The sequence below is a fragment of the Sciurus carolinensis genome, chromosome 18 (assembly GCF_902686445.1).
Source record: "Sciurus carolinensis chromosome 18, mSciCar1.2, whole genome shotgun sequence".
NCBI lineage: Eukaryota > Metazoa > Chordata > Mammalia > Rodentia > Sciuridae > Sciurus > Sciurus carolinensis.
The window spans coordinates 8,489,499-8,561,587 of NC_062230.1; the positions used below are offsets into that span (position 1 = coordinate 8,489,499).

The following is a 72,089-nucleotide window of genomic DNA, read 5'->3' on the forward strand; positions in this document are numbered from 1 at the left end:
AACAAGTTGAAGATTTGGACCTACTTTTTCTTCTATAAGATGCAGAGTCTCTGGTCTGTTTCCAAGGTCCTTAATCCATTTTGAGTTGAGTTTTGTGTAGGGTGAGAGATAGGGGTTTAATTTCATTCTATTGCATATGGATTTCCAGTTTTCCCAGCACCATTTGTTGAAGAGGCTATCTTTTCTCCATTGCATATTTTTGGATCCTTTGTCTAGTATGAGAAAATTGTATTTATTTGGGTTTGTGTCCATGTCCTCTATTCTGTACCATTGATCTACCTGTCTATTTTGGTACCAATACCATGCCATTTTTGTTACTATTGCTTTGTAGTAGAGTTGAAGATCTGGTATTGCAATACCCCCTGCTTCGCTCTTGCTACTGAGGATTGCTTTAGCTATTCTAGGTTTTTTATTCTTCCAGATGAATTTCATAATTGCTTGCTCTATTTCTGCAAGGTACATCATTGGGATTTTAATTGGAATTGAATTGAATCTGTATAGCACTCTAGGTAGTATAGCCATTTTGACAATATTAATTCTGCCTATCCAGGAACATGGGAGATCTTTCCATCTTCTAAGGTTTTCTTTAATTTCTTTCTTTAGTGTTCTGTAGTTCTCATTGCAGAGGTCTTTCACCTCTTTTGTGAGATTGATTCCCAAGTATTTTATTTTTTTTGAGGCTATTGTGAATGGGGTAGTTTTCCTAATTTCTCTTTCTGAAGATTCATCACTTATGTATAAAAATGCATTGGATTTATGAGCATTGATCTTGTAACCTGCTACTTTACTGAATTCACTTATGAGTTCTAAAAGTTTTCTGCTGGAATTTCTAGGTTCCTCTAAATATATAATCATGTCATCAGCAAACAGGGATAGTTTGAGTTCTTCTTTTCCTATTCATATCCCTTTAATTTCTTTGGTTTGTCTAATTGCTCTGGCTAGAGTCTCAAGGACGATGTTGAATAGAAGTGGTGAAAGAGGGCATCCCTGCCTTGTTCCAGTTTTTAGGGGGGAACACTTTCAGTTTTTCACCATTTAGAATGATATTAGCCATGGGCTTAGCGTAGATGGCCTTTATAATGTTAAGGAATGTTCCCACTATCCCTATTTTTTCAAGTGTTTTGAGCATGAAGGGATGCTGTATTTTATCGAATGCTTTTTCTGCATCTATCGAAATAATCATGTGATTCTTAACTTTAAGTCTGTTGATATGGTGAATGACATTTATTGATTTCCGAATGTTGAACCAACCTTGCATCCCTGGGATAAAACCCACTTGATCGTGGTGCACTATCTTTTTAATATATATTTGTATGTGATTTGCTAAAATTTTGTTGAGAATTTTTGCATCAATGTTCATTAAGGATATTGGTCTGAAATTTTCTTTCCTCGACGTGTCTCTGTCTGATTTAGGTATCAGGGTGATATTGGCTTCATAGAACGAGTTTGGGAGGGTTCCCTCCTCTTCTATTTCATGGAATAGTTTGAGGAGTATTGGAATGAGCTCTTCTTTAAAGGTTTTGTAGAACTTGGCCGAGAACCCATCTGGTCCTGGACTTTTCTTTGTTGGTAGGCTTTTGATGACCTCTTCTATTTCATTGCTTGAAATTGGTTTATTTAAGTTGTGTATGTCCTCCTCGTTCAGTTTAGGTAATTCATATGTCTCTAGAAATTTGTTGATGTCTTCGAGGTTTTCTGTTTTGTTGGAGTATAGATTTTCAAAATAGCTTCTAATTATGTTTTGTATTTCACTCGTGTCTGTTGTGATGTTTCCTTGTTCATTCCGAATTTTAGTAATTTGAGTTTTCTCCCTCTTTCTCTTTGTTAGTGTGGCTAAAGGTTTATCAATTTTATTTATTTTTTCAAAGAACCAACTATTTATTTTGTTAATTTTTCCAATTGTTTCTTTTGTTTCAATTTCATTGATTTCGGCTCTGATTTTAACTATTTCCTGTCTTCTACTACTTTTGGTATTGATCTGCTCTTCTTTTTCTAGCGCTTTGAGCTGTAGTGTTAAGTCATTTATTTGTTGATTTCTACTTCTTTTTTTGAATGCGCCCCATGAAATAAATCTTCCTCTAAGTACTGCTTACATAGTGTCCCAGAGATTTTGATATGATGTGTCTTTGTTTTCGTTTACTTCTAAGAATTTTTTTATTTCCCTCCTGATGTCTTCTGTTATCCATTCATCATATAATAGTGTATTATTTAATCTCCAGGTATTGAAGAAGTTTCTGTTTTTTATTCTGTCATTTATTTCTAATTTCAATCCATTATGATCTGATAGAGTACAAGGTAGTATCTCTATCTTCTTGTATTTGCTAACAGTAGCTTTGTGGCATAAAATATGGTCTATTTTAGAGAAGGATCCATGTGCTGCTGAGAAGAAAGTGTATTCATTCTTTGTTGGATGGTATATTCTATATATGTCCGTTAAGTCTAAGTTGTTGATTGTGTTGTTGAGATCTATAGTTTCTTTATTCAATTTTTGTTTGGACGATCTATCCAGTGGTGAGAGAGGTGTGTTAAAATCGCCTAGTATTATTGTGTTGTGGTCTATTTGATTTCTGGAATTGAGAAGGACTTGTTTGACGTACTTGGATGAGCCAATGTTCGGGGCATAGATATTTATGATTGTTATGTCTTGCTGATTTATGCTTCCCTTAAGCAGCATGTAATGTCCTTCTTTATCCCTTCTGACTAGTTTTGGTTTGAAGTCCACATTATCTGAAATGAGGATGGATACTCCAGCTTTTTTGCTGTGTCCGTGTGCATGGTATGTTTTTCCCCATCCTTTCACCTTTAGTCTATGGGTGTCTCTTTCTATGAGATGAGTCTCTTGCAGGCAGCATATTGTTGGATTTTTCTTTTTAATCCAATCTGCCAGTCTATGTCTTTTGATTGATGAGTTCAGGCCATTAACATTCAGGGTTATTATTGTGATATGATTTGTATTCCCAGTCAATTGACTCATATTTGTTTTTGACATGATTTGGTTTCTCCTTAATTTGGCTATTCCTTTAGGCTAGCGCCTCCTGTTGCTGATTTGCATCGTTGTTTTTCATCTCTTCCTCATGGAATATTTTGCTGAGAATGTTCTGTAATGCTCGCTTTCTTTTTGTAAATTCCTTTAGCTATTGTTTATCATGGAAGGATCTTATTTCATTGTCAAATTTGAAGGTAAGTTTTGCTGGGTATAAGATTCTTGGTTGGCATCCATTTTCTTTCAGGGCTTGGTATACGTTGTTCCAGGCCCTTCTAGCTTTTAGGGTCTGGATTGAAAAATCTGCTATTCTTATTGGTTTCCCTCTGAATGTAATTTGATTCTTTTCTCTTGCGGCCTTTAAAATTCTGTCTTTATGTTGTATGTTAGGTATTTTCATAATAATGTGCCTTGGTGTGGGTCTGTTGTAATTTTGTATGTTTGGAGTTCTATAAGCCTCTTGTACTTGGTTTTCCATTTCATTCTTCAGATTTGGGAAATTTTCTGATATTATTTCATTGAATAGATTGTTCATTCCTTTGGTTTGTTTCTCTAAGCCTTCCTCAATCCCAATAATTCTCAAATTTGGCCTTTTCATGATATCCCATAATTCTTGTAGATTCTGTTCATGATTTCTTACCATCTTCTCTGTTTGGCCAACTTTGTTTTCAAGATTAAATAATTTGTCTTCAATGTCTGAGGTTCTGTCTTCCAGGTGTTCTATCCTATTGGTTATGCTTTCTATGGAGTTTTTAACTTGGTTTATTGTTTCCTTCATTTCAAGTTTTTCAGTTTGCTTTTTTTTTCAGTATCTCTAACTCTTTATTGAAATGATCTCTTGCTTCCCGTATTTGGTCTTTTAAATGTTGATTGGTGCGATCATTTAATGCCTGCATTTTCTCTTTCATCTCCTCCTTCAATGCCTGCATTTGCTCTTTCATCTCCTCATTTGCTTCTCTGATCGTTTTAATTATGTACATTCTGAACTCCCTTTCTGACATTTCTTCTGCTGTGCTGTCATTGGGTTTTATTGATGTAGTATCTAGGTTTGTTTGGGACATTTTCTTCCCTTGTTTTCTCATAATGGTCAGCTGTCAGTGGGACCCTGAGATATTGCAGATTTCTGCTATTGGCTTATAGTGTCCTGGTAGATTTCCAGTGTATCACCACCCAGCCTTTAGTAGCCTGATGTCTTGGAGGAATTTGATAATGCAGTGCATCCAAAGAAAGCTGCTCCTAGCCCCCTACTGTTTCCAGGGTTTGGAGCTGGCTCTGTGCGGAAAGGCTCTCACTGGGGGCCTGCACCGTGCAGCTGGCTGTGTGGAAGGAGCCCACTGCCGGAGTGTGGAAGGCTACCTGGGGAAGACTTTGGCTGCCCTGCCCTGCTCTGATAAGCCACCCCTATCTGTGCCTGCCACCCGGGCTGAGCTTTACCCAGTGAGCAGACTCACCTGTGGCTCTATTTCAGTCTGAGTCTCTCAATGCCTCCCCTTCTTAACTCCTGGGTTCTGGAGCGACTGGGGGTGCAGTCACCCTCTAGGCCGCCATCTTGGATCGCCCCGTGAAAAGAGCCTGCGGCTGGAGTGGGCAGAGCTGCCTGAAGAGGTCTCTGGCTGCCCTGCTCTGATCCCAGAGGCTGCTTGCGGATCGAAGCTCTCCGTTGGTTCGGGGACTTGTGGGCTGGTTCTATGTAGAAAGCCTCTCACTGGGCGGTCTGGTCCGAGAAGCTAGCCTTGAAAGGCACCTCCCACCGCAGGGGTCCAGGCTACTTGGGGAAGTCTCTGGCTGCCCTATCCTGGTTCCTGAAGCTGCTTGCGTGCCGGAGTATGCCGCGCTGCGCTGGCTCTGGGACTTGGAGCTTGTTCTCTATCTTTTCTCCATTGCATATTTTTGGCACCTTTGTCTAGTATGAGAAAATTGTATTTATTTGGGTTTGTGTCCATGTCCTCTATTCTGTACCATTGATCTACCTGTCTATTTTGGTACCAATACCATGCCATTTTTGTTACTATTGCTTTGTAGTAGAGTTGAAGATCTGGTATTGCAATACCCCCTGCTTCACTCTTTCTGCCAAGGATTGCTTTAGCTATTCTGGGTTTCTTATTCTTCCAGATGAATTTCATGATTGCTTGCTCTATTTCTGTAAGGTACATCATTGGGATTTTAATTGGAATTACATTGAATCTGTATAGCACTTTAGGTAGTATGGCCATTTTGACAATATTAATTCTTCCTATCCAAGAACATGGGAGATCTTTCCATCTTCTAAGATTTTCTTTAGTTTCTTTCTTTAGTGTTCTGTAGTTCTCATTGTAGAGGTCTTTCACCTCTTTTGTTAGCTTGATTTCCAAGTATTTTATTTTTTTGATGCTATTGTGAATGGGGTAGTTTTCCTAATTTCTCTTTCTGAAGATTCATCACTTATGTATAAAAATGCATTGGATTTATGAGCATTGATCTTGTATCCTGCTACTTTACTGAATTCACTTATGAGTTCTAAAAGTTTTCTGGTGGAATTTCCAGGTTCCTCTAAATATATAATCATGTTGTCAGCAAATAGGGATAGTTTGAGTTCTTCTTTTCCTATCCATATCCCTTTAATTTCTTTGGTCTGTCTAATTGCTCTGGCTAGAGTTTCAAGGATGATGTTGAATAAAAGTGGTGAAAGAGGGCATCCCTGCCTTGTTCCAGTTTTTAGGGGGAATGCTTTCAGTTTTTCACCATTTAGAATGTTATGGCCATGTAGATGGCCTTTACAATGTTAAGGAATGTTCCCACTATCCCTATTTTTTCAAGTGTTTTGAGCATGAAGGGATGCTGTATTTTATCGAATGCTTTTTCTGCATCTATTGAAATAATCATGTGATTCTTAACTTTAAGTCTGTTGATATGGTGAATGACATTTATTGATTTCCAGATGTTGAACCAACCTTGCATCCCTGGGATAAAACCCACTTGATTGTGGTGTACTATCTTTTTAATATATTTTTGTATGCGATTTGCTAAAATTTTGTTGAGAATTTTTGCATCAATGTTCATTAAGGATATTGGTCTGAAATTTTCTTTCCTCGACGTGTCTGTCTGGTTTAGGGTGATACTGGCTTCATAGAACGAGTTTGGGAGGGTTCCCTCCTCTTCTATTTCATGGAATACTTTGAGAAGTATTGGAATGAGCTCTTCTTTAAAGGTTTTGTAGAACTCGGCTGAGAACCTATCTGGTCCTGGACTTTTCTTTGTGGGTCGGCTTTTGACGACCTCTTCTATTTCATTGCTTGAAATTGATTTATTTAAGTTGTGTATGTCCTCCTGGTTCAGTTTAGGTAATTCATATGTCTCTAGAAACTTGTTGATGTCTTCGAGGTTTTCTATTTTGTTGGAGTATAGATTTTCAAAATAGCTTCTAATTATTTTGTATTTGTATTATTTTGTATTTGTTTTGTATTTCACTCATGTCTGTTGTGATATTCCTTGTTCATTCCGAATTTTAGTAATTTGAGTTTTCTCTCTCCTTCTCTTTGTTAGTGTGGTTTATCAATTTTGTTTATTTTTTCTAAGAACCAACTCTTTATTTTGTTAATTTTTTTGATTGTTTCTTTTGTTTCAATTTCGTTGATTTCAGCTCTGATTTTAACTATTTCCTGTCTTCTACTCTAAAGACTGTATTTTAACTGTTTTGAAAATAACTTCTTTCCCTACACAGAAGTAACAAATATGGGAGTCAGTTTTGTATTTAGAAATGTATTGGTAGCAGGGATGTTTTCATAATCTTCAGAGATTATGCATTCTTCATGAATACTTTTGTATTGCTGCTTGCAAATATGCACTTCCAAACTTGAAATATAGTGTGAACAGTGGAAAAAAAAAACGCAAGGCATTCATCAAAAGAAGGTACAATCCATAAATCTTTGCCCACACAGGTTCCTCTGCCTAGAATGTTTTTTATGCCTCATAAAAGACTCCTGCTTAGCCTCCAAAATCCAGCTCCTACAGCTCCTCTTTTGGTAGAGTCTTTCCTTACTTATCTCAAACAGCAGGACAACTTATTCCTTGCCTGTAATCCCCAAGACTCTGGAGACTGAGGCAGGAGGATTTCAAGTTCAAAATCAGCCTCAGAAACTCAGTGAGGCCCTAAACAACTTAGCTAGACCCTGTCTCAAATAAAATATAAAAAGGGAAAGATAAGAGAATGAATCAGACATTATTACTCTATGTGCATATACAATTACACAACCAGTGTAACTCTACCTCATGTACAAGTAGATTCATTTTACTATCCTTCCTACCCCTACACCCCCTCCCTCCCTTCACTCCCTTCTGCCTAGTCCAAAGTAATTTTATTCTTCCCTACCCTCTCCCACATTATTGTGAATTAGTATCTGCATATCAGAGAAAACATTCAGCCTTTGGTTTTCTGGATTTGGCTTATTTCGCTTAGCATGATGTTCTCTAACTCCATTTATTTACCAGCAAATGCCAGAATTTCATTCTTCTTTAAAGTGGAGAAATATTCCATTGGGTATATATACCACATTTTCTTTATCCATTCATCCGTCGAAGGACAGTTAGGTTGGTTCCATAGTTTAGCTATAAAGCTCTGCTCTAAGTACTTTGGTTACATAGAAACTTTGCCCCAGATACTATGCTGGTTCCAGAGGGGCACACATGAACAGGCGATTGTAGGATGCCAAATAAAGTAATCAGAGTGGCGTAAGAAACTCAACCTTCCAGGATTACATAGCTAATTACTACCAGAGCCACTGTCCTAATTTAGATCATCTAACTCTAGAGCCCAGGATCTTAACCTTGCAACATGGGCTCAGCCCCACCACTGCCCCTACTCCATCCCTGAGCCTTTGTTCTTTTGAAAAGTAACCAATAAGAGGGACACAGTATCTCACAGTTTAGAAAGTTCATTTATATCTCTCTTAATGATGGATCCTATGTCTACTCTGTGAGATAACTAGTGTTGGGTTTATTTTAATTCCCTTTTTACAACTGTAAGCCAACAGTTGAGGAAGAAACTTGCCGAGGTGATTTAACCATCAAGTGGGACCCTGGGGCCAGATCTTGTGACTCCGAATTGTGCTGAACGTGGAAGGGGGCTTCTGAAAATCCTGGTTGATGTGTCAGCCTCACATGAGTTAAATATTTCTTTCCACACCTCATAGAACACTCCCAACGTAGTTATGAAATGCTTGCAGAACTGCTTGTGGACACAAATCCATGGACGACCTTTTGCTCATTACTAAATGTGAATTCCCCGAATTCCTAGAGTCAACAGTCAGAGGTAGAAAGAGTTCAGACAATTTTGCAATCAGAATCATTTTGATAGGAAAACAGGAAACCAATGAGGACTAAACCAACAAATCAAAGAGAAATCAGAGGTGGGTGAGAGGGAGGCAAGAAGGGAGGAAGGAGGGACTGTTTAGAGGGAAAAGAGGGGTGGGAGAGGTGGGGGGGAAGGAAAAAAATAACAGAATGAATCAAACACCATTACCCTATGTAAATGTATGATTACACAAACGGTAGGCCTCTACTTCATGTACAACCAGAGAAACAAGTTGTACCCCATTTGTTTACGATAAAATATATTGCGGGATTAAAAAATAGCAAACAAAAGAGAAATCAGAGAATTAATGAAACAGGAAATGAGTAAGGACAAGATGTGCATCATGGGGTCATGTTGAAAAGGACTGAAAAGCCTGTACCCCTCCACATGGGGCAATGACCTTCTAACTTACTTGGTGGGACTGCAGGCTGGTCTTATCCAGGGAATGTCCAGCTCACCACCAGGCAAAGACTTGTAAAATGGGACTTTTAACATTCCTTATTTATTTATTTATTTTGGTACCCAGGCCTTTTTACTTTTATTTTATTTTATTTATTTATTTATTTATTTAGATAGAGTCTTGCTAGGTTGCTTAGGACTTCACTAGGTTGCTAAGGCTGGCTTTGGACTTGTGATTCTCCTGCCTCAGCCTCCTGAGCCACTAGGATTACAGGAGTGCACCACAGTGCCCAGATAACACTTCTCTTTTGCTAAAATCCCTCCAACTGCTACCAACACCCGCAGGATAAAACCTAAGTGCCTCCAGCAACACCAGACCCCTCTCCACCAGGACACAGCTGGCTTCTTCAGTCTTGGCTCCCTCTATTCTACATATAATGTTTTAAGTGATTATTATCATTTGCCACTTCCCAAGCTCCCCAAATGTGACGTGTTCTGCTCTTCTGGTGTCTGTATAGGCCAGTTTTCATCCTGGAGTGATCGACCTATTTTCCATTTGGTGAATTCCTAACCACGTGTCAGGAGTCAACCAGGGCATCGCCTGCCTCAGCCAGCCCCTTCCACTGCCTCAGCAGGCGGGTGGTGAAGGTCTCCACTTCTCCCCTCTCACAGTTCCTACAGAGGAGCACCCAGTGGCTGTCAACCCAGGATGCCCTTTAGAATCTACGTGCATGGGAGGCTTAAAAAATACAGATACCATAATCATGCAAACATGGGATATATTTGGCTCCATTTCAGACCCTAGTACTTTCCCTGTCCTTCCTCTTCTCCCTCCTTCTGTTCCCCTTTCTCTATTTCACTAGTGTTCCCTCTATTTATTTATAGCTTTTTTTAAGTTAGTGCTTTGTTGTTATGGTGAGATTACAATAAATCACCAAGTCACTCTCAATGCAGGAGATAAAACCTTTATTCACCAACTGGTGGGCCAAGGGCAGTTTGCAAGTCTGCACTCCTCAACCTTCTCCAGGGGCTAGGGCACAACTTTGATAGTTCAAAACCACAAGTAGAGCATGTCAGTACATTTATCCTAAGTGGCCATTGCTATGATCTGAAACCATAAACAAAAATCATGAGATCTAAAAATCATAAGCAGAAGGGGAAGAGGGTCAAAACAACCCTAATTGAGTACAATTTAAAGAATGGTTACTAACACCTACACAAGCCTTCTCTGACATTCTGTGCAATCAGGGTACAGTGTCCAAGAAAAATGGGAACCAAAAGAAGAAGAATTTTACGTTGTCTAAGAAGAACAGAAACATCTGTATTTCTAAGCAGGATGTGCTAAGCAGGATCAGGATGGCCGAGGTGGAGTTTTCTCAGTGGAAGAAGCATTTCTTATATGAAATGGATCTCAGGGTGAAATGGAGTTCATCGGGTCAAGGCACATATATCCTGGCCCACAACATTATAGATATACATAAAGGTGAAATTCGTCGTGGTCCCTTTACATATGTACCTAGCATCATTTGGTCACTATCACTCCACGGTTCCTCCCTCTTCCTGTTCCTTCTGCCTCCCGCTCAATTCCCTTCCTTTACTCCACTGATCTCTCTTCTGTTTTCATGGGATCCTGCTCCCCCAATTTTCCCTCCTTATTTTGGTCTAGCTTCTGCATATGAGAGAAAACATTTGACCCTTGACTTTTTGGGCCTGGCTTATTTTACTTAACATGATGTTCTCCAGTTCCATTTGAGGTAGGGGAAATAGGCAGTCAGAGCAGGAAGGAATGGCGAGGGCCAATAAGGAACAGGGTCAGGAGCACTGTTGAGGTATGCTCCAGCATGTCAGACAACAGCATCCGTTTCCCAAAAGGGACAAAAGACTCCTTGCCCACATAAAGACAATTACACAACTCAGCCTGAACCAATGCGCATGACATTTAAAACCTCAAGAGCAGATTACAAGGGGTCAGTCGACTCCCCTCACGTGCCTTTAAAAGAAGGGATGTGGAGAGACCCTGGGGCATTCTTGCCCCTCCCATCCTCTCCACTGGGAGTTTTCTTACACATCTGAATCTTAACTTCCTCTTTAGTAAATTTCTGCTGGCTTGCCCATGTCCGTGACTTGCACTGCTACAAGCACAGATGTGGCTGTATCATGATAGAATGCTGGCTTTAGTTCTTTTGGATAGATACTGTGGAGTGGGTAGCCAGGCCATGTAGTCGTCACATTCCTAGTTTTTTGGAGCTCATCCTGCTGATTTCCAGAGTCGTTGTACTAATTTGCATTTCCAACAATGTATGAGTGTATCTGTTGCCCCACAGTCTCACTGGCTTTATTATTATTTGTATTCCTGATAATTACTATTCTGATTAGAGTGAGAGGAAATCTCAATGTAATTTTGGCTTACAGTCCCCTGATTGCTAGAGATGTTGAACATTTTTTCATATATTTGTTGACCATTTGTATTTTTTTTTTTGAGAAGTGTCTATTTAATTCTTTTGCCCATTTGTTAATTGGGTTATTTTATAATGCATTGATAAAAATACAAATAAAGGGTTCCAAGGAAGGTTTTACATATTTATATGAGAAATCTCCTCATGTGTATTATAATAAAATTGTAAATGTGATAGAGACCATGGATTCTGGGACCCAGAGGTCCTATAATAATAGATACTGATGGACAAAGACATGTGGCTGTATAACAAAACATCAGGGAACATGATGATGCTTAGTGTGATGATGATTTTTTGCTTTTTTTTTTTTTTTTTTTTTTTTTTGATGATCCTGGGAATGGAACCTGGGGCCTTGTGCCTGCTAAGTAAGTGCTACACCACCAAGTGACTACCCTAGTCCACAAAAATATGTCGTAGCTTTAAGAAATAGTTTGAGACATGTAACTCAGAGTATGAGTTACTGTTTGGTGGTTGTTAGTATTCAGAGGTGAAATGATTGGGTTATGAGATTTGTAACCTCATTGGTGCCATTAATTCACTGATATGAATTAACTGGGTGATAACTGTGGGCAGGTAGTGCATGGCTGGAGGAGATAGGTCTCTGGGGGTGTGCCTTTGGGGTTTATATTTTGTCCTTACTCAAAAGTAGAACTGAGTAGAGCTCTCTCTCTCTGCTTCCTTACTGCCATGTCCTGAGCTGCTTTCCTCCACCATGCCCTTCTACCACAATGTTCTGCCTCACCTTGGGTCCAGAGCTATCAAGTCGGCCATGTGTGGACAGAGACTTCTGAAACCATGAGCCCCAAGAAAGCATTTTCTCCTCCACATTGTTCTTGTCAGGTATTTTGGTCACAGTGACCAAAAAGCTGTCTAAAACTGTGGTCTAGTTAATCTGGTGTTCCCTCTGGCTGGGCAGTAGGAAGTGCTTCATGACCAGGTAAAATTTCACCTCCAGAGCATTGTCTCAGAACTTCAAGGATAACACCCAATACACCAGTTTTCCTTGAAAAGCTTATTTTGTTTTGGTTATTTCCAGGTTAAAGTATTCTTTATCGGTGGTTTTTGCAGTACTGAGAAATGAAACCAGGGCCTTGCATATGCTAAGCAAGTGCTCTACCACTGAGCCACATCCCTGGCCCCAGATTAAAGTATTCTTGAGTCTACAATTTTAGACTCTGAAATATCATGGTATAATGGTTTCCACAAATCTACTACCTTAATGCAAATTAGAATGTCCTTTTCTTGGCCTAGAAGGACTACTGAAGTACCTTGTGAATGTGCTCTTTCTCCTTGACCACTTGATTTAAAAAAAAAAAAATCATTCAGAACCTGCTTGAATCAGTTATGCCTGTTTTCATATCTGACATGAAGAACACCACAAAATCACCAGGTAGTATTTCTAAGGGTGGGAGTAAGTGACTAGTTTCCACCTTTATGATTTCCTCCAGAGAAAACGACACACTGGCCCCTTTATTCAGGGAGTCCTTCATCATTATTCTGGATCTAGGTCCTGGTTTGGAATCGAGAGCTTGACATTCACGTTAGGGAGCCTGGTTCCCAGGCCTCGCCCTAGGTCCTCCCTCCATGGTCTGTTACCTCCACGCTGCCTGCAGAGTGTTCTGCTGTTTCAGATCCCTCATGCTTTCATAGGACTCTGCCAGGTCTTTCTTCCAGACCTTACACAAGACAAACACCATTGAGTTGTTCCAATCCGGGGAGGCTTGTTACGTAAGAAAACTCTGCTCACCCCTGGTGATTTCTTCTAACTAAGTCATTAAAATGGAAGCTTTTTAATGGCTTTTTCTTTTTTTAAAGAAAGATAGAAAGAAGAGAAAAGAAAATCCCATCAATTAACTTACTTCTTGATGTAAATGGGAAGAATGTTGTTGCTTGGTTTTTGTCAGTAACCCAGCTTGTGGATCCCAGGGTGAATGCAGAGGAAGGTTGGAAAATCACTGAAAAACCAAAACAAAAAAAAAACAGTTTTCTTTGTGTGAGGCTTACTGAGCTCACTTCTCAAGAGCAACAAAGAACAGGGGACAAAAGATGGTCTGTGGTTCCCCAACTGGAGTTCTTGAGCATTAGTTAGAGCAAAGTCTCCTTTTTTTTTTCTTTTTACTTTTTTTTATTGTAAACAAATGGGATACATGTTGTTTCTCTGTTTGTACATGGCATAAAGGCATACCATTTGTGTAATCATAAATTTACATAGGGTAATGTTGTTTGATTCATTCTGTTATTTTGTCCCTTCCCCCCCACCCCTCCAATCCCTCTTTTCCCTCTATACAGTCCTTCCTTCCTCCATTCTTGCCCCCCTCCCTAACCCTAACCCTAACACTAACCCCTCCCACCCCCCATTATGTGTCATCATCCACTTATGAGCGATATCATTTGTCCTTTCGTTTTTTGAGATTGGCTTATCTCACTTAGCATGATAGTCTCCAATTTCATCCATTTGCCTGCAAATGCCATAATTTTATCATTCTTTATGGATGAGTAATATTCCATTGTATATATATGCCACAGTTTCTTTATACATTCATTAATTGAAGGACATCTAGGTTGGTTCCACAATCTGGCTATTGTGAACTGAGCAGCTATGAACATTGATGTTGCTGTATCTCTGTAATATACTGATTTTAAGTCCTTTGGGTATAGGTCGAGGAGTGGGATAGCTGGGTCAAAAGGTGGTTCCATTCCAAGTTTTCTAAGGAGTCTCCACACTGCTTTCCAGAGTGGCTGCACTAATTTGCAGCCCCACCAGCAATGTATGAGTGTACCTTTCTCCCCACATCCTCGCCAACACCTGTTGTTGCATGTATTCTTGATAATCGCCATTCTAATTGGGGTGAGATGGAATCTTAGGGTGGTTTTGATTTGCATTTCTCTTATTACTAGAGATGTTGAACATTTTTCCATATGTTTGTTGATTGCTTGTAGATCTTCTTCTGTGAAGTGTCTATTCATTTCCTTAGCCCATTTGTCGATTGGATTATTTGCATTCTTGGTGTAGAGTTTTTGAGTTCTTTATAGATTCTGGAGATTACTGCTCTATCTGAAGTATGACTGGCAAAGATTTTCTCCCACTCTGTAGGCTTTTTCTTCGCATTGTCGATAGTTTCCTTTGCTGAGAGAAAGCTTTTTAGTTTGAATCTATCCCAGTTATTGATTCTTACTTTTATTTCTTGTGCTATGGGAGTCCTGTTGACAAAGTCTGGTCCTAAGCCAACATGTTGAAGCTCTGGACCTACTTTTTCTTCTATAAGATGCAAGGTCTCTGGTCTGATTCCGAGGTCCTTAATCCATTTTGAGTTTAGTTTCGTGCATGGTGAGAGATATGGGTTTAGTTTCATTCTGTTGCATATGGATTTCCAATTCTCCCAGCACCATTTGTTGAAGAGGCTATCTTTTCTCCATTGCATATTTTTGGCACCTTTGTCTACTATGAGAAAATTGTATTTTTTTGGGTTTTTGTCCGTGTCCTCTATTCTGTACCATTGATCCACCTTTCTATTTTGGTACCAATACCATGCTGTTTTTGTTACTATTGCTTTGTAGTAGAGTTGAAGATCTGGTATTGCGATACCCCCTGCTTCACTCTTTCTGCCAAGGATTGCTTTAGCTATTCTGGATTTTTTATTCTTCCAGATGAATTTCATACTTGCTTGCTCTATTTCTGTAAGGTACATCATTGGGATTTTAATTGGAATTACATTGAATCTGTATAGCACTTTTGGTAGTATGGCCATTTTGACAATATTAATTCTTCCTATCCAAGAACATGGATCTTTCCATGTTCAACATCCAAGAACAAGATCTTTCCATCTTCTGAGGTTTTCTTTAATTTCTTTCTTTAGTGTTCTGTAGTTCTCATTGTAGAGGTCTTTCACCTCTTTTGTGAGATTGATTCCCAAGTATTTTATTTTTTTCGAGGCTATTGTGAATGGGGTAGTTTTCCTAATTTCTCTTTCTGAAGATTCATCACTTATGTATAAAAATGCATTAGATTTATGTGCATTGATCTTATATCCCACTACTTTACTGAGTAAAGTAAAGTAATTCTCTAGTAATAAGAGAAATGCAAATCAAAACTCACTTATGAGTTCTAAAAGTTTTCTGGTGGAATTTCCTGGTTCCTCTAAGTATATAATCATATCAGCAAATAGGGATAGTTTGAGTTCTTCTTTTCCTATTTGTATCCCTTTAATTTCTTTGGTCTGTCTAATTGCTCTGGCTAGAGTTACAAGGACAATATTGAAAAGAAATGGTGAAAGAGGGCATCCCTGCCTTGTTCCAGTTTTTACGGGGAATGCTTTCAGTTTTTCACCATTTAGAATGGTGTTAGCAAGGGCTTAGCATAGATGGCCTTTACAATGTTAAGGAATGTTCCCACTATCCCTATTTTTTCTAGTGTTTTGAGCATGAAGGGGTGCTGTATTTTATCAAATGCTTTTTCTGCATCTATCGAAATAATCATGTGATTCTTGACTTTAAGTCTATTGATATGGTGAATGACATTTATTGATTTCCTGATGTTGAACCAACCTTGCATCCCTGGAATGAAACCCACTTGATCATGGTGCACTATCTTTTTAATATGTTTTTGTATGCCATTTGCTAAAATTTTGTTGAGAATTTTTGCGTTGATGTTCATTAAGGATATTGGTCTGAAATTTTCTTTCCTCGATGTGTCTCTGTCTGGTTTAGGTATCAGGGTGATATTGGCTTCATAGAACGAGTTTGGGAGGGTTCCCTCCTCTTCTATTTTATGGAATACTTTGAGAAGTATTGGAATGAGCTCTTCTTTAAAGGTTTTGTAGAACTTGGCTGAGAACCCATCTGGTCCTGGACTTTTCTTTGTTGGTAGGCTTTTGATGACTTCTTCTATTTCATTACTTGAAATTGGTCTATTTAATATGTGTATGAAATAAATTTTCCTCTAAGTACTGCTTTCATAGTGTCCCAGAGATTTTGATATGATGTTTCTTTGTTCTCATTTACCTCTAAGAATTTTTTACTTTCCTTCCTAATATCTTCTGTTATCCATTCATCATATAATAGTATATTGTTTAATCTCCAGGTGTTGGAGTAGTTTCTGTTTTTTACTCTTTCATTTATTTCTAACTTCAATCCATTATGATCTGATAGAATACAAGGTAGTGTCTCTATCTTCTTGTATTTGCTAACATTAGCTTTGTGGCATAATATATGGTCTATTTTAGAAAAGGATCCATGTGCTGCTGAGAAGAAAGTGTATTCGCTCTTAGTTGGATGGTATATTCTATAAATGTCTGTTAAGTCTAAATTATTGATTGTGTTATTGACATCTATGGTTTCTTTGTTCAATTTTTGTTTGGAAGATCTGTTCAGTGGTGAGAGAGGCGTGTTAAAATTACCTAGTATTATTGTGTTATGGTCTATTTGGTTTCTGAAATTGAGAAGGATTTCTTTGACATACATGGATGAGCCACTGTTTGGGGCATAGATGTTTATGATTGTTATATCTTGCTGATTTATGCTTCCCTTAAGCAGTATGAAATGTCCTTCTTTATCCCTTCTGACTAACTTTGGCTTGAAGTCCACATTATCGGAAATGAGGATGGATACTCCAGCTTTTTTGCTGAGTCCATGTGCATGGTATGTTTTTCCCCTATCCTTTCACCTTTAGTCTATGGGTATCTCTTTCTGTGAGGTGAGTCTCTTACAGGCAACATATTGTTGGATCTTTCTTTTTAATCCAAACTTCCAGTCTATGTCTTTTGATTGATGAATTCAGGCCATTAACATTCAGGGTTATTATTGAGATATGATTTGTATTCCCGGTCATTTCGTTCATTTTTAAATTTTATTTATTTATTTATTTATTTTGACACAATCTTGGTTCCTCCTTTATTTGACAGTTCCTCTAGGATAATTCCTCCCTTTGCTGATTTGCTTCTTTGTTTTTTATCTCTTCCTCATGGAATATTTTGCTGAGAATGTTCTGTAATGCTGGCTTTCTTTTTGTAAATTCTTTTAGCTTTTGTTTATCATGGAAGGATTTTATTTCATTGTCAAATTTGAAGGTAAGTTTTGCTGGGTATAAGATTCTTGGTTGGCATCCATTTTCTTTCAGAGCTTGAAAAATGTTGTTCCAGGCCCTTCTAGCTTTTAGGGTCTGGATTGAAAAATCTGCTGATATCCGTATTGGTTTCCCCCTGAATATAATTATTTCTTTTCTCTCACAGCCTTTAAAATTCTATCTTTATTTTGTATGTTAGGTATTTTCATTAAAATGTGCCTTGGTGTGTGTCTGTGGTAATTTTGTGTATTTGGAGTCCTATAAGCCTCTTGAACTTGATTTTCCATTTCATTCTTCAAATTTGGGAAATTTTCTGATATTATTTCATTGAATAGATTGTTCATTCCTTTGGTTTGTTTCTCTAAGACTTCCTCAATCCCAATAATTCTCAAATTTGGCCTTTTCATGATATCCCATAGTTCTTGCAGATTCTGTTCATGATTTCTTACCATCTTCTCTGTTTGTTCAACTTTGTTTTCAAGGTTAAATATTTTGTCTTCAATATCTGAGGTTCTGTCTTCCAGGTGTTCTATCCTATTGGTTATGCTTTCTATGGAGTTCTTAATTTGGTTTATTGTTTCCTTCATTTCAAGGACTTCTGTTTGGTTTTTTTTTTCAATATCTCTAACCCTTTATTGAAATGATCTTTTGCTTCCTGTATTTGCTCTTTTAACTGTCGATTGGTTCGATCATTCAATGCCTGCATTTGCTCTTTCATCTCATCATTCAATGCCTGCATTTGCTCTTGCATCTCATCATTTGCTTCCCTGATCATTTTAATTATGTACATTCTGAACTCCCTTTCTGTCATTTCTTCTGCCATGCTGTCGTTGGATTTTATTGATGTAACATCTAGATTTGTTTGGGGCATTTTCTTCCCTTGTTTTCTCATATTGTTCAGGAATCAGTGGATCATTAAGATATTGCAGATTTCCTCTATTGACTTATAATGTCCCTGAAGATTTCTAGTATATCCACTCTTATCCTTCAGTAGCCTGAAGTTTTGGAGGAAGTTGATAATGCGGTGCTCCACAAGGAAGCTGCCTCTCTAGGGATTGGTGACACTCAGGTGGGGTATATTCCCTGCTAGTGGGCAGAGGTGCCTCCCCTTGTTGACCAGTGGTCATCCAGCGGGAAACTAGGCTGTGGGCTGAGGCAAGGCCTATTTGTGCCCGTGTCTCTGGTTTTAATGTCCTTGTGGGAAAACCTCACCTGGCAGGGAAGACTCACCCGGTGGGGAGGTCTCGCTGGTCAGTTCCCCTCCTAGAGGTTCCCCTCAATCTACAACTACCGCCTGGGCTGGGCTGCCTTCGTCTGCAACGTTACCAGGGCCTGGACCTACCTCCTGGGCCTGGGAGCCTCACCCTTCGCAGATGAGTCTCCTTAGGCTGCCTCTCCTCAGAGAATCTGCCCGCAGTCCTGGAAACTTCGCTCCGCCCCTAGGCATGTCTTTGTGCGGCTCTTCCACCAAGAAGCCACCTAGGTCCTGGACCCTGCTCTGCACCTAATTGCCTGGCTATGCGGCCCCTCTGAGCCGCCACCTGGAACCCCGTAAAATAGCTCCGAGAACCAGAGATCAGCCACACACCTCTTCCTCCGGACAGCCGCCCGGTGTTCCGACTGCAGTCACTAGGAGTCCAAGCAACTCACTTCGCAATTCCTCCTCCCGCCAACCGCCTGTAGCCCTAGGCAGTCACTCCGAGTCCAAGTGACCCGCCCTGTTCCTCCTCCTCCTCGGGTAGCCCCCCGGGTGTTCAGGAGCGGTCGCTCTGAGACCAAGGGACCCATTGCGCTCCTCCTCCAGGCAGGCCACCAGTGTTCAGGAGCAGTCGCTTTGAGTTCAAACAACTCACCAGTCGCCTCCTCCTCTGGCAACCGCCTGTAGCTCTGTTGCAATCATTCCTAGACCAAGCGACCCGCTGCGCTTCTCCTCTTCGTCCAGGCAGCCCCCTGGTGTTCAGAAGCAGTCGCTCTGAGTCCAAACAGCTCACCACGCAGCTCCTCCTCTGGCAACCGCCTGTAGCTCTGATGCAGTCACTCCTAGACAAAGCGACCGACCACGCTCCTCCTCCTCTTCCTCCGGGCAGCCCCCCGGTGTTCAGAAGCAGTCGCTCTCAGTCCAAACAGCTCGCCACGCAGCTCCTCCTCAGGCAGCCACCCGGAGCCCCAGTGGTTGCTCCGAGTCCAAGCGTTCTGCTGAGCAGCCACCTCTACGATGTTCCCAGTTGTCCGTGTTTACCGCTCCAGTGGGGGTGGGGCGTCTCGCCGGGCAACTCTACTTCACAAAGTTCCCTGCATTCCGGGACTACCGCCCCATCCGGGACGCCTCCCCAACAGGAGAGACTCACCCGGCGGCTTTGAGTTGGTCCCAAGTCTCTCACTATCTCCTCTTTTGAATCCTGTGTCCTGGAGCAACATGAAATGCAGCCGCCCTCTAGTCCGCCATCTTGAAACCTCTCCTTTTTACTTTTTAAATAGTTTATTCTTGTTGTTTTTATTTGTTCTAATTGGTTATACATGACAGTAGAATTAATGCATTTTGACACATTGTACACAAATGGAGCATAACTTCTCATTCCTCTGGCTGTACATGGTGCTGAGTCACACCAGTAGTGTAATAATACATGTGTATAGGGTAATAATGTCTGCTCATTCTACCCTCCTTCCCATCCCAACTGCCCCACCTCTTCCTTCATTCCCTTTTGCATAATCCAAAGTTCCTTCATTCTTTTCTACCTGCGGGCCCCACACTATGGATCAGCATTCACTTATCAGAGAAAACATTTGACTTTAGCTTATTTGGGATTGGTTTATTTCACTTAGCATGATATTCTCTAGTTCCATCCATTTAGCTGTAAAGACCATGATTTCATTCTTCCTTAAGGTTGAGTAATATTCCATTGTGTATATGAACCACATTTCCTTTATCCATTCATCTGTTAATCAGATGATACTAATGAAGCATCTCCCCACAAAATGAAGAAACACCTGTCACTTTGCGATGCATTTGCAAGAGGCTCCCAAGGAGCCATGTCACGACGGTGCCTGCTAACCCAGTGACACTTTTCAGGGACTCTGCCAGCCAACATTAACCCATCTCTATCCTCCAGAACAAAATGTCCTATTCTGATTGGTTATGTGATTATACCCAGGGAACTGGGACCCTCTACACCATCCTGAATGGAGTCTCCACTGTGGCTGGTGCTATGATGTACCCAGGGTGGCAGGATGATAAGGAAATGTATGGAAAAGACAGAGGAAGCAAAACCCAGAGGCCCTAGGCCAGCACACCACAGCGAGAGCTCTGCAGAGGCACTGGGTGCTTATGGAAGGCAGTCATAAGGGGATCTGGAGCCACTGGCATGGGGTGCCAAGAGGCATGACCCCTGCTTCCTAAAAATTTTCTTAATGTGATAACAGTATTGGGCAACCTAGTGTGACCTGTTTCAAAATTAAAATAATAAAATTAAAAGGAATGGGGATTGGTAGAGTGTCCCCGGGTTCAAATTTCAATCCCAAGTCCTCCCCCACCAAAAGTAAAGAAGCTCCTCTCCTGAGACCTTAAACCTCTTCCACAGATAGCCGGAAAAAAAGGAAGATGTATATGTGGTCCTACTTCTCTCCCCCATGTATGGCAACCATCAGTTCATTAGCTGCACATGGGGGTACAACTGACATTTCTGTCTGGCCATATTCTTTGGAGCATTATTGTGATTGAGATCTTAAAAGTTCCCCAAAGACTCATGTATGGTGCTACTGGGATGTGGCACAGTCTTCAGGAGGTGGGGCCTCCTGGAAGGAAGTGAGGTCATATGGGGTGTGCCCTGGTGGAGATATTGGGCCCCTACCAGCTACCCTCTCTTTTTCTCTTTGCTTCTAGCTGCCATGAGCTCAGCAGGTTTGCTCCACCACATACATGTACCCAGTATTGATGGAAAAACAATGGAGCCAACCAAGCATGAACTGAAACCTGTGAAACCCTGAGACAAAATACATTTTTCCTCTTTTTAAGTTGCTTATCACAGGTTTAGGGAACACAGTTTCCCCAACCTAAGTCTGGATTCCCACACACACAACGTCAACCACATGTTAGGTGGAAAATCCTGGGACATTTTCTAGGACAAAAACAAGATGAACACAAAAGCAATAAGGCCAGGGTTGAGGATCTGTGGTAGAGTGCTTGCCTGGCACATGTGAGGCACTGGGTTCCATCCTCAGCACCACATAAAATTAAGTAGATAGAGGCTGGGGAGATAGCTCAGCCAGTAAAGTGCTTGCCTTGCAAGCACAAGGCCATGGGTTCGATTCCCAGCACCACAAAAAAAAAAAAAAAAGAGATAAAATAAAGGTATTGTAGGAGTTTCAGCCACATCCAGCATGGATGAGGGAAGGAATAACTGTCCAAGGACACTGGTGGCTATCAATTAATTACTAATAAACTTATCTAGTCAACGAACACAAGAATCAATACTCTTTTCAAATGGAAGGGGGTGTGGCGGATCGGGCCATGCCAGATCTGGCCTTCAACAAGATGGAGGATCCGCCTCTTCATCTTTATTTATAGTCACATGGGTAAAGGGGGCCAAGACCAGGAAGGGTTTCTGTGAGAAATAGGATGGGGTAGAGTTAGGGAAGCCATTTACTTAGGGAATTAGTGTATCCTCAGATGGTGAAGCACTCCCATGCAGGGCCACTTACTCCTAGGCTATCTGAAATAGTCTGCCATGACCGCCAGTTCCTGGGAGTCAGACCTCTCTATCCCATGGCTCAGCCCAGCCTGACTCTGCTAGACACAGATGGCTCCCCATAGGTATTGTGCCCATCTACAACTAAAAATATTTTTAAAAAAGCAGGAGCTTACTCAAACCCAAACTTGCCTAAAACCCAAATATGTTAATATATTCGGAATGAAATAGTAAGGATAAATTTGTACCTTTTGACCGTGAATTACAGGCAGAAATCCACAAACACTGACTTTTCCCCTTTCAGGGGAAAGATCTTTCTCAACCATAAGACCCTGAGAGTGAGACAACCCATCTTAGCGATTCCACTTCCAGAGATGGAGACGTTACTACATAGAAATAGAACAGAGGGTAGTGGATTTAAAGGAAAGCTCACCAATGTGCCCATAAAATGGGGCAGCAGGGTGGGCCAAAGAATGGGGCAATTAAGGGGTAAGAGTGGATATAAGGGCTGAAATTTACTCCAGAAATAAAAATAGCAATGTGTGTTTACAGGAAAACCTGGCTGTTCTCATGTCATACTGCACTGTCATAGAGAGAAGCTCTGAGGCGGACCTCAAACTCAGAAATCATCCCCAGGACTCCAGATAATGAGATGTTCAACAAACTGGCTCTTTAGCACATTGATCTGTGGGGAACTAGCCAGCTTCCATCAATTTGCACTGCTGGCAAAGGTGAATCTTGATAACTGTGATCAGCATGGGTGGTATCTTTCCATGTACCTGGAGTTTTGCTGAGAGTCCTACAGCAAAACATTAACTTCTTTAATCTTACAATAGCAAAACATTAACTCCCTTAATCCTCATAATAACTCTATTAGATGTTTTCATCATTCTGTTTAAAAGATGAAGAAACCGAGGCTCTAAAGGTTGATTAACTAGATCAAAGAGCTTTCAAATGGCAGAGGTGGTTCTTAAGTCCAGGGAGTCTGATTTTAGTCAGACTCCTCTGAATCTGTACCTCAACAAGGCCACAACTTTGCTGCTGTTCTGACCTGTTATCTGGGCCAAGCCCAGATCAACAGAAACCCCAGTCTTGATTCTTCGAGCAACCTTCATCCTCCAACTCTATCATGCTGCTCATTTGCTATCAATATCTAGCTACCCCTGTAATAGTCTGAGTTCAATACAATCCTCTACATTATTACAATAAACCTGAATAAAATCTTTATTGCCTTTTTAGCACATTTGGTTCAATTTTTCTTGAACATACCTTATGCATGCGTGCATGCCACCACTGCCCCCAACACCACTAACACCAAGTGTCTCTTGTATCCTGCAAATCCAGCTGAAAGTCATAGTCCTGGACAGTCTCAGATTTTTTTATTATAGCTATCAAAAATGATTTTCTCAGCTCCTTTGTCTCTGTATTAGTTTTTTGATGCCTTTTACAAATTATCCTGTGCTGGGGTTGTGGCTCAGTGGTAAGCATGCTCACCTAGCATGTGTGAGGCCCTGGGTTCAATCCTCAGAACTACATAAAAAATAAAATAAAGGTATTAAAAAATCAAACCCTTAATACATGTTGTTTTAAAAAAATATTATCCTCAAACATAGGGGCCCAAACAATATTATCTTAGATTTTCTGGGTAGCAGTTCAGAAGTAGATTTGCTTGGTGATTTTGGCTTGGAGTTTTCACATGAAGTTGAATCCAAGATGGTTTGGAGCAGCCCTCAAGTAAAAATTTGACAAAATGATCTACTTCAAAGGTGGCTCATGCATAGGCCTCGTCAGTCAGGACTGACGTTTGGCAGGAAGTCTCAGCTTCTTCCCATGTGGCTGAGTGTCTTCAGAATGCAGCTGACTTCCACCAGAGTGAGAGATGCAAGAGGGGGAAAAGTGGAAGACTCAATGTGTTTGACAACTCACTCTCAGGAGTTCCTCACTGTCTGGAGATTTCATACCAAGAGGAAATGACTGTGGTGGAGACTTGACTGTTGAGAGCAGAGCCAGAGGATGGGAGAGCAGTTACTGAGATTGCGGGTCTCTGATGCCCTTATGACTGTGGCATGCTGGGTTTCTGGGAATGTTTTTGTGCAAGGACACAGGATGCCTAGCTACTGTAGTAATGCCCTGCATGAGGAGGCTGTGCAAGAGCCCTAACAGTTCTAACCTTGATCTCAGGCACATACCTCCCAGGAAGAAAGGAATTCTTATGCTAGACAACCACAATGTTTCACCAGCTCCTCTTCTCTGATTCCTGCCCGCCTTATAGCAACTTTAAACAATGAACTTTCTTGAGAGCTACACAAAACTCCCAACATTGCAATTTGCAACTATGGATTGCTACTGTGGAAAAGCTACATAGATGTCCTGGTTTCTCTGTAACAGTTCCTGAATACAATGAAGAATGCTTACATAGTCTCTAACCTGATAACTAGACGTATATAAATAAAGATTGCTGGCATAACTCTTTAGATCTGCATCTCCATGGAAGAGCAGGCTCCACCTGATCCCAGCCTAATCTTCCAGATCTGTGTCTGTCAAACTTTATTTTCCAATCCCCCTTCACCTCTCACCAGACCCCAGAGTTTGCCCACTGGTCACGACATTTAACAAGTGGCTACCACATCCTCTGACCACGATGCCGCTGATCAAAGGCCATACAGAAGAATATGAGGCTTGATGTCAAGCAGAACTAGCACATAGGAGGGTCTCAATAACGTTGGTACATGATCCCTTCTGCAGTCATGTGATGTCAAAGTACACCCACCGCAGCACTCCTTCCTCTGAACGGAGCCTTAGCCCCTATGCTGCTCCAATCATTCATAATTAAGGTCTTGCTTCTTCCTCCAGTTCTCGCCACCTCTTGTCTGCTGCCTGCATTGCACATCTCACTCTACAGATGCTCCAGTGATCTATTGTGGCACAATAAACCATCCTCAAAACAGTGGTCCATGATGATTCTTTAATTTTCTCATGAATCTTGAGTTGATTTGGCTCACCTGGGCAGTTCTTGCTTGGAGTCCTCCAAGGACTGCAGAAGGGCTGGGTCTAGGGTCACCCCAACTGCTCTGATCCTATGCTGGGTGGGGAAGACAGAAAGTTAGGTAGATGGTATACAGGCGATAAAAAAATATGAATAGGTAGAAGGAGAGATGGAAATAGATGAGACACAGATGATAGCTACATAAATCAGTACACAGGTACGTGGATAAAGGATGTAGATACATAACCACCTAAATACATGAAGCTCCACACCTTGAAGAAGTTGTTACATCTTCAAACAAGATTTTATGAAGACAGCAATTCTTGACCAAAAGAAGTGAATATACATCATGAAAGATCAACTCAAGTCCTTCCAGGTCTGTCAGTAATAACCCAGAAACAACTCACTAAAGGTCTCAACCCATCCGCCGCAGGAGAGAAAGAGCATCCCTTGGATTAACCAAGGTTGACTGGATACTTCCTTGGTCCTATCTATGGCTCTTTGAACCCTGAAGGGTTAAACCTGTCTCATCCCAGGTTTCCATGTATTCTGGACACCACACCCCGGCCATGACAGGAAGGTTTTGCCCTAATTCTGGGACCAGAAAAACAAATTCTTAGGACAGGGAGAAAGCGCACATTGAATCTGGGAGAAAGTTTTCCACTGTTTCGCAGCCAATAATCCCAAGATATTTGCCACTAAGAGTCGTTATCACAAAGAAACTCCTAGAGTGTGGATGTTCACATGGATATTTGAGAAACTGTTGACCAACATCAGCTTTGATATCAGTGATTTCATATGATAAGCTTGAAGGGTGTCAGCAATTTTATTTTCTAAAACATTAGGTGATGCTGGACTTGATCAAGCTGGCATCCAAACATTGAAAGCAATATGGGTCTCCAGAAGATGGAAGATTTAAAATAATCTAAAATAGCAGATGACACTTATTAAACACTCCCCATGTGCTCTGTGGTCTGTGTCCTGAACACTTCACATCCATCACCTGATTTCATTGCTACTTGAGATAGCTGCCAGCATTATCTCCCTGTACTGCTGCAGTTGGGGAATATTAGGGACTCTGCACTAGGGAACAAAGGTACTGAGTCAATTGTTCAATGCATGAAGTTTGGAGGGGTCTAGAGTGAAGGAAGGACTTGGCAATGAACCACCCCAACCTCTCCTGCCAACAGCTCAGTTTCGACACATTTTTTTTCTTTCAGTGTTATGTCCTTAACAATCTATTTTTTTTAAAGAAATGGAATACATCTTTTTCCTCTGTACCTGAGGTAGAGGCATACCATTTGTGTAATCATACATTTAAAAAGGGTAATAGTTTTTGATTCATTCTGTTCTTTTTTCCTTCCCCATCCTCCCACCCCTCTTTTCCCTCTATACAATCCTTCCTTCCTCCATTCTTGCCCTCCTCCCACCCCCCATTATGTGTCATCATCCACTTATCAGCGAGATCATTCATCCTTTGTTTTTTGAGATTGGCTTATCTCACTTAGCATGATAGTCTCCAATTTCATCCATTTGCCTGAAAATGCCAGAATTTTACTATTCTTTATGCCTGTGTAATATTCCATTGTATGTATATACCACAGTTTCTTTATCCATTTATCAATTGAAGGACATCTAGGTTGGTTCCACAATCTGGCTACTGTGAATGGAGCAGCTATGAACATTGATGTGGCTGTATCTCTGTAGTATGCTGATTTTATGTCTTTTGGGTATAGGCTGAGGAGTGGGAGAGCTGGGTCAAATGGTGGGTCCATTCCAAGTTTTCTAAGGAATCTCCACACTGCTTTCCAGAGTGGCTGCACTAATTTGCAACCCCATCAAGCAATGTCTGAGTGTACCTTTATCCCCACATCCTCGCCAACACCTATTGTTGCTTGTATTCTTGATAATTATCATTCTAATTGGGGTGAGATAGAATCTTAGAGTAGTTTTGATTTGCATTTCTCTTATTAATAGAGATGTTGAACATTTTTCATATATCTGCTGATTGCTTGTAGATCTTCTTCTGTGAAGTGTCTATTCATTTCCTTAGCCCATTTGCTGACTGGGTTATTTGTATTCTTGGTGTAGAGTTTTTGGAGTTCTTTATATATTCTGGAAATTAGTGCTCTATCTGAAGTATGAGTGGCAAAGATTTTCTCCCATTCTGTAGGTTCTCTCTTCACATTGCTGATAGTTTCCATTGCTGAGAGAAAGCTTTTTAGTTTGAATCTATCCCAGTTGTTGATTCTTGCTTTTATTTCTTGTGCTATGGGAGTCCTCTTAAGGAAGTCTGATTCTAAGCTGACATGTTAAAGATTTGAACCTACTTTTTCTTCTATAAGATGCAGGATCTCTGGTCTGATTCCGAGGTCCTTGATCCATTTTGAGTTGAGATTTGTGTAGGGTGAGAGATATGTGTTTAGTTTCATTCTGCTGCATATGAATTTCCAGTTTTCCCAGCACCATTTGTTGAAGAGGCTATCTTTTCTCCATTGCATATTTTTGGCACCTTTGTCCAGTATGAGATAATTATATTTATTTCAGTTTGTGTCCGTGTCCCCTATTCTGTACTGTTGATCTACCTCTGTCTATTTTGGTACCAATACCATGCCGTTTTTTTTACTATTGCTTTGTAGTAGAGTTGAAGTTCTGGTATTGCGATACCCCCTGCTTCACTCTTTCTGCTAAGTATTGCTTTAGCTATTCTGGGTTTCTTATTTTTCCAGATGAATTTTATGATTGCTTGCTCTATTTCTGTAAGGTACATCATTGGGATTTTAATTGGAATTGCATTGAATCTGTATAGCACTATTGGTAGTATGGCCATTTTGACAATATTGATTCTGCCTATCCAAGAACATGGGAGATCTTTCCATCTTCTAAGGTTTTCTTTAATTTCTTTCTTTAGTGTTCTGTAGTTCTCATTGTAGAGGTCTTTCACCTCTTTAGATTGATTCCCACGTATTTTATTTTTTTCAAGGCTATTGTGAATGGGGCAGTTTTCCTAACTTCTCTTTCTGAAGATTCATCACTTATGTATAAAAATGCATTGGATTTATGAGCATTGATCTTGTAACCTGCTACTTTACTGAATTCACTTATGAGTTCTAAAAGTTTTCTGGTGAAATTTCTGGGTTCCTCTAAATATATAATCATGTCATCACCAAACAGGGATAGTTTGAGTTCTTCTTTTCCTATTCATATCCCTTTAAGTTCTTTGGTCTGTCTAATTGCTCTGGCTAGAGTTTCAAATAATGTTGAATAGAAGTGGTGGAAGATGGCATCCCTGCCTTGTTCCAGTTTTTAGGGGGAATGCTTTCAGTTTTTCACCATTTAGAATGATATTAGCCATGGGCTTAGTGTAGATGGCCTTTACAATGTTAAGGAATGTTCCCACTATCCCTATTTTTTCTACTGTTTTGAGCATGAAGGGGTGCTGTATTTTATCAAATGCTTTTTCTGCATCTATCGAAATAATCATGTGATTCTTGACTTTAAGTCTATTGATATGGTGAATGACATTTATTGATTTCCTGATGTTGAACCAACCTTGCATCCCTGGGATGAAACCCACTTGATCATGGTGCACTATCTTTTTAATATATTTTTGTATGCGATTTGCTAAAATTTTGTTGAGAATTTTTGCGTTGATGTTCATTAAGGATATTGGTCTGAAATTTTCTTTCCTCGATGTGTCTCTGTCTGGTTTAGGTATCAGGGTAATATTGGCTTCACAGAATGAGTTTGGGAGGGTTCCCTCCTCTTCTATTTCATGGAATACTTTGAGAAGTATTGGAATGAGCTCTTCTTTAAAGGTTTTGTGGAACTAGGCTGAAAACCCATCTGGACCCGGACTTTTCTTTGTTGGTAGGCTTTTGATGACTTCATCTATTTCATTACTTGAAATTGGTCTATTTAAATTGTGTATGTCCTCCTCGTTCAGTTTAGGCAATTCATATATCTCTAGAAACCTGTTGATGTCTTCGAAATTTTCAATTTTGTTGGAGTATAGATTTTCAAAATAGGTTCTAATTATGTTTTGTATTTCACTCGTGTCTGTTGTGATATTTCCTTGTTCATTCCGAATTTTAGTGATTTGGGTTTTCTCTCGTCTTCTCTTTGTTAGTGTGGCTAAAGGTTTATCAATTTTGTTTATTTTTTCGAAGAACCAGCTATTTATTTTGTCAATTTTTTTTATTGTTTCTTTTGTTTCAATTTTGTTGATTTCAGCTCTGAGTTTAACTCTTTCCTGTCTTCTACTACTTTTGTTCTTGGTCTGTTCTTCTTTTTCTAGGGCTTTGAGCTGTAGTGTTAGCTCATTTATTTGTTGAGTTTTACTTCTTTTATTAAATGCGCTCCATGAAATAAATTTTCCTCTAAGTACTGCTTTCATAGTGTCCCAGAGATTTTGATATGATGTTTCTTTGTTCTCGTTTACCTCTAAGAATTTTTTAATTTCCTTCCTAATATCTTCTGTTATCCATTCATCATATAATAGCATATTGTTTAATATCCAGGTGTTGGAGTAGTTTCTGTTTTTTACTCTTTCATTTATTTCTAACTTCAATCCATTATGATCTGATAGAATACAAGGTAGTGTCTCTATCTTCTTGTATTTGCTAACATTCGCTTTGTGGCATAGAATATAGTCTATTTTAGAGAAGGATCCATGTGCTCCTGAAAAGAAAGTATATTTGCTCTTTATTGGATGGTATATTCTATATATGTCTGTTAAGTCTAAATTATTGATTGTGTTATTGAGATTTATGGTTTCTTTGTTCAATTTTTGTTTGGAAGGTCTGTCCAGTGGTGAGAGGTGTGTTAAAATCACCTAGTATTATTGTGTTGTGGTCTATTTGATTTCTGGAATTGAGAAGGATTTGTTTGATGTACATGGATGAGCCACTGTTTGGGGCATAGATATTTATAATTGTTATGTCTTGCTGATTTATGCTTCCCTTAAGCAGTATGAAATGTCCTTCTTTATGCCTTCTAACTTTGGCATGAAGTCCACATTATTTGATATGAGGATGGATACTCTGGCTTTTTTGCTGAGTCCATGTGCATGGTATGTTTTTCCCCATCCTTTCACCTTTAGTCAATGGGTATCTCCTAGTCTCTTGCAGGTAGCATATTGTTGGATCTTTCTTTTTAATCCAATCTGTCAGTCTATGTCTTTTGATTAATGAGTTCAGGTCATTAACATTCAGGGTTATTATTGTGATATGATTTGTATTCCCAGTCATTTGACTCATTTTTGTTTTTGTTTGTTTTTCATGACTTGGTTTCTCCTTTATTTGGCTGTTCCTTCAGGGTAGTTCTTCCCTTTTCTGATTTACTTCGCTGTATTTCATCTCTCCCTCAAGGAATATTTTGCTGAGAATGTTCTGTAGTGCTGGCTTTCTTTTTGTAAATTCTTTTAACTTTTGTTTATCATGGAAGGGTTTTATTTTGTCGTCAAATCTGAAGGTAAGTTTTTCTGGGTATAAGATTCTTGTTTGACATTCATTTTCTGTCAGAGCTTAAAAAATGTTGTTCCAGGCCCTTCTAGCTTTTAGGGTCTGGGTTGAAAAATCTACTGATATCTGTATTGGTTTCCCCTGAATGTAATTTGATTCTTTTCTCTTGCAGCCTTTAAAATTCTGTCATTATTTTGTATGTTAGGTATTTTCATTATAATATGCTTTGGTGTGGGTCTATTGTAATTTTGTATATTTGGAGTCCTATAAGCTTCTTGAACTTGATTTTCCATTTCATTCTTCAGATTTGGGAAATTTTCTGATATTATTTCATTGAATAGATTGTTCATTCCTTTGGTTTGTTTCTCTAAACCTTCCTCAATCCCAATAATTCTTAGATTTGGCCTTTTCATGATATCCCATAGTTCTTGGAGATTCTGTTCATGATTTCTTACCATCTTCTCTGTTTGGTCAACTTTTTTTTCAAGATTAAATATTTTGTCTTCATTTTCTGAGGTTCTGTCTTCCAGGTGATCTATCCTATTGGTTATGCTTTCTGTGGAGTTTTCAATTTGGTTTATTGTTTCCTTCATTTCAAGGATTTCTGTCTTTTTTTTTTTTTTTTTTTTTTTTAGTATCTCTAACTCTTTATTGAAATGATCTTTTGCTTCCCGCATTTGCTCTTTTAACTGTTGAGTGGTGCAATCATTCAAAGCCTGCATTTGCTCTTTCATCTCATTGTTTGCTTCTCTGATCATTTTAATTATACATTCTAAACTTCCTTTCTGACGTTTCTTCTGCCATGTTGTCATTGGATTTTATTGATGTAGCATCCAGGTGTGTTTGGGACATTTTCTTCCCTTGTTTTCTCATATTGGTCAGGTATCTACCCCTCTAGTAGTGAAGCTCTACTGGTTTATAGTGTCCCTGTAGATTTCCAATAACTCACCTCCTAGCCTTCAGTAGCCTGAAGTCTTGGAGGAACTTGATAATGCAGTGATACACAAGAAAGCTGCCCCTCTATGGGTGGTGCCCTACAGGTGGGGTGCATTTCCTGCTGGTGGGAAGAGGTGCCTCTACTTGTTGACCGATGGTCAATCAAAAGGGAGACTAGACTATGGGCTAGGGCGTGACTGGTCTGGGCCTGTGTCTCTGGTTCTACCACCCTGGTGGGAAAGCCTCGCTCGGCAGAGAAGACTCACCCAGCGGGGACGTCTCGCGGGGCAGCTCTCCTCTGAGAAGTTCCCTTCAGTCAAGAACTATCACCTGGGCTGGGCAGCCCTCCTCTGCGATATTCCCTGGGGCCCAGAACTACCACCTGGTCTGGGTGGCCTGGCCCTGCAAGGGACTCTTTCTGAGTGGCCTTCCTCTATGATGTTCCCTGGGGACTGGACCTAATGCCCAGGCCTGGGACCTCGCTCTGCACCAAAGCCTCTTGCTGGGCAGTCCTCCTCTACGATGCTCCTGGTTGTCTGAGTTCACAGCTCCAGAGGGGGAGTCTCACTGGGCAACTCTACCCCACGAAGTTCGCTGCATTTTGTGACTACTGACCCATCCAGAGACCCTCACCTGGCGGTTCTGAGTTAGTCCTGAGTCTCTCAATACCTCCTGTTCTTGAATCCTGAGTCCTGTCAAAGGGCCTCCAGTCTCCTGTGGGTGTCTCAGGAAGGGAGCTGCCCTTACGATGATGGTGGCCACGCCCTCGGGAATAATTCAAAATGCCTGCACCAGCCTCCAAAGAAGCTGGGGAGCCCCAGCGAGGGTCCTGCTGGGTCAGCATTAAGGTAAGTGCAGTGTCCCTCAACAGTAGGGGGCAGGCAGGCTCAGCCTTGGCATCGGACCTCGGCATGGGGGTCAGCAGGCCAGTTAGCTCTGCCTGATGTCGTCCAACCTTGGCGTGGGGGTCGGTGGGCCGGCTAGCTCCCCCGTACGTTCTTGAGAATCACCCTTGGACGAATTAAAGTCACTTCACTGTGGAATCGATGACTCCTCTGTGGGCCAGTCTAGCACAGACTGAAGAGGTCTAAAAGACTGGCATCTCTGCTCAACATGAGCTCAAACTCTGCATTACAATCCTGGCCCCAGAGCTCCCAGCGGGATTCAAGGCCCAGGAGCTCCAGATTCAGAACCCACATCCTCATTCTGTGTGGTGCTGTCTCCTTATATTGAATTGAATGAACAATACCAGCTAGACCAACTGAGAGAAAGGGTAATGCTGTGTCCATCAGAAAGTGACCGTGTAACTTTCCCCACTGAACCACGGGAAACTAATAGAGAAATCTGTTCAAAGAACAGTTTTTTGAATCAACCAGAAGTAAATTGCCAAACTCGTCTTTAAAACCATTGTATTCCTACAAAGTGGGGATGCTCCTACATCACCACAGTGTGACCATAAAAATCACAAAATACCTAATGCCCTGTGTTGCTAAGGTACTGAGTGGGTCATACGAGATCACGACGCTTGTAAGTACCATTAAGTAGAGGAAGGCACTGGATCCCATGTACACATTCCTTCCATCTAGTCCAGAGGCCCCCATCACATTCCCCGAGTTGCACTGTCACAACCATGTTCTTCACAGCAGAAGGATCCAGTCCAAGTGCTGAGTTTTGTCTCTTTAGCCTCCTTGGGTCTGTGTCCCTTGTCAACACTCCATTGGTTCTCATGAGCTGGCCCAGAGTAGAAACCAGGGACATGCCGGGAGTGGAACATTCCTAGGTTAGATTGAGTTTGTCTGATATTTCTTCATGGTTTTGATTAGGGCTCCCTCATGATGACAGAGTGGACACCGTGTCCTTCTCTGATCTATCATGCTGCGGTCCCGCACAATGTTTGATTGGTTCTCCAAACTTGGGCAGGTGAGAGGATTGGAAATAAAGACAAATAGACACACAAACACAGGAAAGCGGGACTTGGTGGGAAAGCCAAACCCTGATGGGGCTTGATGGACACCAAAGTGGGCTCTGCATGCTTCTTATATAGGTGTGAACATCAAAGGATTTATTGTGAGAAAGCTTCTTCAAGACAGACAAAAATGAGATTGTGAGCAGGAGCAGCCCAATTAAAAGCTTATTAGCTTGTGCCCATATCTCTTCTATCTCTGGGCAGCTGGTCTTTGAACCTAGGACTACGTGAACCAATAACTTGTGTAAAGCACAGAACCCCCTTTGAACAGGACATCACCAGCGACTGGGTGGTCTCGGTTGGCACAATTCCAAGAGTTCTCAGAAGGGCATCACCTCTGCCTTGGGATGATCCAAAGAAACCTGTAAACCATTTGCCGCTCCCAACACTATCCGGTGCCCCATGATTGATTTAACTTATTTCAAGGTTGTTCTTTCTGGTTCCTTGAGTCAGGATGTATCTTCCAGGTCTCTCCCCTATTTTTACACTTTATCCTTCACAATGAACCTGTGTAAATCTGTTTATCCACTTTTAGCTATTTACTTATTTATATACTTGCTTGTGCTAATGTCTTACTTTTTATCTCCATGGATGATAATATATTCATATCATTATTTGTCACATGAACAAATGCTCCCTTTTGGGGTCAGTGGCAGTCCCTCAGGCTGGTTTCAGGGTCTTTTAAATATGTTCCCACCATTTTTGAACATTTTCTTGCATTCTGTGCAAAAAGGTTTTTCAGGCTCACCTTGGACTTGCCTGATCTTACTCCTGAAACTAGCCTTTTCTCTAACCAACCTCACTTCCTATAGTAAAATATAGTATTTTATTCCAGGATCTTGTCACCAAGCCTGCTCATTGCTATTAAAACATCACCATTACCCCATCTCATCAGTGCAGACAATCAGAGAATATGTTTCTTTATGCAAACATTCAAACACACACACACACACACACACACACACACACACACACATCCATTCGTTTCTCTATTTTCTATCTGAAAAAGCATGAATTCACAGTGATACATTCCATTTCAGTCCTATTTCACAGCGTTCATTCCAATTTTCTTTCCTGAACCAGTGAGTTACTTCACCAACATTTCTTACAAAAATTGGATTTCATTATCTTTGATGTATTTGCTTATTTAAACAATCTCTCTTCACAGAGCTAACTTCCATTCATCCAATTCGAACCCCACATGCCCTTCCTTAGCTCACCTGGGTGTTCTTAACCTGATTGAGACAATGAGTGTTGATGAGAGGCCACCCCTCTGCTTGGAGCCCATCTGACCTTGCTTGGGCTCCTGCATCCAGGCCAGGCTGTCCCTTCTGAGGACAACTTCCCAACTCTATCTGATATCTGATGTGAAGCCACTATTATTCCCTTCTCCACCACAAGGTGTGCCTCCACATTGCTGGACAACCTCTAATGGCATTAGGATTGAATTATTCAGGAAGGGCAGGGGAAGTAAAGGGAGGGAAGAGAAAAAACAGGACATAAGATGGAAAAATCCTGTGTAACTCCTGATGCCAGATGAGTCTGCGGAGCTCTGCAACTGGAACAGTTGACTCTCAACCTTTTTTTTATTCAATGCTCATTATACTTGTTATCAACTTGGGAGTTGAAGATGGACTACAGATATATTTCTTGCTTTCCAGAATCAACAACGGAGATGAGATGAGGGTATTAAATTTAAACTAGAGATATAATAATAAGTACCTCAGTAGAGTGTTACAAATTATGTGCTTCCAAAATGGCAGAATGACATTATGAATATACATTTCCAGCAGTGGGAAAAGTCATAGTGCATTGAGTCTGTCTATCTTAATCTTCAAGCTGAATTTCTGAAAAAGCTTAGTTTTGACTGTCACTGATTTAGTACTATAGATCCCCTTAAATGGGCATGAAGTTTTCAGATGAACTTTTATAAGGAGATGTTTATTGATTTTTTTCATTACAAAACTTATCACAGCATATTTCAAAGAACACATGGTATAACAATGTCACTACGAAAGCCACCACAATAATCCTCATTGTCATTAAAAATTGTTGATAAATTTGGTGATAATTGTTTATTCTCCAATCAGAGCTCAGGAAGAGCTGCCAGTACTAACTAGTGCTGAGTGGAGAAATCCCATTAGAACCAGAGAGACTGAGTCTTCACATCTGGCACTGAGGTGGTCATCTCCTTTCACACGATAGATAATACTCTGCACAGACACTGAGCGAGCTCAGAGAAGGTAAGATTCTCTAATTTTTCATCAGTTGAGGAATACGAAGCCTATCTTAATTTTGAGTTTTCTTCACAAAGTAAATTGTTCTCTGTTCTGGGTCCCATTCTCCAAGGAGAACAAAGCAGAAATCCCTAGGGAAGTTCAGGCTCCACTTATGATCCCATCTCTGCACACAGCCTTCAGAACAATGGGACGTTCAGGTTGAAGAAGTCCTTGCTTGTTAAATTTCAGGGGAATCTGTAACATATCGACAAGCACATGAAGAAGCAACAAATGAGTACCAGCAACCACAGGAGCAAAGTGGAGAAGATACATTAAGTAATGTTTTACAAACATAAAAACTACTTCCAGTGTCATGTACCTTGAATTCCTTCTAATCATTCTAAGAATTAAATGATGAAGGAGCATGTGTTTTTCTGTGCATAGGCCCCTCTGTTTGGGGAAAAACATGTTCAAATAAAACATTATTTATATGAAAATCTACTGACCTGTGTTTCCTGACAAGGTTGGAAGGAGAAGTTTTGCATTACTTTGACAAGAGCAAGTTTCAGGTTCATGAGAGCAAACCTCATGCCAATGCAGTTCCGGGGTCCACTTCCAAAGGGCATGTATATGTAAGGATCGATGTTGTCCTTGTTCTTCTTACTGAACCTGGTTCCACAGTAGATGACAAGTTAATGAAGCACCAAAACCACAACAGTGACTTGTTTCAGATGGTCCCTGAGACACCCCCAAGCAATGGTAGAAAGGATGCTTTTCTGGGCTGGTCATTGAGATCCAGCTATGGTTTTGCTATGAGAATTGTTAAGTTATGGAGCTCTGCCACCTCCCTCCCCCTTAGCCTATTGGATCTTTCAGTCTTATTGAGATGAGACAAATGCTGTTTAAAAGGAAATCATGGTATTGAGACAGTAAAGGGAACAACACACACACAAAACATAAGGAGTATAAAGAGTGAACACATAAAATGAGATAGTGGTTATGTCAGTTATGGCCCATGAAAATACAGACACATGCACACATGCATGCACACAGTTGTGGTACCATATCTCAGGAGGATTAGTTTCAGCATCTGGATACAACAAAATCCTAGGAGATCAAGTCTCTCATATTTTTATAAGAAATATTTGTATAACCTAAGCACATCCTGAAATATATTTTAAATCTCTCTGGATTGCTTATAATAACAGATAAAATGTAAATACTATGTAAGTACTTATTGCATTAGACAGTTTAGGGGAAAAAGACCAGAAAAAAAGTTTATATTAAGTTAGTTCAAATTATAGATGCAAAAACTATACATACAGAGGGTTGAATGCATACATTGTCAAGTGATAGTAAGGAAATTATAGCTTACTGTTAAACCATTTTTCAGAATAAAACATAAGATATGATCTATGTTTTCAAAAAATCTATACGTGCATAGAAATATGTTTATGAGAACATTATTAACTCATGATTATTTAAAGGATTTGGGATAGTGGATGGATATAGCATCCTTTTTGTTCCTTGTCACAGATTTATTCCACTTAGCAAGAAAGTGTCATGTTTATAACATGAAAACTGCTTAAAATAAAAAGACATACAGGAAAATGATTACAGAGTTACCTGTATGTCACCTATACTAAGAGATACCAGGACAAGCTTGGACGAGCCTGGCTCAGGGTGGTTCCCTTGCCCAGGGGTCCCTGTACCTTTCAGGGCGGAATGCCTCAGGCTCTGGCCAGTATTGTGGGTCTCGATGAAGAATAAAGCTTGGTACCATCACAATTGTCCCCTTAGGAATGAATACTCCATTGATTTCAACATCTTTCTTACAGACCCTCTCAAGTCTGCCAGCAATTGGGTATAACCTGAGCATTTCATTCACCACCATATCCAGGTACTCCATCTGTACCAGGGTATCATAAGTAGCAGGTGCCTGGAGAGAAAGAAAGAGATTATTGGAAATTAAGGTTTGGAACTGACTTTAAACTCAATCTATGCAGTATTATTAAAGTGTTAGGCGAACCCAAGAATAACTAAGATCAGTGAAAGAGAGTAGTACAAACAATTTACCAAGTAGTGTCATAACAATCATGTCCACTTGACAGCCATGTCTGTGGCCCATTCAGAAGTGCAGAGTAGTTATGCATATGGGAGACCTTTGGGGCAATCCCACACTCGGTGCCTAAAATCCTCAGTGTTATCATGTACCTCTTTTTCTCAGGTGAGGAAAAGTAACTAATAGGACATAACAATTTCACTTAGGCAAAATATGTGAAAGTCACTGTCACCTTTCACTACAGAAGTCACATGTCTATTGTAAGGAAAGACAGTGTAGAAAAGAAGAAATAACCCATTCTACGTCAGATTTTTTTACCTACATAATCCTGCATTAGTAATATAAATATATAAAACTTAAGAGATAAACACTGCATCGTGTAAAAATGTTGGGAGAGACTGGGAATTTCCATCCCAACATTACCAAAAGAAGGCTAAGATTGGATGGCACCCACGTCACACAATTTCAGTTCTAGTGAACGTTCTAAGGAGGCTAGGAAGCCAATCTCAGCCCCACCCTCTGTTGCTGGTGGCTCAGGGCTTCACTGTGAGCTCTGAGGAGGACGCTTTGTGTCCACCTCAATCCAGCCATGCCAGCCCCAGACACCAGGTCTCTGCATATCCAATAGACTCCCTGTTGAGGCACGGATGTGAAGTCCTCCTGTGAAACATGTGGCTAGCACCTGGTGTGACACTGGAGCGGCCACAGGGCAGAAGTTAATTTGGCTCAGGAGACAGAAAACCTGACTCATACCTCAGCTGCTTCTCTCTAAATACACGACTGGAGTGTGAGGATGTGCAGAGCAGCCTGCCCCACAAAGCCCAGCCTCACCCGGCTGACAGCCAGGCCAGAGTTCACGCAGCAGGATCAGCAGAGCCAACAATCCAGACCCTTGAGAGACACATGCTTACTCTTCCATACCACTGGTATCTTGAGGATGTTATTTAGTAGGTATCATTCTGGTAACCAGTCATCGATGTGACTGAAACTACGTTCTTTTAAAAATTCCTTGTGTTTTGGGGAATAGCATTCATGAACTATGTTTTCCCCTTTACTTCTCTCTTCAGATCCTTTCCAAATATAACTGGTGAAAAGAATCGGTGATGACATTTCTGGACAAGGTCTCCTAGGAAGGGATGAGGAGGCGTTCTTTTTGAGGCTCCACATCTCTCCTCCCTCTCCAGGTACCATCTTCTCACCTTATTGGGCAAAGCCTCATCAATCTCCTGCTGCAGTTTTGTCTGGACATCAGGGTTAGTGGCCAGTTCGTACATAAGGAAGGAAAGAGCACTGCTTGTGGTCTCATAGCCAGCAAAAATGAAGATAACTGATTGGGCCACAAGCTCCAGATCAGTCAGGGCTAATGGGAGAGGAAACGCAATTTAGGTAAATCCAGCAAAACATAACATCAGAGTTTAGATGAAGAGAAATCCGAATAAAGCCCACAGATCCCTAGGGAAGACCAAGGACAGCAAATTCAGGGTCATTCTGGGAGTCATGTTTGCTCTCATGTCTATCTGACAGGGGAGACAAAGGAAAAATAATTTGAATCCAGTTTCCCTGAGGTCTACACCACTCTTGGACATTTGCTCCTCAGTGTGCCTTTCTTACCACCACCAAAGATAGGTGATTTCAGGAGACAGCATTTCTACCTAACATACACAGTATGATCAGTATGTCCCTTAGATTATCATAAAACTATGTGGTGTAAGTCAAAAACAGGTTGGTTTCCTACCCCAGGAAAAGTTACAATTATTCTAGGTAAAATATAGCTTGAAACACTTTGATAGTGCTTGCAATAATAGTAAGGTTTCAATGTCTGAGAAATTAAAGGATCTTTCACCTAAACGTGTTGGAGGAAATGGCAGCAGAGAAACTCTTGCTACTCAAAGTGCGGTCCATGGAGAGTAGGAAATTATTATCCACACAGAAATCTCAAACCCACCCTAGAACCACCACGTCAAAATATGAACTTCCATAAAATGTGGTGATCTTTGTGCAGATCTTCCCCTCAGAAGCAGGCTTATACCTGTGAGAGGCATCAGGTAATAGAAGACCTGGGGCACCTGTCTTCAAACTGGATGATCTCAGGATATACAGAAACTACATAGCAACACACAACGTAGAAAGAGTAGCGACTGACAATGAATGAATGTCATTAAAATAGCAAAAGAAAACTGTCAATAGAGGGGCAGTGGGCATGACATATGGGGGGAAAGTAGGGTCTACTTTAGTGAGACACAGCACTTATTGAGTCTTGTCTGCATGTCACCTTCCCTGGTACCTGCCCTCTCTCTGCTCTACTTTATGCACACCAAACAGCTCTTGTGATAGAAGCACAATCATGAACTTAACTCATGTGTCTGTGAATGGATGGGGACCTTTAGATACCTGGGGCCCTGAAATAAACATGACCCCTGTGCCACACATGCAACTCAAGACAAAAAAAGAACATAAAGCAAGTGCTTTAAAGTTCTACAGAGTTTGGATTTACTGATGACGTTTTTCTATGATAATGTCATGGCAATATTTAACTATCAAATCTTTTATCCAATGATTTTGAACCCCATGAAATAGGACTATAAAGTCAAGGGTTGGAGGTCGGGTGTCTGCTGTGATAGCCACTAACCACATGTGTATGTTTAAATTTCAATTAATTAAAAGACAGTTTATTTCAGTTCCTTAGTGGTGTGAGCCACATGCCAAGTGCTCAGTAGGCACATGCATTTTATGGTTATTTTATTGAACAGTTGAACTATAGACTATTTCCTTCATCACAGCTGAATGGAACTGGGTAGATACATAGAGGATAGATAGATGGATGGATGATAGATAGATAGATAGATAGATAGATGTATATGTACATGTAAACATAAAAACATGTACACTGGCAGGCTAAAGCAAGCCCAGTCCTCATCTCTAGAATTAATTGTTCAACATTAAGGATTTTTTCAGATGGTCATCAAGTCTTTGGAGGAGAGAGGAAAAAAATAGCTTATATCACTGGATATGAATAGATAAAGAAATATCTTTCCTCTGCTCCATGTAGAAGTATTTCATGTTCATAATTTTGTCTGCCAAGAGGATCTAAAGCAAAAATCCACAAGATGATCACAGATTTTCATTTCTCAGTTCCATTAATTACAAAAAACAAAACCTAAGATCCTTGGGAAAAAAATCACTGATTCCAAGGCTGTCAGGAAAAACAGAGCAGAAACCTTGAATATCTTGAATCAGAAAGCAAGAAAGTGCTCAGAAAATAAATGAGAAGGGCACAGAATACACTGTATGTTATTATAATGTGGATACATGTCAGTATATGTTTGTCAAAACCCTTAGAATGTGCGAGACCAAGAGAAAACCCCAGTGAAATCTGTGGACTTTGATAGAAGTGTGTCAATACAAGTTCGTGAATTGTGATAAATAAAACTCTCTGGTGGTGGATATTAAGAGTGAAGCAGTATATGCAAAAGTCCATGGAAAACCTCTATGTTTTCAGCTCAATATTGCTATAGTCCTATAATTTCTCAAAATAAAGGGAACCTACTTTTAAAACAATCACAAAAAAAGGTGACGAGAATAATAAAGGACCCAGAGCCCACATGAAAGGGATTCCAGTGGGCAAATATGGGAGAATTTTAGTGTCAAAATAAATATAGAAAGAAAGTAAGTTGAATAAAACTACCATGCTGGTGAAAGAAATACTTGTTTATATCAACTTCAAGATTTGAACATTGCTTTAGGTGTCCTTCGAGAGAGTTCCTCAGGCTACCATATTTAATATCCAAGGGTGGTCTTTCTGCAATTTGGTAGAAATGCTCTTCTGCCTGGAAAACCTCCTGCACATTTTCAGAAAAACCCTGCCCTCTGAGTTTCCCCATGAGCAGACCAGGTAGCAGCTTTGGTTACCTTTATGAGAGTTCACGTCTTTGGAATTCTGGGAATTTATCATAAGCTGCAGAAAATCCACCCGATGCTGGAGACAGAGAAAGTTCAAAGACAGAAGGTCAATTATGAAGTCAGAAATAAATTAAGAATGTAGAATTTAACTTCCCCTCTGAAAATATGACTTCTTTAAGTGCTGAAGTCTGACTGAGGTTTCCTAAGTCCTTAGTGAAGAAAAGCATCCACCTACAAACTTTGGAGAGTCAGTGTTTCCCTGAGTGAAAACTGGCTATGGTGTCCAATAGCTACTCGTCTTTGCTCTCCCTGCGCCTGAGCTTCTTTGGATTCTGAACGTGTCCTCCTGGATAGAGAGTGGCTGACTCTCTCTCCCATTACATTTGTTTGCTCAGGAAGAAGTCCTGGGCTTCAATATTTTGTTCCACCGTCTTCATTCTTCACTAGAGGTGAATTAATCTTCTGTCATTTCCAGAAGTTCATCATCAGATTTTGGGCAAGTGTCTTGAAAGAATCCATTATATGTGAAACTATAAACTTTGTACCAACACCTGGTGGACCCATCCTGGCTCCCTGGCCTGCATACATCCTTGTGCTGGTCTTCCTACTCGAGGCAAGTCCTTCATGCCTAAAGAATCCCATGCCTACTCTTTGAGCAGCCAAACAGTACCAGCTGGCCTGATGATGCCTTCCGTGAAGAGTTAGTAAAGTGAGAGATTTGGAACTGCAAGGATTATTTACCACTATAAAATCTGATGTAACTAAAGCACCCGGAAAATAAATTGTCTGTTGAAATTTTATCCATTGAAGAGAATGGATAGGATAAGATGTTTTTCCTCTTTTAAAAAATGATTTTAATTGATAGACAACAACATTAAATTGTACATATTAACAAGGTACCCCATTACTCTGATTAATGTATGCTGCTCTATGATGTTTATGTGAGTTTAAACACATCTTTAAACCTATTAATCATTTCTTTACAGTGAATAGTTTCAAAATATATTGGGCTAAATTAATATGAACAGTTTTACATAATGGTTTTCCTAATTTGCATTCCAATCAACAATGTACAAGGATTCCTTTTTGGAGCACGTGGGACTTTGCATTTTAGCAATATTTGTGACTAATTTCCAGGCCCATTATTTAATTGTAAATGCTTTCTCTCTGATTCATTCTTTTCTTAATATTTGAAATGTGTGATTTTAATCGTTTTTAATCTTTTTTATTGCTTCTGTTTAGTTCTATGTAACAGTAGAATCCATTTTGACATAATTCTAAAAGGACAGAAAACATCTCATTCTAATTCAGTGCCCTCTCTGCTTCATTCTTGTATTTCAATTACCAGACACTAAATTCTTTATTCTCCCCCAGGGGAAAGCCTCTACTACTCTCCATCAAGAGTTCTTCATTCACCTTTTAAAAACATACAAAGAAGTGCAGAAGTCATACACACACGGAGTCAAATAAATTATCCAAAATGGACATCCTCCCGTAACCACCACCAGATTTTACCTTCTGTTTCTCTTGGAGGCGACTTTCTTTCATTCTGCTTACAGCTTTCTTTAAAAAGTTTGTAACATCTTTTGGAAACACGGAGATACTTAATACCTCAAAAATCGGAGTAAGGAATGGAAAGAGTACTGCAGGGGGAAAGAAAAAGAAGGGGGCAGACTGCAGTGAAAATGTAAAATTTACCAGGAACAATGACATCTCTTCTACCAATCAGAATGGTGGAAGTCACAAGGGTTCCTCAACAGCAGCCATTCCTTCTGTGACCACTGATTGGGCTCCAGGCCACTGGCTGAGCAAGAGAAGGTCATACAGAGGGCCACCACCATAGCAGTGAGATCAGTGGCCCCTTCTGCCTCTGTGGAGTGACCACACGAGCAAGATGAAAACCCCGGCCCCTTGCGCCTTCATGTATTGGAACAGAGTCTCTTTGTATAAAACTGGGCTTTAGTCTGGGGCTGTGGTTAACCATGCTGTTCAAGAAAGAGCAGTCAGGATGGACCAAGAGAGCATATGGACATGAGCAAAAGGAAACCATCTCAACAGATACACAAACACAGAATCTCTTCAAACATGAGGAGCCAGGATGACAGCCTGTCTCCAAGAGCTTATTATCCTTCAACAACTAAATTCACAGATGTTGAAGTTGATGAAATCCTGAACAAATAATTTTAAAAGTTGATTGTTAACATTATCAATAAACTAAAGCATGATCTAAGGCATGAACTAAGGGTAAGAACACAGGACATGAAAGAGATTCTGAAATGCCAAACATCCTAGAAATAAACAGCTCAATAAATCAAATAAAAATTCATTTGAAAGTCTTGCAAATAGATTAGATCACCTAGAAGACACAATTTTGTGCTTGAAGACAAGATATATGAACCTGAGCACTCAGTTAGCAATAAAGGGAAAAAAAGAAACCATGATCAGAATATGCAAGAACTCAGGGACAACATTAAGGGAGCATATACTACACCACAGTGAATTTCACCTTTATGCTACTCATAATGCACTAATTCAAAAGAACTATGAATAAATAGAAGAAAGATGATTAGAATAGAGGAAAGGGAACATGGAGACGGAGACAAGAGGGACATGAGAAGTACTGGAGATAGAATATGAACAAATTACATTCCATGCTTATATAATTACATCATAATGAACCTCAATGTTATGTATAACTATAATGCACTAATAAAAAAATTAAAGGAGATCCAAGATGGCGGACTAGAGGGAGGCTGCATTCCTTGTCGCTCTGTAACTCTGGTTTCAAGCAGAGGATATCTATTTCTTGGTGAGGCAGTTTTTGCTGCTTATCGATCCCCTGCTGTTTACCCCATTTGTCTGCCATGACCACCTGCAGTCTGCCAGTATATCGATGCCTTTCTTGAGTGCAGATTGCTCACTGTCAGGTGCCTATCATCCGCCATTTGCCTGCCTCTTGCCTGTCCATCGCCTGCCTTATAACTATCCATCACCCAACACACAAGGTTCACCTCCCGATCATCCAACAACAGTCAGTAAACTGATCACCAACCGCCAGTGGAGCACCAGCTGCCTGCTGTTGCCTGGAAGATCTCTGCCACAGTACCTGCAGGTTTGATTACATGTGGCTGCTGCCATTTTGAGACAACAGCCAGGCCCCATAGGACCCCTGGCCAGACTGACTGAGCCCTGTCTCCAGGATCCCTCAGCCTAACTGATCACTTCCTGCCTCTGGGACCCTCACATTGACTGACTGCTCCCTGCTGCCAGGACCCCCAGACCAACTGACTGCACCATATTACTGGGACCCCAGACCAACTGATTGCACCCGGCCTCCAGGATCCCACAACCACACCAAACACACCTGACCTCCAGGCCTATAGGGCGACTATAAGCCTATAGGGGGAAATCTGCAATCTGCAATACCCCAGATTGCACTGCTAGAGGGGAAGATACGTGAACAACATGAAAAAACAAGGGAAGAAAATGATCCAAACAAATCTAGATTCTATAGTAATAGAATCCAATGATAGTATGTTAGAAGAAATGTCAGAAAAGGACTTCAGATTATACATGATTAAGATGATTCGCAAAGCAAAGGATGAGGTAAGAGAGCAAATGCAGGTAATGAATGATAATACCAATAAACTGAAAGAGCAACTGCAAGAAGCAAAAGATCATTTCAACAAAGAGATAGAGATTCTCAGAAAAGACCAAATGGAAATCCTTGAAATGAAGGAAACAATAAACCAAATAAAAACTCAATGGAAACCATCATCAAAAGACTAGACCACTTGGAAGACAGAACCTCAGACAATGAAGACAAAATACTTAATCTTGAAAATAAAGTTGCCCAAACAGAGAAGATGGTAAGAAATCATGTACAGAATCTTCAAGAACTATGGGACATCATGAAAAGACCAAATTTAAGAATTATTGGGATTGAGGAAGGCACAGAGAAACAAACCAAAGGAATGAACAACCTATTCAATGAAATACTATCAGAAAATTTCCCAAACCTGAAGAATGAAATAGAAAATCAAATACAAGAGGCTTACAGAACACGAAATGCACAAAATCACAACAGATCCACACCAAGGCACATTATAATGAAAATGCCTAACATTCAAAATAAAGATAGGATTTTGAAGGCCACAAGAGAAAAGCATCAGATTACATATAGGGGGAGACCAATACGGATAGCAGCACACTTCTCAACCCAGACTCCAAAAGCTACAAGGGCCTGGAACAACATATTTCAAGCTCTGAAAGAACATGGTTGCCAACCAAGAACCCTATACCCAGCAAAACTAACCTTCAGATTTGAAGATGAAATAAAATCCTTCCATGATAAACAAAAGTTAAAAGAATTTACAAATAGAAAGACTACACTACAGAATGTTCTCAACAAAATATTCCTTGAGGAGGAAATGAAAAACAACAATGGAGGTCAGCAAAGGGAGGAACTACCTTAGAGAAAAAACACTCAAAGGAGAAACCAAGCCAAGTTAAAAACCAAAAATAAGCACAAATGACTGGGAATACAAATCATATCTCAATAATAACCCTGAACGTTAATGGCCTAAACTCATCAATCAAAAGACATAGACCGGCAGAATGGATTAAAAAGAAAGACCTAACAATATGCTGCCTGCAAGAGACTCATCTCATAGAAAAACACATCCACAGACTAAAGGTAAAAGGATGGGAAAAAAAACTACCATGCACATGGACTCAGTAAAAAAGCGGGGGTTTCCATGCTTATATCAGATAAAGTGGACTTCAAGCCAAAGTTAGTCAGAAGGGATAAAGAAGGACATTTCATACTGCTGAAGGGAACCATAAATCAGGAAGACATAGCGATAGTAAATATTTATGCCCCACACAATGGTGCATCCCTGTACATCAAACAACTCCTTCTCAATTTCAGGAATCACATAAATCACAACACAATAATGCTGGGTGACACTAATGCACAACTGTCACCACTAGATAGATCTTCCAAACAAAAACCAACCAAAGAAACCATAGAACTCAATAACACAATCAATAACCTAGACTTAATAGACATATATAGAATATTCCATCCATCAACGAGCGGATTCACTTTCTTCTCAGCAGCACATGGAACCTTCTCGAAAATAGACCATATGTTATGCCACAAAGCAGCCCTTAGGAAATGCAAAAAAATAGAGATACTGCCTTGTGTTCTATCAGATCATGATGGACTGAGAGTAGAAATCAATGACAAAATAAAAATTTTGTATCCCATTTGTTTACAATAAACATAAATTTAAAAAAAATTAAAAAACCCTGAAGAAGCTAGGGATAGAAGGAACTTCTTTCAACATCATAAAGGCTATGTATGAAAATCCTAAAGGAAACAGCATAATGAACAAGAAAAAACTAAAAGCATTTCCTCTGAAATCAGGAACAAGACGGAGAGTCCACTGTCACGACTCTTAGTCAATACATCCCTTGAAATCTTCGTCAAAGCAGTGAGGCAGAGGAATGAAATGAAAGGAACAGGATGAAGAGAAGAATTCAAATTATTATTTTTACAGATGCCGTGACCTTAAAATTCAAAGACCAAGATGGAAACCAACAGAATTGTTGTAGAGTTGATAAGAAATAATCCCATGTACCTATGGTCAAAGAATTTTGAGAAAGGTGCCATGACAGTAAAATAAGGAAAACCTACTCTTTTCAATAAATGCTCCTGTTTCATCAGGATAGACACAATCAAAGAAATGCAGTTGGACCCTGAATTCATACTGTAGAACAAAATGGACCAAAGATATAGACTTAAAAGCTAACATTAAACCAACTCTTAGAAGAAAAGCAAGAAAGTAAACCTTTACAACCTCAAATCTGCAAACTATTCTTAGATTGTAAAGTCAAAGAAAGGCAATACAAACACCTAAGTTGTACATTATAAACAGAAAAAGACTGTACTTCCCAGTGCACTATCAAAAAGGCAAAGAAGACCTGGGGGTTAGGAGAAAAGAAACTTCAAATCACACATCTAGTCAGGAGGTTGTGTCCAGAATATGTAAGAAATCTTACACGTCACCTACAAACAGAAACACAATTGTGACTTGAAAAGACATGTATAGAAAGAAGATATAAAAATGTTCAAAGTCACTCAACATTATTAGTTTATAGAAATTATAATCAAACTCACAATGTGATGCCACTGTATACCCACGAGGATGGCTAGAAACAAAACAGTGGAAAAAAGTGTTGGACAGGATGGAGAGGATCAGGAACCCTGTGCATTCCAGGTGGAAACCCAAAATGGGCGTGGCTATTGTGGAAAACACACTGACAGCTACTTAATTAGGTAAACATTGAATTGCTATACAAGGCAGCAATCCCTAGCGAATATATACCCAAAAAAACTAGAACAGGTGTTCAAATACAGCAATATCCATAACAGTCAGAAGATAGACGCAATCCACATGGCCATTAACTAGAATTAAAAATGTGTCTATCCAATGGAATATTATCTGGCCCTAAGAAGAAATGAAGTACTCATGCATGCTTCAGGATGGAAGAACTTGAAAATACAAATGGTAAATGAAAGAAGTCAAACATGCAAGGACATATGTTGTAGGTTTCCATTAATAGAAAATGCACAGTATCGGCAAATCTATAGTCAGAAAATAGATTCATGTTTGGTTAGGCTTGAGGGGAGTAGAGAGTTGATAATGAAATAGCAGAGTGTTTCAGAGTTGACAAATGGTCACTAGTGATGGCTGTGTGTATCTTTGTACTGAAAAACATTTCATTGAATAAGTTAAATGGGGTAATTTAAAGGTGTGTTAATTATGTATCAGTAAATCTCTTATTTAAAGAGAGAGAGAGAAAATAACAAGGTACTCCACATACCTACTGAGAAGAGCACAGGGTCAAAAAAATCAAATTTTAAGAGCTTCTTGACTTTTTCCACAAAGGGATCTTGTGGGTTGTTGAGGGAATCGATATTCACTCCAAATGATGTTGCAGTGATCACATCCATGCTGTAGGCCCCAAAGATGCTGAATAGAGAAAGACATGGAAAATTAAAATCAGCGCCTCTTGTCAATCCTTCCACTACACATGCCACAAGAAATAGGAGTAACTTCACAAACCCAGGCAAGAGAAGCAGAGAACTACACCCTGTCACAACTCTCTGCTGGACCATTCGATGAGTCTATGATCCCTTCACATTGACCATGAGGTCTTTATGAGTTGCAAATGAAGTACTGCCCTTGTGCTAGGAGTGATGGGGACAGTGAGGTGAGTTAGACTCCCCTCTGAACTCAAGAAGCTCACCCACACAGGGAGAAGATCCACCATCAGTCAAACTCCAATGGCATGGGCAGAATGTGAATGAGTGTACAAACTGAGTTTCAGCAGGACAAGTGTAGAATAACTGACTCAAAAAAGGTGACCTTGGCCTTGATGGTATTTTGTCTTCTAGTGTCTACAAAGTCATAAAGAGCAGCCAAGCTAATCTTGGCTGATACAGAAAAGAAGATCCTTTCTCCCTGCCGCTGCTGGCCTGTCTTCTCCTGGGAGCAACCCCTTCTTGGATGGACAGTTGGAGTTGTGGCTCCAGACTCTTGCTTTCTTCTCTTCATTGGACTAGTTCAACAGTTGGCAGGCAGCTGGAGGGGCTCCTGACAGAGCTCAGAACCCCAGAGCTGCCCTGCTACTTACTCTTTCAAGTTGATAGGCTTGCTTTTCTCTGATAGCTGTCTCATGTTTTTCACCAACATATCTCCATACTGGCTAATGATGGGGAACATCTAAGCATAAAGCACAAGATAACCCAAAAAGTTAAGTGAGGAGACTCAGTCCCCAAGGCCATGGCTTTCCCAGGATGAATAAAGATGAGACATTTATAATGAATCTTATTATGTCACTTCTAAAATATAAAGACAAAAGAACATTTTTAGGAAGTTCAAATTTAGAGGACTATCCCTTGGAAAGGGACTACTATCTGTATCACCTCCTACCTGTCCCCAGATTCATTCAAATTTCCAGTGAAAAGCCCTCTTATTACCTCCTTGAGTTTTCCACTGGTGAAGGTTGGAGACAGCAGTGACCTAATTCTCTTCCACTCTTCATCTTCAGACAAGGAGATGGCTGATTTCATAAATCCCACTGGACCAAAAGACTAGAGTCCAAAGGAAAAGAGATTTTGTCCTACATAAATGTGGAGGTCTCCACAGTTGCAAAAGTCTGCTAAACAAGCATCATTTATTAAAAGAAATGTTTAGTGACTGCCTACTAGGTAGCTGGCCCTATGTCAGACACTCAATAAATATTTATTCCAAGTGCCTATCCACCTGTGAGGTTGGAAGAGACACTCAGATACCTTACACAGTTTTTGGGCTTTAGATTCCAGTCTTTGTTTAGATGCAAAATTTCCACTTGGTTGGATACTCTTTCCAGAGGAATAGACAGGAAGAAGACCTAAGAAGACCTAGCACATCCACCAGGGTTGTGCAGAGCAGAAATGGACTAGTGACAGATACCAGGTGTTCTGGTCCTAGGGGTACCTAGGTACAATAATTTTTAAAATAATAATATTTAAAACTTAAAGGATTTGGAATATGTGTAGTACAGAAAAAATAACACAAATTATTCAGGGGAGTTCTTACTATATTTTCTACAAGGGCAAAGGACAAAAGAGAGATAATTCTATTTTTCTCCTGGGGACTAGTCTACCAATATAAAACCCTTGAAATTAGTTCCATCACCTACAATGTGCTTTTGTATTAAAATGTATGCTTCTGGCACTCATTCATGTTAAAAATTTAGGAGAATATGACCATTTTGACAATATTAATTCTGCCTGTTCAAGAACATGGGCGGTCTTTCCATCTTCTAAGGTTTTCTTCAAGTTCTTTCTTTAGTGTTCTGTAGTTCTCGTCTTTTCACCTCTTTTGTTAAATTAATTCCTAAGTATGTTTTGAGGCCATTTTGAATGGGGTAGTTTTCCTAATTTCTCTTACAGAGGATTCATCACTTATGAATAAAAATGCATTCAATTTATGAGTGTTGACTTTATATCTTGCTACTTTGCTGAATTCATTTGTGCATTCTAGAAGTTTTCTGGTGGAATTTTTTGGATCCTCTAAATATAGAATCATGTCATGGGCAATCAGTGATAGTTTGAGTTCTTTTCCTATTTGTATCCCTTTAATTTCTTTGGTATGTCTAGTTGCTCTGGCTAGTATTTCAAGCATGATGTTGAACAGAAGTGGTGAAAGAGAGAATAGAGGGAAGCTTCTTCAACTCAACAAAGAGATTCTACAAAAAACAATTTTCAACTAATAACACACTGATCAGTGGTGTACTAAATACTTTCACCCAAACATCAAGAACAATTCAACCATATCCACCCCGTCACATACAGAAAGATAAATAAAAACGTTCATCTGAGTGTCAATTAGTGATTTCTTCATGTTGGGAAGGGGTATGTAGAAGGCAAGTAGATAGAGGCTGGATTTGAGCTGTGTGCAATATATGCATGCATTGAATGTAACAGCAAACCCCATTATCATGCACAACTATTACACATTAATCAAAGTTTTTAAAAAATAAAGCTAGAGACCATGTGGGAATTCACATGCACACTTATTAGCCTCAGCTAAAATTGGGGTAAACATTGGAAGATTAAAGTCTAAATCCTTCAAAAGAAATGTTCACTCTCATGGCTCTTATTCAACCTCACATTGGAACTCCTGGCTAGTGCTAGAAGAAAAGAAAAATAAATAAATAAAAGGTATTTGGACAGGAAAGAACAAAAATTTTCCCTATTTTTAGGTGCAATCTTTGTTCAATGTGGTCAACACACAAGAAATCAGGCCCATTCCTAAGGTAAATGAAGAATGTGTGAAAACACATTAAAAACACAATCCTATTCATGGTCATTCCAAGGAAAAAGAAATACTTTAGGTATAAATCTCACAAAATATGGACTAGATGTGTGTATTTTAAAAGTTAATTGAAGAGAAAGCTAAAGGAATGGAGAGGCAGAGAAAATATGCATGTATCAAAAGACTCCCTGGACTTAAGTTGAGTTCAATTCCTACAAGATATAGGCAAGCCTTGTACACATGGAAAAGCGTATTTTGAATTTGTGAAAAGGCAAAAACAAGACTATGTGAACTGATTCTAAACACGTAAATGAAATGGGGGGAATCATTTTACTTGATGTTCAGACTTACTCTGTAGTTACATAATCAAAAATCTGAGACTGCATGAAGGATAGTTACAGCGGGCAAGCAGGACCATATATGGGATGAGGAATAGACCCACACATGCAGGCCCAACTGATTTTGACAATGGTGCAAAAGTGATTTGATGGAGAAACAACAGACTACAAAAGTGGAGTTGGAAGAACTGGACAGTCCACGAAGCAAAAAGAGAAAGGAAGAAAGTAAGGAAGGGAGAAGAAGGAAGAAAGGAAGAGGAGAAAGGGAGGAAGGAGGAGAGGAAGAGGAGGAAGGAAGAAAGGAAGTAAGGTGGAAGGGATGGAGGGAGGGAGGGAGAAAGAAAAAGAAAGAAAGAACCTTGACTTAAACTTCCTATTTCATACAAATTTTAACACAAAATAGATCATTTACTTAAGTGCAAACCCTATAACAAATAATATTTAGGAAGGAAAAACAACAATGTAGGAGGTTTAAGTGAAGAATTTTCAGACATGGAACCAAAAGCACAATCCATAAAAGAAGAGACGTCTTAGCCTCCTCCAAATAACCCCAAGTCTCTTTTGATAAAGATTTCATTAAGAAGGACCAGCTACACAGTGTGACTCTGAAAGATTAGTAAGGTAGAGTCTTACAGTGCAGGAACAGGCCTGTGTCTTCAAAGAAGTGGTCATTACACTAATGTAGGCATGTGACACTTTTGCACAGAACTACACACACACATACACAGGCACATGAAACAGAAGAAATGAAAATAAAATGCCTGTATGATTTCAATTTCCTGTTACTATAGGAATAGGAACTTAATAAATTTATAGTTATGCAAGAAATTATTGGGTGAAGCAGAATAAATTATACATGCAACTGCCTGGTAAATTTTTTGGCAATTCCCTCTCAATTTATAAATATCTCAGGATACAAATTGAGTTAATAAGTAAATAAATGTTACTTTGGATTAGACAAAGGGGAATGAAGGGAAAGGAGAGGGAGTGGAATAGGAAAGACAGAAGAATAAATCAGACATCACTTTCCTATGTTCATACATGAATATACAACCAATGTAACTCCACATCATATACAACCACAAGAATGGAAAGTTATATACCATGTATGTATAATATGTCAAAATACATTCTACTGTCATGTATAACTAAAAAGAACAAATGTAAATAAATAAATGTTGAAGAGTGGATGCTTACCCGTCGGTTGGTGAAGAGAGAATAGCATTCTTTGACGAACACTGTTTTGATCATATTTGTGTCCGTAATAGTCAAAACAGGCTGTCGACCATCATAGAGTCTGTGTTGGGAAAACAGAGCTGATTTAATCTAACAGGCCAGATTCTGCAGCAGGAATCTAGACTTTGATCCTGATATTACACACTACACCTGCCTAGTCCTACAATACATAGCAACATGAAGTCCTGGTTCAAGTTGGGGATTCTGACCACAGAAGCCACAAGAGTCTTTATAGTATAAAGGGTAATGTAGGTAAAGTATGGAGGAGAAACTTAAAAGACAAAATACACCTTCCAAGAGATCATAATTAGAAATAGCAACGGAACATTTTGTTAAATCTAGATGGTGAATACAGTAGTATTGCCTGCACTAGTCTCCATAACTCTTTACATGGCACAATATCAGGTCAGTGAAAAATCGAAGGCAGATAATTGACTAAGTGCTCACAATTACTGAGTGCGACAAGGGGTAGCTGGGATGGGAACATTAGAGATCCAGTGGGGGGTGTCGTGTCATTGGATCACATGGTATCTATGGGCCACATCAACTTACCAGAACACTGTGACCAGTCTGGGGTTTTCTGAGGATTAATAAGAGAAGATGGAGAGGAAACTCAGTGCCTCCTCCCATTATCTTTTAGTGTAGAGCAAAATGATTACACCTCTTGTATGGCTCTCACCAAACCCCCACCAGCTCCTAAAGGGAAGAGTTGCTACAATGGGCTGAGGCTACTCTATAATATAAACTCCATCAATCCACCAGGGAACTCACTGGTGTAACTACATCCTACTCTCAACTCAAATGGATGAAGGAGAGAAAGAAATACTTGTGTCTACTTCATGGAAAAGTTGAGGCTGAAAATTTAAAAATGGCATACGAACAACAGTAACAAAAAGAAAAAGAAAATAGAGAAAATGAAGAAAGCTGAGCAGAAAGTTTCCCATCTGCTTCCCAGTACCTCCAAGCCTTTTGTTTGAAAGCCTACAATAAATCTGAAATTTAAACAAAGGAATTTTGCCTTTCAATTAAAAGGAAATCAATGGGGGAAAGAGATAATACCATACATTTATAAGCCCGCAATAAAAAAGTTCTCAAATAATACATTTTATTAAATTAAAGGGGTCAAAAAGGAAGAAAAATGGGAAAGATAGGAACAGCCAGACACTGGACAGAAAGTGAGTCTAGGAGTTTCTGGGCCATCAAAGGCAGGGGAAAAGCCAACATGCAAAATTCTCAGCTGAAGTCAGACTGTGGACCCAGACTCCTGGTGACATGCAGGACCCTTGGCAGAAGAAGCCTCCAAGGACTTTGCAGTACAGAGGGTTGCATCCCAAGAGTTCTGGGCTGAAGCTGTCCTCACACATTGGGGTGCCACATCATAACAAGTCTACCCAAGAGAAGCTTCCAGAATACTCACCCCCACATTTTTCCATACTTTTTATAACATTCTCCATCAAATTCAACAAAACCCTAGGAAGAAGAACAAAATGAAATTCCATTGTTGTTCTAAATGTATTGACAACACATCTAATTGGGTCTCAAATGACCCAAATCCCATGCACAGGTCTGCTGCTCCTAACAGATGGTTAGAGAGAAGCTCTTATTCAGAGGCTTTGGAGGAGAAAGGAAAAAATATGGGCAATATTTGAAATGGAAAATGTGAAGTCACTTGAATTTTCTCTAAGTATTGGACATACTCAACCAATTACCCTTGTCTATAAATACAACATCCTTCTCTTCTGCAGTGTTTCTTCTTCTGCTTGTGGTGTTTCAGAAATACTGGGACCTTCTGAATTATTACGTCCATGGGCACATGAGGAAAGCCAGGCTGAGGGAAAATGAGGGTTTCCCAAGGCCATGCATAATCTTTTATCTCCTCATCCAGTATCATTTTAGTTTATCTCACGTTTTCTCTAGAATTCTGGTGGAATTAGGAAGTTAAAGACACCAGCAATCTCCTTTCAGCCTAGGAGATTTATGTCATCTCAGTCATGTTGTGGAGTAAGAAAGTGAGATAGTGAGCAAATAAAAAGTGGACTTGACTTCTTGTGTTGTAGCTCAACCTGCAAAAAATGGGAGATGCTACCTCTTTGCACATAGGACACAGATAGTTAGACCCTGGCTCTGAGTTTTCATGATTGAAACTAAAAAAATTAGTCTTCCTGGTGCTAAGTTTCATTTGTAATATTTTAACTGTGCAAATAAAGTATTCCAGAGGCGTGAGTGTATCTTCCTAGATCTGCAGTGAGAAAAAAGAAAGGGTGCTCACAGTCTGAACATAAGTCCACAACGTGCAGTGCTGATGTGCCAGAGAGCTGAGCTCATCAACAGGAGTGAACCTGAGGCTACAGGGAGTGGTGAACAGAGCCAGGGGTAAACCTGGCTGTGCTCTGGGTGGTACCCACACACAGACTCTGAAAGCCTGAAATCTCAAAACCTCCCCCCAAGGAGTTGAATTTCTACTGATGTAACCAAGCAGCTGTTTGCAACCATAAGTGGCAAAACAGGGAGCTCAAAGGACACTCACCCGGCGATAATTAAGAACAGTTCCCAAAAAAGGCAGAGGCCTTGGCCCTGGAATTCCCAGCTTCTTAAATAGTCCGTGTGAAGAGGTCCCATACCTACAGAGTGAAAGAGTCAAGGGATGTGACTGTGTATATACGGTGGCTCAGAGTCACTGGAACAGTGAAGCCAGGTGTGTAACATCGAGGCCCTAAATAAACAAAAACCCCAACAGCCCTGATTACATCTGCTCATCATCTCCTCTCTCACATTCACTGAGAGGCCCCCCGCCCCAAAGTCATAAAAGGTTAGCTCAAAGCAGCTGACATCACCAGGCTCCCAATCCTACAGTGAATATCTGATAAAAGTCCTCAAACATGAGGTTGAACACTCCTGAGAAGAGTCAGCCTACATTTCTTCCAGGTCACTTCATTCACTGGTGTCAGTTTAGGAAGTTGACTTGATGCCAACATGGCTCCCCTCCAGTGACCTCCACTGGGGGCCGTCCCCACTCTGGGCCTTCTTCCCTGAGCAGAAAAGACTATTCTCCCACTTTCTCCTAACTGCTATCTGGATGCCTTTGATTTCATCACTGGCCCACATTCTCCCTCACTCGCCTGCTCTGAGAGATTGAGAAGACTGGCATGTCGAGAACTGTTGGGTAAAAATAACCTGCAGGTAGGTATATTTAGAAACATACGTACAAATCTATGACATGGATGTATGTATTAGACTGATATTCCTTACACCGTTCAAAAAAAATAAAGTCATTTTAAATAGGTTTGTTTTCACAAAAACAGAATCTAACAGTCCTATTTTAACCTTCGGAAGAAATCTGCTGGACTTACCTCAAAGAAATTGTAATATTGAATGGAATGAAATTAAAACATTTTAATTAATTTTAAAATGCCATTGGAGGGAAAATATATGCAACAAAAGCCTGAATACTACCCTTTACTTCAAATATTACAACCAGGTTTATATTCTCTATTTTCACATAATTATGAAGGCCTACTTTTATAAAGGTGGAATTGAGATAGAAGTCAAAGGTCTCATGAGGCCAGTGTCTCCTACCCTCAGACAGAAATAACTGCTCCCTTTACCTCCTCCATGAAACCAGGTATCTCTGTGGTTTAATGGAATTCCACTACATGGTTTTATTCATGCTCCTGTACTGGAATTTCATGGGGAAAATATTTAAAATACAAACTGGCTTGAAAACTTCTGTCTTTTGAAGCTGCCATTAGATTTCAAATCAAGGGGAAAACAGTGTCAGGAATATCAGGCTAATACATACATCCATGTCATAGATTTGTACATATGTTTCTAAATATACCTGCCCGCAGGTTATTTTTACCCAAAATCTCACAGTGATGCTGACTTAAGGAATAAAAAATCAAAATTTCTCCCAGGTCTTTGCTCAAAAGTTTCATCATTCAGAAATAAATAGTTCTGCATGGGGCAGGGTGGAGGAATTGAGTTTCAGGAGGGAGAGATGTTCCAGGGAAGGGGAACAGAACAGAGGGAAGAGCTGAGTCTGAGCCTGTGATAGCACCTGGGTGCACTTGGGGCCTTTTGCAGATGGTGCTGGGAGGTGGGGAGGAGGGAGCACCTGTACCACAGGAGACGCACCTTCTACACATCTCTTGCTGTGTACATAGAACACAGAAGATAAACATAAGGACACAGAAAGTTGTGACGAGCCCTCTTTACCCCCAGAAGTCGAAGAGTTTGCAGAAGGTATCCAGTTGTTCATAATCTGCCCCTACTGAACTCTGGTTGATTAATAGAGGTTCAAACTGAGACTCAATCAGAAGTTCATCCCCCAAACCAGGTGATACCAATAAAACCTCCTAGTCACAGAAATGGGAGGTTTGAAGAGGAGAGGAACCTAGGTAGTTACTCACAGATAGAGAAGCACAAGGCTGATTCCCAGAAGAATCCAGCTTTCCACGGAAAAGTTTGGGATTAGGCCCATCACCATTCTCCTTCTGCAATTCTCTTCTCTGAGTTTTACTTCCAGCCGTGTGAGCTACCCTTTGGCAGGGAAGGAGGTGCCAAGATTGCCTTCTGTGAGCAGCTGTGATTCAAGGAAATCAGTCTGGCCTATTTACATGCTGGGAGAGGAGGTGGGGCTGGACATACAGCCAGTAGAAAAACCACCTGTCTTCCACCCACAGTTGCAGAAGTCAGGTGCCATCTCCACCATGTCAGCTGACAATGAGTCATGGGCATACCTATTTTGATCTTTGAGCTCAGGTTTTATGAAAAAAAAAATCAATAAAAACCTCAACCAGTGTTATCATTTTGCCCAAAGGTTATTGCTTCTTATCAGAAACTCAGGTGAAACATTGGAATTAAATGCTTTCTAATCAGTTTTTGTCTCTTTGGATGTTCTTATTACAAAATACTTGAAATCCACCCAAACAAGTTATATCTACAGATAACTACTCACGCACTTTCCTCTGTATCGTAGGCATTGTCTACAATGCAGAGGAAAGTGCATGCCCCATGCCCCATGGAAGGCTCTTAATCATCCTTCAAAACCCAGCTCAGTCAAAACTTCATCTGATAAAGGCTTTCATCACCAGCTGCTTCACACAGAACCACTTCCTTCCCTGAATTACTTCTATTATCCCTGGAACACATTTCTATTGCTGTTGTTCTCTTCACTTTCCAACAACATTGTTGGTTGCCACCTCTGCTTAACTTTCCAGACTGTGAACTACAGAGCACGGTCTCTGTATTATTCACTGTTATGCCCCTAGTCCCTAGCACGGTACTTACAAAGAGCTGGCATCTGGAAAGTTTGGTCATTGAGTCAGGTGAGATTGCCAGGCCTCTGCAAGTTCTTTCCTTGTGAGTCTTTGACAACCACTTTATCTTCCTGGTTTATTCTTACAGGAGGAGGATTTGATTTGGTTGTGCCACAGCCACCTTCCCAGCTCATGCAGGCTGCTGTACCAGCTCATGCAGGTTGATGGCCAGCGGTCTCCTAAAGGAAAAATTGGGCATGGACAAGATGAAACTGATGGACCCACAGAGTAATGTCAATCCAGGCTACTTCCTGTACAGCCATTAAGAGATCCCTGCAGTAGCCAAAAGCTAGATTTTTGAGCAAAGATTGGCCTCTGTCTCTGAAAATAATGCATGTCCATGAGCAATGGGTGTGAAAGGACAGAAGAGGAGAACGGTACCCTGCATGGCCAGGTGAGTCACAAATCCTTACCCACCTATGTCATGGCGATGTCACCACAGAGCACACATCCAGCACCCAGAACTCCAAAATGATCTCTGATGTTTCATTAGGTCAAGAGGTGTCTTAGCAGATGACTTCCTGCTTTTTGGTAAATGGTTGATTGTGGGTGGAGAGCAGAACCTGAGATCTAGTTCAGGAGGAGGCTTGTAATCACAATTGTCACCTGTGAGACCCTCAGCAGATTCCTGATGTGAGTCATACCAGGACTGAGTGATTGGAAATTCTACCAGCTCATTATCTTAATTCTGACTTGAATTCTTTGTCCATTTAGCCTGAGAAACAGAGGATTAGGTAACAAAGCCTCCAAATTCTTAAAACACAACAGAACGAGAAGACATTTAAGCTGTGTTTATGTACTTCCTTCTCTCTTTCTCCTTTACCTGCACCAACTGATATGCTTCACTGATCCTTCCCACATCTCTTCCCATACTGCAATGCATTCAAACAAGGAGAGATTGTAGTGTCATTTGATAACTATTGACAATTTAAGAATCTTGAAACAGACTGAATTTGGAGGAACTCCATCTGAAATTGGGAATGGTTTCCTCACACGGAGAGTAGAAGCTGCGGGGCATGGGGCTTCCACCTCCCACCCTGATGGGCACCAAAGAAGATGGGAGTGGGGATCTCCTCCTAACCGGGACTAACACAGATTAACTAAATCTGCATACATGTATTTCCTGTCCTTTTTCCAGTTTGCTCCCTCTTAAGGTCAACCGAATCTACACATGTATATCACCTCACTTGTGTTTCTGTAAATTATGATTGTTTCTGTGGGATAGGTAAGGAGAATAAATCTGATTGCATCCTCCAAGATTGATCAAATTGCATCAAGTTCAATACTCATTTTTCCATCTTTTGTCTATTTCTTATGTGGGCGGGCAGCCAAATCCAGCCAGATGGGATCAAGGCAGGTCCCAGGGTGAGGCTGTCAGTAACAAACTCACCATAACCCAAAGTCTTGTTATACTTTTTGGATATAATACCCCTATAAAACTAATTTAATTTCATCTTCTTTCAAATCAGGTATTTAGCTAAAAAGATGAAATAATTAGGGCTAATATGATTTTCCACCTGTCCTGCTTATCTCTGGTCCTGGTCTGACTGGTTGGGATTTGTATCAGCAAGGATAGGTTAGTCACTAATTGAGATGGAAAACGCATCCAATGTTGAGTCCCAGTGCTTTGCCCTATGCAGAGTTCTTGTTCTGCAAAGGGCAATCAAAGAAGTCATGCTCTAGCCAGGAAGGGTTGAAAACATCTGTAGTTCCATCTGTTTGAGAGGCTGAGGCAGGAAGATCATTTGAGCCCAGGAGTTCAAAGCCAGGCAACACAGAAGTCATCACACACAGATGCACACACACATACGCACACACACACACAGGGAGGAGAGAGAGAGAGAGAAGAAAGAGAGGCATATTCCTTTTGAACTTAATTATGTAGAAGATAATATGTTCAAATGTTAGAGATTTGCACACTAAATTTGTGCTGCACATGTGCAGGAAAGCATTATGTGCCAGAAGAGTGCCTCCATGACCTTTGGTCTGCCCTCTACACATGCATTTATTGAAGCACTCACCACATACCTTAAAAGGTCCGTTCTAGATATGTAAGTACTCAGATGATTAATGCCCAGTTATAATTCTGGTTGCAGATAACAGACAAATTAGGACATAACATAAATAAGGACAGTTCAGCCACATAAAATTAATCATACAGATATGAGAAACATACAGTCCTTATCAATATGAATGGTTTTCTTGTTCCTTGTTCTCATTTACAACAGGTAAAAGTTCAGTCTCAGATAATGTTCAGGAAAGCATCAGGTTGATATAAGTGTAAGTGGACAGGTGATCCACCAAGTCAGTGATGGAGGGTCACAGTCATTAGGGTATTTCCATCCTTTCATAATGGTATCCCAGGTGGTACTTCCCTTGGGGAGACTGTCTCCACTTGCACTGTCTGAGTGAATTCATCTTGGTGTAGAGAGACAGTAGTGCTCTCAAATGATGTGTGTATTGAGTTCCAATTCCACAATTCATAATTGTGATTATGGGGAAAAAATGCAATCAGAATTATTTCTGTAACTTAGCTAAGTGCCCATTCTTCTCAGTTGGGTAAAATTTGATCTTGCTAATTTGGGAAACCAGGAAGTATCTAAGCTTTGGTAGCTGGCTGAGGGGGTAATGACTCTTGTGGGCCTCGTGGTTGGGAGTGGTGAGGAGCACGTCAGGTCCAGAGGCAGTCCCTCTTGGCATTGGAGGAGGGGTATGCCTCACCTCAGTGTCACTGTAGATTGTGGCTGGGCTGCATGTCTGCTGTGTTCAGGACCTGTGCCAAATGCTACCTACAAGCCAGTCAGAATCCTTGCCCTTATGAAGCTCAACCTTGATGAAGGGAGAGAGATGCTAATCAAATAAACACACACATAATATCAAATCACAAATTGGGATAAGTAATAGGAAATAAAAGAAACCTCTGCTGAAGTTCCCAGCAGTGTTTGATGCAGGTGACTGGTATTGCCGGGTTTTTATTACTGTGACAAGAGATTAGGAATGAAACCAATATATGACCCAACTGTACCATCCTGTGTATTTATCCAACAGAATTAGTCAGCAAACTAAAACAAAACACGCATATTCATATTTATGGCAGCATACTTCACAATAACCAAGTTATAGAACCTAACTAGGTGTCCATCAACAGATTATTGGATAAAGAAATGTGGTATACATACCCAATGGAGTTTTGCTCAGCTATAAACACAAATGGGATTATGCTGTTTGTAGGAAAATTAATGGAAATGGAGAACATCATACTAAGTGAGATAAGGCAGATTCAGAAAGTCAAGGGTTATATGATTTTTATCATATGTAGAAGCTAAACAGAAAAAAAAGAAAGAAAAAGGAACTCTGGAAAACAGAAAAGAGACCAGTAGTGTAGAGAAAAGGAATCAGGGGAGGGAGAAGGAGGAAAGGAGAGGTACACAAGAATGCAATAGACCAACTTATGCTATGTGCAGGTACCAATGTATCATGAAAGACACTATTCTGTATAATTATAATGCACAAGTAAAAAAATTTTAAAAACCACAAGAGAAAAAACAACTGATAAAAACTACATAATAAAGGAAAGATATATTTTGACTCACAGTCTAAGAGATTTTAGTGCACAGTCACACGGATCCTTTGATTCCAAGTGGAGATGAGGCAGAAGATCTTGGCAGAAGTGCATGGTGAAGCAAAGTTGCTCCCCATCATGGTGACTGGGAAGTATAGGGAGTGCAAGTTAAGGCATGATAAACTTCCTGGGTGTGATCCCAGTGACCTACCTCCAACTAGGCCCTAGCCCTTCTATTCCCTACCACCTTCCAATAATGCCATAAAATTATGGATCTAACTGTAAATCAACTCACTAATGAGGTTAGGGAAACTCATGATCCAATCACCTTCCCAAAAGCTCCACCTCTACACGTTGCTGCATGGGGAACCAAGCCTTTAGCACTCAAGTCTTTGGGGAACATTCCAGATCCAAACCATGTCATGACTTTTCCTTTATTCATGAACTCTCTCCTACTTTGAAAGCGGAATCCACAGGACTTGAGGACTTGGGTATGCCTAGCTCTTTCCTCATCCCTCTGTGAAGGAGGCTCAGCCAAGGTCCTTCAAATCACAAGATCCTACAGGACCGTCTGCCTCTCTGTACTCTACAATTTTCTTGAATTTCCAAAAACACACCGTCTCCTCATTATTCTCCTTATTTTGCATATCACTGCGAGTCCCTCAGGCCTTCCAGTCCAGCCAGGAACCAAGAGCTCCTGGGGGCAGGATGAAGCATAAAGATAGAATAGACTGAATGGAGAAGACATCTGCCAAGGAAGTCCTCATTTTAAAATTCTAGAGTTTCTCAACCAGGACTACAGAGTTCAGGGCATCACACACACATTTACACATAAACACACACACACACACACACACACACTCACACACATGCACAAATTATTTTTTAGAACCAGTGAATGAACCCAAGGGTGCTTTAACACTGAGCCACATCCCCAGCCCTTTGTATATTTTATTTTGTGACATGGTCTCACTAGGTTGCTTACAGCCTCACTAAGTTGCTGAAGCTGCCTTCAAACTTTCAAACATGAGATCCTCCTGCCTCAGCCTCCAGAACCGCTGGGATTACAGGTGTGGACCACCACACTCAGCACACACACAGAATTTACCTCAAGCAAAGCAACAGTAGTGTTACCAAAAGCTCGGTCTTGTCCCCAGAGCCAATTCAATCTAACAAGGATGGCTTTGAGAAAAAAGGAGAAAGTTTTATTGCTCTGCTAGGAAAGGAGAAACAGTGCAGGGGACTCCTGTCCCAGAGGCTCTGATTCTGCCCATCAGGGAAAAAAGAGGGTGTTTTTTTTGTTGTTGTTTTTATTTATTTATTTATTTTTGTAGTCGTAGATGGACAGAATGCCTTTATTTTATTTGTTGATTTTTAAGCAGTGCCTCACACATGCTAGGCAAGTGCTCTGCCAGCCCAAGAACAGAGGGTTTTTAAAGAAGTGACCATTCCAGGTGATCCCTGTGAGGGGTTGTGATTCACCTGTTAATTTGGGGGGTAGGCATTCTTTTGGCACCTTTCCTGAAGTCTTGGTTCCTGTGGTGAACGTGTGCTCAAAGACAGAAGAAAGATAATCTTGTTCCCCACCCCCAGCTTATGGAGGGAGAGAGGGAGAGAAGGAAAATAAAATCATATCCATTTTAAATAAGCCTCAGTGGCAGAGCAGCAAGGGCTGTATTCAAAGCATGATGTGGGCCACTGTTACAATGGTGAAATTCCTGTTCTAATAAATTTACCTTAATTAACTGAGGCCATCCGTCTGCCAACCCTGAGATCGGTATAATTAAGAACTCACATTGTGCACAACCATAGAAGAGAAAAGATGTACCCCATTTGTACCATGAATCAAAAAATAAAAAATAATTTAAGACATCACTCTCATTAAAAAAAAAAAAAAAAAAACTCACAGCTGAGCAAGTGAAGCAATGTCAACTGACCCTTGCAAGAACATATATGGAATTTCAAACAGAGTCATAATTCAAATTCAGATAGTCTAGCTTTAGAAAGTTTGATCTTAATCTTTTAATGCAAGCTCAGACTTGCACAAGGCCACCCAGAATTACTGAATCACTGCCACCCCAGCCCATATCTTCTGCATGGGTTGTGAACAGATCTCTGCCCATACACAGAGTCAGGGTGAGGACATACAGTAAGTTCACCAATGAGGCCTGGAGTGAGGGGGAGGATTGTCCTTTCTGACCCCCTTGCCCTGGAGTATAAGCACTTCTGTTGTTGATTTTATGTACAAAAAAAAAAAAAAAAAAAAAAAAAAAAAAAAACCAGAACCGAACTCAATGGTTTGAACTTTGGTGTTAGAAAAGCCAATAAGCACAACACAGAGATGGTGGAGTGAAGAAGAGTTCATTACTTGCAGCAAGTATGGAGAGCATCTAGGATAGGGATAAATCCCAAAGCAGTGTCTCCCCTCACAAGAAAAGAGGACCTTTTACTTGGTAAGTGATCTGGTCATATTGGAAGACTCCGCATCACAGAATTGGGCACATTCCTGCACAAGCTCAGTTAGTTAAACAGCCTCCTATTCATACCTCAAATTTCAAAACGTGGTGGAAGAGAGCTTTTTAAAGAGATTATAATGAGAAAAGTTTACTCTCTGTCACCTGGAAGAGGGGCTGAGCTGCCTTGGCTGGTTTGGCAGGTTTTTTTGTGATTTTCTACTGTAGGGCCTAATGCAGAACAATAAAACAACTTAGAAGGCATATTAACTGTTACTTAAAGAAAAGTAGCTTACCCTGCTCCCACAAGCATAGGTGATTCTCTCCTAAAGTAGCTGACGAGCAGCCTACAGAGGAGAGGAGGACTTCCTGGCTGCTTTCCTTCTATCCATCCAGCATCTATCCTGATAAACTATCTGCTAATACCTCCATGCCCTTCACAGTTTACAAAGTGCTTTCACATCTCCCTCAATGGATTCTTATGGCGACTCTATGAGCTGGGTAGAGCTGGGGTTATTTTAACGATCACTTACAGATGCAGAAACAGAGAAATGGGGCTAGACCTGCCAAGGAACTAGAGCAGGAAGCCCAGGCCTGGACCCAAATCTTGTAATTCCAAATTGTGGTGCTGCCATGTTGAGGGGCCTCCTGAATAACCTGGCATTTCCTTCTCCCTCCCACTGGATAGATATTTCCTTGTGCACCTCCCAGAATGCACCCAATGTAGTTACAAAATGTTATAGAATTGGTTTAGACCACAAAACAACATCCATAGCCATAAACCTGCTATGAACTTGCATATGAACTGGTATCAGGAGAAAAACAGGTATTGCAAACAGTTCTGACATTTCCCAACCAGAATCATTTAGGGTGCCAGGAGAGCAAGGGAGAGCACCTTGGTGATGAAACCAGCAAGTTGGAGCAAAACCAAGAGTGTTAGAGGTGAATGGCCTCTACAATGAGAACCACAGAACACTAAAGAAAGACATTAAAGAAAACCTTAGACAATGGAACGATCTCCCATGTTCTGGGATAGGCAGAATTAATATTGTCAAAATGGCCATACTAACAAAAGTGCTATACAAATTCAATGCAATTCCAATTAAAATCCCAATGACATTCCTCATAGAGAAAGAAATCATGAAATTCATCTGGAAGAATAAGAGACCCAGAATAGCTAACGCAATCCTTAGTAGGAAGAGTGAAGCAGGAGGTATCACAATTCCAGAACTTCAACTATACTACAGAGCAAGAGTAACAAAAGTGACATGGCACTGGCATCAAAATAGGCAGGTAGACCAATGGTACAGAATAGAGGACACAGAGACAAACCCACATAAATACAGTTATCTCATACTAGACAAAGGTGCCAAAAACATACAATGGAGAAAAGATAGCCTCTTCAACAAATGGTACGGGGAAAACTGGAAACCCACATGCAGCAAAATGAAACTTAACCCCTATCTCTCACCCTGCACAAAACTCAACGCAAAATGGATCAAGGACCTATTAAGTAGACCAGAGACCCTGCACCTAAGAGAAGAAAAAGTAGTTCCAAATCTTCATCATATCGGCCTAGGACAAGACTTCCTTAGCATGACTCCCAAAGCACAAGAAATAAAAGCAGGAATCAATAATTGGGATAGCTTCAAACGAAAAAGCTTTTTCTCAGCAAAGGAAACAATCAACAATGTGAAGAGAGAGCCTACAGAGTAGGAGAAAATCTTTGCCATACACACTTCAGATAGAGCACTAATCTCCAGAATCTATCAAGAACTCTAAAAACTTTACACCAAGAATACAAAAAACCCAATCAATAGATAGGCTAAGGAAATGAGCAGACACTTCACACAAAAGAAGATATACAAGCAATCAACAGATATATGAAAAAATGTTCAACATCTCCAGTAATAAGAGAAATGCAAATCAAAATGATCCTAAGATTTCATCTCACCCCAATTAGAATGTCTATTATCAAGAATACAAGCAACAATAGGTGTTGGCGAGGATGTGGGGAAAAAGGTACACTTCTACATTGCTGGTGGGGTTGTAAATTGGTGCAACCACTCTGGAAAACAGTATGGAGATTCCTTAAAAAACTTAGAATGGAACCACCATTTGACCCAGCTATTCCACTTCTTGGCCTATACCCAAAGGACTTAAAATCAGCATAATACAGTGACACAGCCACATCAATGTTTATAGCAACTCAATTCATAATAGCTAAATTGTGGAACCAACCTAAATGCCCTTCAATAGATGAATGGATAAAGCAACTGTGATATATATACACAATGGACTATTATTCAGCCATACAGAAGAATAAAAGTGTGACATTTGCAGGTAAATGGATGGAGTTGGAGAATATCATGCTAAGTGAAATAAGCCAACCCCAAAAACAAAAGACCAAATGATTTCTCTGATAAGTGGTTGATGATACATTCCCAGTAAGGGAAGAATGGAAGAAGGATGAATTGTGTAGATGGAAATGAGGGGTGAGGAGGAGGCAATGGAAGGAAAGATAATAGAATGAGATAAACATCATTACCCTATTTATATGGAAGAATACACAAATGGTATGACTCTACTTCGTGTACAACCAGAGAAACGATAGTTGTACTCCATTTGTGTACAATGAATCAAAAGAAAAAAAACAGAGTGTTGACCAATTTCAGGGACCCATATGAAAAGAAATAGGCAATATTTGAAGATGAGCATTAGGGTGTGTGTCCCTTCCCCACATAATGAGTAAGGATAGATAATGGTCAGGCAATAGGTCCCAAATAAGGTCTTTTTCAAAGACAGAGAATACACCAGAGGGCTAACCAGCAGGAATATTAATAGGCACCATCAAGTCCTATTGCAAATGTAAACGACCCTGAGGCTAACCTGCGGGAATACCCCAGCCAACTCCTTTCCCCTAGAGACGGGGAGGGGAAATGGAAGGTGAGAGGGAACCCAGATGGGAATTACAGGAAGAGCTGACACTCAGGCTACAGGACACAACCAATAGCCTTGTTACTGTTTCCAAGGCCCGTTAATCACAGATTTCGATGGATGCTTATAACCCCAAACCATATAAGCCCCTAAGCCCGCACACCCAGATGCCTTTTCCCACTCTCTTGCCCTCCCACATTGCAAGTTCTATCTCTTCTCACTTAAATAAATCCTACACCATTTACTCTTCCTTCTATTTTTGTCCATGGATTTTATTCTTCAAATTTGTGAGGCAAGAACCCAGAAGAAAATTGGTGAAGTGGGGAATCAGTCTCATCTCAAAACTCTGGTTTCAATAATTCTGGCAGTAACCTCCAAATCAGTTTTTTTTCTGACCCCAGGAACATGTTATCCAGGGAATTATCTACTTAGTCTCCAGTCAGAGCTTCATGAAATATAGATCTTATAGCATTCCTTATTTGCTTAAAACCTTCCAACTCCTTCCCAAACTCATGGTATAAAATGTAAATGCCTCAGAATTATGTCACAAGACCTCTCTCCATCTGGCAACAGCTGGTTTCTTCAGTCTTGTCTCAGATCACTTCTCCAGAGGTATGTGGTGTTTTAAGAAACTGGCACATTTTGCCAATTGCCAAATCCCCCCAAAGTGACATGTCCTTGTCTCTTTACGTCTGCACAGATGGTTCTCGAGCCTGAAGTGGACCCAACTTATTTTCTATCTGGAGAATTCCTATTCTTCCTTCAGGAGTGAACCAGGACATCATCTCCAACCAGCTTCCACTGCCTTGGCAGGCAGCTGGTAGGGAGGGTCTCACTTCTGCTCAATCACAGTTCCTGTGAAGGACCACTCAGTCAACCGAAAATGCACATGAAAATCAGTGTACATGGGTTTCTGTATTTCAAAAAATACAGAATTTAGGGACCACCAGAATATAGCAAAGGTGAAGGGATTGCACAGGGGCAAGACCACTAGGAGACAGGACCATGAGAGACCCTCTAGAGGCTGCTACTACATAGGTGAAGTCAAGAGACTCCAAAGCGTCAATCAATTCAGAGGCTTGAAAAAGAGGGCACCATGCCCAACTCATTCTAGGGGAAACACCAACTAGATCCAAATCACAAAACAAAATAAAAAACAGAGCAATGAATTAAGATTCATTGCCTGTCTCAGTCATGAGGTTCAGTGCAAAAATTTTAAACAGAAGAGCAAATCAAACCCATTAGCAGTGACCAAAAGATGATACACCATGACAAGATGGATTTAACCCTGGAACATCAGGGTGGTTAGCAGAGAAAACAACACAGTCCCTTGCATTGCAAGGAGTGGGTCCATCCCCACTCTGGGCCTTCTTCCCTGAGCAGAAAAGACTATTCTCCCACTTCCTCCTGCTATCTGGATGCCTTTGATTTCATCACTGGCCCACATTCTCCCTCACTCACTGGCTGTAAGAGTTTAAGAAGACTGGCATGTCGAAAACTGTTGGGTAAAATTAACCCAGTCATCCCACTTCTTGGTTTATACCCAAAGGACTTAAAAATTTACATATTACAGGGATGCAGCCACATCAACATTTATAGCAGCCCAATTCACAATAGCTAAACTATGAAACCAAACTAGGTGCCCTTCAACAGATGAATGGATTTTAAAAATGTGATGTATTTGGAATATTCTCAGCCTTAAAGAAGAATTGAATTATGGCATTTGCTGGTAAATGGATGGAGCTGGAGGATATCATGCTAAGTGAAATAAGCCAATCCCAAAAAACCAAAAGCCAAATGTTTTCTGATAGGGGGATGCTAATTCACAATGTGGGTGGGGCTAGGGAGGAATAGAGTTACTTTAGATTAGGCAGAGAGAAGGGAAAGGAGGGAAGTGGGTATGTGGATGGGAAGGAGAATAGAATGAATCAGACATTATTACCCTGTGTACATATATAACTATACAACCAGTGGGATTCTATATCAATGTATAACCAGATGAATGAGAAATTATACTCCATTATATATGATGTATCAAAGTGCATTCCACTGTCATGTATAACTAATCAAAATAAATTTTAAAATTTTAAAAATTAAAAAATAAACTTCTGGGTAAGTATATTTAAAAATATCTATGCAATCTATGCCATGGATGTATGTATTTATATATTAGACTCATGTTTCTGATTTTGTTCTAAAAAGAGATCACTTGAAACAGACTGGTTATCACAACTACAGAATCCCTATCACAACCTTCAAAAGGAACATACTGGACTTACCTCAAAAAAATTCTAGTATTGAATGAATTAAATTAAAACATTTCAATGCTTGTAAAATATCTTTGAAGGAAGGGAAAATGTGCGGTGATAAAAGTTCAAATCTTAACCTTTTCTTCAAATATTATAACCTGATTTGTAATCATAGAAATGAAAAGTTGTACCCCATTTGTGTACGATGAATCAAAGTTCAGTCTGTGAAAATAAAAATTTTTTAAAATCTGATTTATATTTTCTATTTTTTTACATTATGGAGTTACTTTTAATAATGAAATTGGAAATTATTGATATCCAAAATACTCAAAAATAATATTCTATTTTCATGTTATTCCTACCCTTCTTAAAAGTGAAATTGCATTAGAAGTCAAACATTACCTAGAGGAGAGCATCTCCTACCCACAGTCAAAATTAAGTCCTCTTTACCCCTGCTTCATGAGGTCAGGAATCTCACCAGGTTTTTATTCATGCTCCTGTCCTGGAATAGAGAAGAGAAAGATATTCAAAACTCAAATTCAGGGTTCCTGCTTTTTGAGCTGCCAGTAGATTTCCAAATCAGGGGAGAAACAAATATCTATTCTATTTTTATCTTCCTAGAATTAGGAGGGGATTTTGATGGAAAGGAATAGAAGTCAAAATTAATCCCAAGTCTTCTCTGCTCAAAAAGTCCATCACCTTAGAGGTAAAGTGTTCTGGATATGTAGGATAGAGGAATTGAGTTTTAAGAGGGAGAGTCTTCCAGGAAAATGGAACAGAAAAGGGGAAGAATTGGGTCTGAGTCTACGATAACATCTGGTGTGCATGTGCTACGTGGTGCAAATGGTGCTGGGAGGTAGGGAAAAGGGAGCAGGAACTTCCTGTTCCAGAGGAAAGAGGACTTCTACACATCTCTGGCAGCATGCATGAAACAGAGAACACCAAGAGAATGAGACAAAATGTCTTACCTCTAGAAGACTGAGAGCTTTCCAAGGGCACATCCTACCGCACACAGTGACCAATTGCTTGTGATCTAGCTCTGCTTGATTAATCTTGGCATGTCTAAACTGAGCTCAATCAGAATATCATCCCCAAACCCAGCGATGCCACTAAACCCTCCTAGACACTGAAATTGGGAATTTAGTGCAATAATTTTGTCACAGCATGTTTTCCCTTCAATGATATTTTACTCATTCAAGGAATCTGCATAGATCAATAATCACCACTATGGTATTCATAGAATCCAGTTCTTAAGCAACTACCAGTCAATGTTCCAAGCTGATAAGGTAGAGGAGCTGATATGCACCCGAACTCCAGTACTACAGAAGAAAGGAGTCTGGACAGTTTACTCACAGGTAGAGAAGCCCCAGGCTGGTTCTTTGGAGAACCCAGGTTTCCATGGAAAAGTTCAGGATCAGGTCCATCCTCACTTTCTTTCAGCAATTTGCTTCTCTGAGTCTTAACTTTCAGTGATGTGTGCTCCCCTTTGCGGGGCAGGAGCTGCCCAGATGCGAGTCAGTGAGGCCAGCCTGGAATATTTATGTCCTCAGAAAGGAGGTGGGGCTGATGTATAGCCAGTAGAAAAGTCATCTGTGCTCCACTGAGTTAAAGGAATCATGGGCCCTCTCCACCTTGGCAGCTGGCAACAAATCAGAGTACGTCACAAAGAGTTGTCATCCAGAAAGTCTGGTTGGGTTGAGTTGGGTGAGAGTGCTGGGCCTCCGCAAGCCCTTTCCGTGTGAGTCTTTGGTCATCACTTCATCTTCCTGATTTATCAATATGAGAGGAGGATTTGGATTGGTGGCGCCTTGGCTGCATTCCCAGCACATTCTTACATTCTGATGGCCAGAAGTCCCCTAAAGGAGAAATTGGACAAGATGAAACTGATGGCTTCACTGAGCAGTATCAACTTAGGTTGCTTCCTGTGCTGTCATTCCAAGAGCCATGTAGTAGAAAGCAAGTTAAGCACGTTCTAGAACAAAGTATGACCTCTCTCTCTCTGTAAACAGCACTTGCCTATGATCAATGAGATACTTGACATTGATCAGAGGCCACTCTTTTTTATTTCTTTTTTTTTATTGTAAACAAATGGGATACATGTTGTTTCTCTGTTTGTACATGGTGTAAAGGCATATCATTTGTGTAATCATAAATTTACATAGGGTAATGTTGTTTGATTCATTCTGTTATTTTTTTCCTTCCCCCACCTCTCCCACCCCTTTTTCCCTCTATACAGTCCTTCCTTCCTCCATTCTTGCCACCCTCCCTAACCATAACTCTAACACTAACACTAACCCCTCCCACCACCCATTATGTGTCATTATCCACTTATTAGCGATATCATTTGTCCTTTGGTTTTTTGAGATTGGCTTATCTCACTTCGCATGATATTCTCCAGTTTCATCCATTTGCAAACAAATGCCATAATTTTATCATTCTTTATGGATGAGTAATATTCCATTGTATATATATACCACAGTTTCTTTATACATTCATTAATTGAAGGACATCTAGGTTGGTTCCACAACCTGGCTATTGTGAAATGAGCAGCTATGAACATTGATGTGGCTGTATCTCTGTAATATGCTGATTTTAAGTCCTTTGGGTATAGGCCAAGGAGTGGGATAGCTGGGTCAAATGGTGGTTCCATTTCAAGTTTTCTAAGGAGTCTCCACACTGC

At 40.3% G+C, this 72,089-nt stretch overlaps 1 protein-coding gene across 1 annotated transcript; it reads right to left on the reverse strand.

The window, feature by feature from the left end:
* Window positions 1-35,185: 35,185 nt before the first annotated feature.
* LOC124969866 (cytochrome P450 3A9-like) lies at window positions 35,186-57,482 on the reverse strand. Its single transcript, XM_047532852.1, has 13 exons — window positions 57,300-57,482; window positions 55,418-55,511; window positions 54,308-54,360; window positions 52,852-52,951; window positions 49,495-49,608; window positions 49,149-49,237; window positions 48,336-48,484; window positions 42,960-43,087; window positions 41,454-41,520; window positions 38,744-38,904; window positions 37,195-37,421; window positions 35,989-36,151; window positions 35,186-35,737 (listed from the first exon to the last, which is right to left on the reverse strand). Exons 1-13 carry the CDS (start codon window positions 57,374-57,376, stop codon window positions 35,642-35,644), a joined length of 1,518 nt encoding a protein of 505 aa, XP_047388808.1. The 5' UTR covers window positions 57,377-57,482; the 3' UTR covers window positions 35,186-35,641.
* Window positions 57,483-72,089: the final 14,607 nt, after the last annotated feature.

Excerpts from the sequence above, each read along its gene's own strand:
- LOC124969866 (XM_047532852.1), bottom strand. The coding sequence starts at position 57,376 with ATGGTGATGGGCCTAATCCCAAACTTTTCCGTGGAAAGCTGGATTCTT. Across the intron at positions 52,952-54,307 it reads AAGTATGGAAAAATGTGGGG|ACTCTATGATGGTCGACAGC; the intron begins GTGAGTATTCTG and ends TTCCCAACACAG. Across the intron at positions 35,738-35,988 it reads AACCTTGTCAGGAAACACAG|ATTCCCCTGAAATTTAACAA; the intron begins GTCAGTAGATTT and ends GATATGTTACAG.